We start from the raw sequence: 72089 nt of genomic DNA on the forward strand, positions 1-72089 counted from the left end.
TCTTCTCAATAAACTCATAGGCATCTCCAGGTGTTTTATTATTGATGGTTCCACCAGTAGCTGCGTCAACCATTTGTCGAGTTGAAGGATTCAGATCATTGTGGAATGTTTGTACTTGGAGATAAAGCGGTAACCCATGGTGGGGGCACCTTCTCAATAAGTCCTTGTATCTCTCCCATGCATCGTAGAGTGTTTCTAAATCCAGCTGCACAAAAGAAGAGATATCATTGCGTAATTTAGCCATTTTAGCCGGCGAAAAATATTTTAGTAAGAATTTTTCGGTCATTTGTTCCCAAGTAGTAATTGACCCTCGTGGTAACGAGTTCAACCACTGTTTAGCTTTGTTCCTCAATGAAAAGGGAAACAACTAAAGACATATGACATCATCAGAAATGCCATTAATTTTAAATGTATCACATAGTTCCAGAAAGTTTGCTAAGTGAGCGTTGGGATCTTCATCGTGCAAACCATCAAACTGAACAAATTGCGGTATCATTTGAATAGTGTTAGGTTTTAATTCAAAAGTATTTGCAGCTACAGCAGGTCTAACTATGCTTGATTTAGTTTCTGTTAAAGAAGGTTTAGCATAATCATTCATAGTGTGAGGAGCAGGATTTTGATTAACCGCAATTGCAGGAGGTAGTTGATTGCCTTGATTTTCAGCCATCTCTTCGATTGGAGTTTGAGTATCGTCTTCTTGCTCGTCCTCTGTGTATCTTAAGCTGCGCCTTATTTCTCTTTGATTTTTGTGAACTGTACGATCGATTTCTTCAACAAAAAGTAATGGTCCTGACGGATTTCTTCTAGTCATAAACTATAAAAACCTGCTAAGAGAAAGAAAAAGTAAATTAATTAGTAATAATAATAAAATTAAATTAGATTGCAAGAAAAATAAATGGCTAAAGTAATAAAAATTGAGCGTTCCTAATATTTTAGTTCCCTGCCAATGGCGCCAAAAACTTGATTGCGTTATTTCGTGATAGGTTTTAAAAATTTATAATTATTCGTTCTTGAACTAACTATTATCGCGATGTAGGAAAGTGTACCTATCGAACAGTAGTATAGTTTTAGCAAAACCAGATTGTCGAACCCAAAGGAACTAAAAGTACTAGTAATGACTGTCTTTTTATTATCTAGCCTAAGAATAAAGAGGTTTTTGCTTTAATTAACTAATTATCTAAACCAAGAACTCACAGAGAAAAGAATTGGGGAATTTTCTTTTGGGAAAATCGATTGACTTAAGACAATACCTATGGTAAAATCCACCTAGACTTTACTTGTTATTCTAGCTCCCGAATCAGACGATTTATTCATTCGACTTGTTCCGTAGAGAACCCTAAGTTATGTTATTATCCTTATTCAAGACTAATAACGTCTAATCCCTAGATTGAATAACCGAGAATTTTCTCTAATTAACACTCTAGGGTTGCATTAACTCGATCTATGGATCCCCTTATTAGGTTTCACCCTAATCCAGCAAAATCTTGTCACCCTATTTCTTGGCGCCCAATCAACTCTGCTTAATTATGACAAATGTACTCTTAGACAAGGCCTATTCCTCCTCTAAATAAGAGCTTATCTTGAATCATTATCCTGGGATATCAAAACAAGAATTAAGAACACATAATTAAGAACAAGTTAAATATTTATCATACAATTCGGAAAATAATAACAAGATTCGTCTCAGGTTTCATTCCCCTTAGGTATTTAGGGGATTTAGTTCATAACTAAATAAGAAAACATCTCAAAATTATAAAGAATAAAAAACATAAAGAAAACCCAAATCTCCTGAGGGGAAATTGAGGAGAGATCTTCAGTCTTGATGATGAATCCGGCTTTTGAGATAGATCAATTAGCTTCTTTGGAGTAATTCCTTACCCCCTATTCTCCGTCTCATTTTTCCTCCTCCTCTAGGGTGCATTTATAGGCTTTGGAATGCCTAAAAACCCTCAAAATTAGCCTTTTCTGAATTGGACTCAACTTGGGCTCAACAAGGACAGGCCCGTGGCACACGCTCATGCTCGATTACTTCAGGCCATGTTCGAGCCTGCCAACTTGACGTGGCAGTGTGGTTTGCCTGTGTGAGGAGGTCCAGGCCGTGTTGATTTTGTACTTTCGCCCATTTTCTCCATTTTTGGCCAGTTTCTCGGTCCTTTCGCTCTCCTATGCTCTCCTAAGTATAAATCATGAAATTAAAGCATTAGGAGAATCGAATTCACCAATTCTAATGAGAAATCATCCATAAAATCCATTAAACATGGGGTAAAAATATGTATAAATTACGGTTTATCACAAGGGTACCTAGTCTTCTTTTTATTCCTAATAAATTAAGTTATCTTTGAAATAATCTCTCCTTGTCAAGATATATATTCCCATATCAATTTTCATTTTTATTATTTTGATGATTTATTCACTTTGAGCTCAAATTCAATCCCATTCTTATCCATTGTTATGATTTGATTGCAAGCATGTTGCATTGAAGTAATGATGAATGAACTAGTAATGTTTTCATAATAGAAGTTTCACATATTACTCTAGAAGTTTCTAGATAATGTAAGAATATGAAACAGGACTATTGCTTAGAACACGCCAAGCTCAAGGACATATTTGAGTAAATCGCCTCTTTGGATTTTTGTCCAAATGATGATTAAACAAAAGGACAAGATATGGCGTTGGTGATATAATTTCGAAAAATGATCAATATAAAAGGGAGTTATTCTTGATAAAAGGGAAATGATATTTTGTATCCATGCAAATATCATACACACACATCTGGCTATGACACCCAAGGAGTGAGGTAGCAGATCGAACAGATGAAAATTCAACTATAAGTTGCAATGTTTTTGTCTCAAAAGAATAGTGGAAGGGATGTTGGAATTATAGCGGGGCAAGCTTGCTGAGAAGAATATGGTTGTTTCTTTGGGATACTCTGTCAATATGATGGTTGGGCGAATACGTTAGCGACAGCATACTAATGAACAATCAATAATGATACCTTAAGTTTTAAAAAAGGAATCATTCGCATTTCTGCATGCATATATCATTCATACCACATTTAGTTAGGAGCATTATGTTCATTTTGATCATAGCATCCTAATTATTTTGCATAAACATACGTATATAAAATCGAGTCTCCAAGACATGTTCCCCAGAGGATAGTGTAGCGACATTGGTGAAGTCAGATCTTATCTCTCTGAAGTTGCAGCGGAGCAGATCGAAGATGGCGAATCTTATCTCCATGTATCGGAATGGAGCGATTTAATCCACCACCTTATCTCTCGAGGTAGCAAGAGAGCGGAGTTGAAGATTGAGTCTTATCTTCCGAGGTAAAAAGAATCGATCAAGATTGAAGGTCTTATTTCCTCAAAGAGAGTGGAACAGACCAAAGACGGCAAATCTTATCTCTATGTATCTGCAATGGAGCAGACTTAAGCCACCAGCCTTATCTCTCTGAAGTAGCAAGAGAGCAGGTTGAAGATTGAGTCTTATCTGTCTGAAGTAGCAAGAAAGCAGACTGAAGATTGAAGATCTTATCTCCCTAAGCAGTAGTGGAGCAGATCGAAGATGGCAAATCTTATCTCCATGTATCGACAATAGAGTAGATTTAAGTCACTAGCCTTATCTCTCTGAGGTAGCAAGAAAGTAGGTTGAAGACGAGTCTTATCTTCCTGAGGTAGCAATAAAGCAGATTGAAGATTGTATATATTGTCTCCCTAAACAGTAGTGGAGCAGATTGGAAGAGGCGAATCTTATCTTCATGTATTGGCAATGGCGCAGATTTAAGCCTCAAGCCTTATCTCCCTGAAGTTGCAGTGGAGCAGGTTCAAGATACAAGTCTTATATTCCTAAAGTAGCAAGGAAGCTGACTAATGATTGAAGATCTTATCTCACTAAACAGTAGTGGAGTAGATCGAAGATGGTGAATCTTATCTCCATGTATCAGCAATGGAGCAGATTTAAGCCACCAGCCTTATCTCTCTGAAGTAGCAAGAGAGCAGGTAGCAGTGGAGCAGATTGAAGACGATGAATTTTCCCAAGATCTAGTGGAGTATACTGATCGCTTGATTTTGTGATAGGTTTTAAATATTTATAATTAATCATTTTTGAAATTAACTATTATCGCGATGTAGGCAAGTGTACCTATCGAATAGTAGTATAATTTTAGCAAGACCGGATTGTCGAACCCAAAAGAACTAAAAGTACTAGTAATGATTGTCTTTTTATTATCTAGCCTAAAAATAAAGAGGTTTTTGTTTTAACTAACTAATTATCTAAACTAATAATTCACAAAGAATGGAATTGGGGAATTACTTTTGGGAAAATCGATTGAATTAAGACAATACCTAAGGAAAATTCCACCTAGACTGTACTTGTCATTCTGGCCATAATTAAGAAAACATCTCAAAATAATAAAGAATACAAAACATAAAGAAAACCCAAAACTCCTAAAGGGGAAATTGAGGAGAGATCTTTGGTCTTGATGGTGAATCCGGCTTCTGATATGGATCAATCAGTTTCCATGGTGTAATTCCTTACTCCCTATTCTGTGTGTCCTCTTTCTTCGTCCTCTAGGGTGTATTTATAGGCTTTGGAATGCATAAGAGCCCTCAAAATTAGCCTTTTTCGAATTGGACTCAAATTGGCCTCAGCAGGGACACGCCCGTGTGACACGCCCATGTGCGATTATTTCAGGTCGTGTTCGAGCCTGTTAGAATGGCATAGACGTGTGTTCAATCTGTGTGAGTCATGCTTCGATTCTGCCAAATTGACATGGCCATGTAGGCTACCCGTGTGAGGAAGTCCAGGCTGTGTTGATTTCATACTTTGGCCCATTTTCTCTGTTTTTGGCCCGTTTCTCGTTCCTTTCGTTCTCTTATGCGCTCCTAAGTATAAAACATGAAATTAAAGCATTAGGAGCATCGAATTCACCAATTCTAATGGAAAATCATTCATAAAATGCATTAAACATGGGGTAAAAATATGTATAAATTACGGTTCATCAAATACCCCCACACTTAAGCATTTTGCTTGTCCTCAAGCAAAATTCTCAACTCATAATCAAAATAAATTCTTCTCAATTTATAATTTCTATCGATAATATCTCAAAATAATCCATAGGTAATCATACATTGAGAATTTAACTAAAAGAACATAAAAGTTTCGAACATTCCAAGTTGAGTCTTTAATCATGCAAACATAGGTATTTCCCCTCATCTAAGTAATTACCATTGATTCAAAATATCACAGAGTTCACTCAAATCACTCGAGGTGTTTAAGGACAATAAATGAAGCAGTCAATAGTCAATAATGAAAAGTCATTACCATAGGCTTGCATGAAAATTAAATCTCCACCACTATAAATTGAGATGAAACATCAATCAAAATGTCTTTAGAAGGTAGTAACGACGCTTGGTTCCGGGGTGTGGTCACAAGCTGAAAGAAAGGGTTAGAATCGAGATTGAATTGAAAAATTTCCTAACTAGAAAAAGAGTTAATCATCACTTGCGTACAACAAAGCTTCTTCTCAGAATATGGAATTACTAATGTGTATACATTTTTTTAAGAACAAGTTAAATAACATAGACTAACTATTAAGAACAAGACATAGCTAAGCAATTTATTCAACTCAAATCTCGACAAAAATAGGGATTAATTTAGGGGATTTCAACAATAATGGGTTAAGGGTTAATATTAAGGGTAATACAAGAAATGGCTTGTTAAGCTTAAGAGTATTTACTAGGGGTTAATCGTGGAGGTAGGCTTTTCATGGCATGAGTGGGTTAATCCTAAGTGCCTTAATCATTTTGACATATCAAATCAAATGGTGTGGTCTTAACATGCATAATCAAGCAAGTTCTAGAATAAAAGTTTGATATTGACGCGCTCAAAGCAATAATAAAAGTGAGCATGAAAGAATTAATAGATGCTCAAAAGGCTCAAAAATCTCACAAAAATTGTGGCTTTTTGATGTTTAAAACTTGTAAATTCTAACTCAAAGTAATACCTAACTTTGGGGAAACAACCTAAGATTTTAAATTCTTAGAAATCAACTTATCATGCTTGATTCTCTAATGTCTTAAAGTTTAAACAATCAATGCATAAATCCATATGTTTTAATTCAAGATATATCAATCAAAATCATAAATCAATCAAAATTTATCCTAAATACGATATGAGAGCTTTTCAAGAGAACAAAGCGGTCTATTCGAGGGATTTTTCGATAGGAAATGAAGTAAATACCCCTCACACTAAAGATGTACATTGCCCTCAATGTACAAAGATAGATATATTTAAAAGAGTATAAAAATAAGATAGGGAGAGAAGTGAAACTTCTTGAATTAAGAATGGATGCTATTCTTGGATTGGTGAGATCGAGTATTGGAAATAAAGCTGAAGGGCAAGCATGATTCTAAATCATAAAAGGATAGTTGAGGGAATAATCTAATAGTAGTCATAACGATAAGCCGTGTTAAAAAAAACACATGAATCTTAAAAACTTAATAAAAGAAAAATAAAATAAGAGAAATAATCTAATTTTTCAAATGGTACGCCCGTGTGGCTCGTGTCCCGTCCGTGTTCGTCGTGAATTGAGATGTCGTCACACGGCCTTCTAGCACGCCCGCGTGTCTAGGCTATGTGGCTACCTGATCTTGTCAGACGGCCGTGTCTGGCGTGGTTTACTTCTCCCATGGTCGTGTACCTTTGCGCACGCTCATGTTATTTTGATTGTGTTGTCCACGAGTGCTAGGCACGGGCGTGTCGCACACACGTACTGTTTTAACAGGTTCATCCATGGTTCTTCCACACGGGCGTGTCGCACGCTCGTGTTGTTTTGGCAGGCTCAACCACGGCCATGTCACACGGCCGTGGCATTTTATCGTAGCCCGTGTTTAGGGAAATCTTTGCCCTATTTTCACATGGCCCTAAGCACGCCCGCGTGCTTGGCCGTGTCTCTGTGGAAAACCTATATTCAAGAGCTCCGTTAGTAAGTTAGGTGTTGAAGAATAAATTTTAAAGAAGTTAATGCAGTTAGTGCTCGGGTTGCCTCCCGAGAAGCGCTTATTTATAGTCTAAGCTCGACTTACCTCTCCGCTGAATGATCATGGTGGTTTGAAAAGTTTATACTCCTCAATCCTGCTATCAATCTCATCAAAATAAGGTTTTAAACGGGTGTTGTTTACCTTAAAAGTGCCGACCTTGGGATGACTCACCTCGACCGTACCGAATGGTAAAATGTTGAGTATCGTAAGAGGGATTTCTTCATTCGGTGTAGTAGCGAAAATGTGGGGATCTACGGCATCTAATAAGACTCTATCTCCAACCTTAAGTTGATTTGGAAAGGTATTGAGCTCGTTCCATCGTAGATTCGGTTTGTCGGGTGTTCTTGGTTTATGCGTCCGCCATTCATCTAGCTCCTCGATTTGTAGCTTTCGATCTTCATGAATAGGTCCTCTACTATTGCTTAAGAATGGCTCATGTACTTCCTTTAGACTCATTTCCTGCAAAGAAGGTTGCACCATATTGTCAGTTTTAGTAGAATGGTTTAGACAATCACCTTCAATTTCCAATCTGTTGCCGGAATTGCGATCTTGAAGGGTGATTGTTTTGTCTCCCACACGTAGTGTGAGTTCACCTGTGCCAACATCAATAATTGTTTTAGCAGTTGCTAAAAAGGGCCTTCCTAGAATTAAAGGAGTGCTGCTATCCTCCTTTATGTCTAGAACAATGAAGTCAACAGGAACTATAAATTTATCGATTTTAACTAGCACATCTTCAATAATACCCCTAGGGAATCTTATAGTTTTATCTGCTAATTGAATGCTCATCCTAGTCTGTTTGGGTTTCCCGAGACTTAGTTGCTTAAACATTTTGTAGGGCATGACGTTAATACTAGCCCCTAAATCAGCTAATGCATTATTAACATCTAAACCACCAATTAAGCAAGGAATTGTAAAACTCCCTAGATCTTTTAATTTGTTCGGTAGCTTATTTTGCAGAATAGCTGAGCACACTGTGTTTAGCTCCACATGTGATGCCTCGTCCAACTTCCGCTTATTTGCTAAAAGCTCCTTTAAAAATTTCATTGCGTTTAGCATCTATGATAGGGCTTCGATAAACGGTAAGTTAATGTGTAATTTTTTTTAAGAGTTTAAAGGTAGAGGTTCACTACATTTTTTTTCTTTTAATTTATTGAACTGTCCAATATTTTGATTAGATAAAAATAACAATATAGTTTATGATTTTTTAAATAAAGAAAGCTACCTCATTAAAAATCGTTTGTTTATATCATCTCAGTACATGTCTAAATATTATAGATTCAAATGCAGAAGAAAGAGAGAATACTATTCTATTAATTAAGTGCTAAAATTCAATACTAGTGCGTGTAAAATACTCAACTACTAGTAACCAAATAATCACCCACCAAAGCCAACGTCCACATTTATTTCCACTATACCATTTGGTGGTTTACTCTAAGTGTGTAATTTTTAAATTATTTGTGATAACTTTGTTTTTAAATTATGTTATTTAAGTTTTTAAATATTTTCTTTATTATTGATTTAAGTGAATAAATTGAGAAAAATAAACTTAAAGTTTAATTATGCTTTATTTAATTAAAGGTACTTTTATATCTTCTCCAATATATTATTTTTTCTATAAATAGACATTATTAAACTAAGACTTGGACATTCCTAGACATAACCACCTTAGTTTTATTTTTTATTTTGGGTTTTAATTTCTTTAAAGAATTTCTAAACTCTTCTTTTCTAGTTAAAGGAGTTTCGAAGTTTGATTCTAATAGTTTGTGAGATCTAATTGTTCTTTAGTATTTGTATGTCTTCTGATTTAATTAACAATATTCAGGCTTGTTGAAAATTTGTACCATACTCAATTGCTTAGAATGCTTGTATTGTCAATTATAATGGTAAAACATGTAATTGTTTCTAATATATGTGACAAATAACATAGGTGGGATTGAAGGAGATATGCATTCCATGTTATGTGGGCATGCGATATAACTTAAATAAGCCTTGATTTTGTGCTTGTTGATTAGAATTGCATCATTTTCATTCTTAATGATATTAATAGATTAAATATTAAGCATTTGTTATAGGGTTGTTTATCAATAAGAGAAGTATTTAATGGAGATTGTCTTAATTATCAAAAAGGTAATGTTAGAGTTTTCGACATACATATTTGTTCTAACTTCTTCCATAATGCAGCGGTGGTTAGGGGTGTACAAAATTCGGGTAAAACCGAAAAAATTCGATTAACCGACCAAATTTGGTTAATCGGTAAGTTAACCGAATTAATTCGGTTGGGGGTCGGTTAAAATTTTTTTGAGTTTTCAGTTAACGATTAATTCAGTTCGAAACTGGTCGGTTAACCAAAAAAATTCGGTTAACCAAAAAAAATTAATAAAAAATTATAATAAATAAATAGCCCATTATTCACTCAAACCCAATCCAACATAAACCAAAATACCCAATCTAATATATATTAACCCAATTACCCATCCCAATCATAAAAATTACAAATAATTTAATAAATAAAATAAAAATCTAAAACTAAAAATAAAAATAAAAAATATAATTTTTACAAATAATTGGTTAATTCAGTTAATTCGGTTAATTTGGGTAATTCGGGTAATTCGATTTATTCGATTAATTTTGTTAATTCGGTTAATTTTATACTTATTTTAACCAAAAATTAAAAAACATATAATTTTTGGTTAATTCGGTTAATCGACCGAATTAACCGAAAATTTTTCGGTTCGGTTAAATTTTTTGAAAAAATTTCGGTTTGGTGAACGGTTAAAATTTTTGAAAGGTCGGTTAATTCGGTTAATGTTATTTTGGGTCGGTTTACCGATTGAACACCCCTAGCGGTGGTATTCTCTTTCATCACATCCTGCAAAATTTCGTTGGACAAATGCAGATGTAATTGTGCTAACGTCTTTCGATCCTTACACTTCTTCTCTTTATCTGTTAATGTTGAAGGCATCTTATCTATCCCTAATAGGGCATCCTCTAGATCCATCTACGCAAGAACTGCTTACATCTTAATCTGCCACAACGCAAATCTGGTGTTGCGATCCAACAGCGAAATTTCATACTTCAAAGACCCCATTACTGTGATTGAGATGAATAACTTGGCTCTGATACCAATTTGTGAAAATAAAATAAAATAAAGAACACACAGATTTTACGTGGAAACTTTTTCAGGAAAAAAACCACAGGCAGAGGAAAAGAAAATTCACTATGTCGAATTCGAAAGATTACAAGAGGTGTTTCAACTACATCTATTTATAGGTTGAAAAAACCTAATTCTAATCAAAGTCAAATATATTATGCTAAAAATGCTAAATATATTATACTCATACATACTAAATCTTCTAGAAAGAAAATATATTTTGTTTAACTTGACTTGCAAGCAATCTCTTAGAATCTGGGTCACACAACTCTAACAGGTAAGAAGAGATTGGCTAATAGACAATCGTTAGCAATTATAACAAATTTATTAAAGAATATTGCAAATCATCTTTGCATCGGCTATCAAACTCTTGAATCAAATGAAGATTTTTACCTTTGATTAAAACTTCATCTCATTGATTTTTTATTTTATTTTAGGATATCTTTTACATATTATTTTAATTTTAATTTTAAATTTTAATTATCCCGTTATTTTTATTTTTATTTTACTAGTTTATTGAAGAATAAATTTTTCACCAATTTCTGCTATTTACAAATCCATCTCTCATCATTAGAATTAACAGCAAATCCAATTGTAAGAAATTGTTGTGCCATTTCCAATGTCAAATAACCCTGCACCATCACTCAAGAATTAAATGGAAATTGGTTCACCATTCACATGATAGAATTTATTTCGAAGATGCTACAGCTTCCAACACTTCACAACATACATTTGAGAGACCTCAACACTACCATGTAATAATTTATAATTGGTAAGGAAGAGAAGAGGTTAGATACTTGAGCGATGGTTCATATGGTGGATGACGTGTGGAGAGCTGTAAAAGAGAGATGGTTGGTGTATTTGATTAAAGTAGAAGGAGAAGTATCCCTTCAAGATTAGAGATAAGTATTTATAGATGAGAGTAGCTCTCTCTTAATATTGAGTCTTTACATGTGTATACTGCAAGTCTGATTTTGGTTCGCTAGCATATATCCCTAGGTTGGTTGGGATGAGATAAATGTAGGTTAGGTGGGGTATCATGTAACGATCTAGTTTCCAATGATATCGGAAAAGGTAATCCCCATAAATAAATATTTACGGAGTTATTATATAAGTGAGTTGAATTTTGGATAAGTGATTTTATCGAATTAGTGATTAACAGTTCCATAACCTGAATAAAAAATTTTAAATAGTTCAATAACTTAAATGAAAACTTTCGAATAATTTAATAATTAAATTATAATTATTTTAGTTACGTGACCAAAATGTTAATTTACCTATAATTTAGTGACTAAAAAGCGGGGACTAGTGACTTTAAAAGGGGTGGGGGTTGTTATAGAGATAAATTCAAGTGCAATATAGGTAAAATAATTTTGTGAGATCTTTGGGCTTCATGCATGGTAGTATCAGTGCCGGTGTTGTTCATAAAACAGCCTTGAAGTATTTTGTGTGGCGGGTGGCAAACTGTGAAGGGCTTTGTGGATTGAAATTGGAAAGGCAACGTACGGTAGCAATAGGCTTCATGCATGGTAGTATCAGTGTCGGTGTTGTTCATAAAATAGCCTTGAAGTATTTTGTGTGGCGGGTGGCAAACTGTGAAGGGCTTTGTGGATTGAAATTGGAAAGGCAACGTACGGTAGCAATGCTTCCTTGAATTTGGATGGTGATTGTCGAAACCATCTTTTTTATTCGAATTTTTTTAAAAAAAAAACATGGATAGACTTTGAAAAAGAAGTGTGGAGTCGCCACCAATCTTTTATTTAGGTGTGATTGGGTCACCTAATAAAACACTTTGTTTTATTAAAATCGATTTTGGCCTACGTAAATATGAGAAAACGGGTTCGGGAGTCGGTTATGTATGAGGAGGGATTAGCACCCTCACTACGCCTAAAATTGGTACCAAATTGATTAAGTATTGTCCTTATGTCTAATTTTTAAAGCTATTTTCGAAATATGGTTCCTTTTGAAGCATTTGAATGGCTCAAGTTGGTCGCCAAAATTCTCTTATTTCAGAGGAATACAGCATCACATCCAGCACGATAGGACACGATCCTTTATACCCTTGAAAACACGATAAATTTTGACTTCTAAAAGTTTATAGGTTGAAAATTATAAAAGGATGCCCAATTATTTAACCCAACAAAAAAAAAACGAAACCCAGCACAGTAGGACACGATTCCTTAAATTTCTAAACATTGAACGTTGCCTTGTTTTAGAATTTAGAAAATATGAGTGAAATTCTAAACGGACATTCGATTATTTTGAACAAACGAAAAATTGCAACCCAGCACGATAGGGCACGATTCCCCGAATTGCCAAGTATCGAACATTTCCTTCATTTTAAAGAATTTTTAAAGACATAAGTGAAATTCCAAAGGAATATTCGATTATTTTGAACAAACGGGAAATTGCAACCCAGCACGATAGGGCACGATTCCCAAATTGCCAAACATCGAACATTGCCTTCGTTTTAAAGAATTTTTAAAGGATAATTATAAAACTAGCTTAAAACGCGTTAAGTAGACTTGAAATAGAATAGAATAATTAGTTTGGATTTATAAGTTAGAAATCCCAACGAGTCAATTGCGAATGAAAGGCGAAATTGTAAACATGGGAAAATATACATGAATAGCGACCTCTATTAATGAGTGGAAATAGTATAAAAATAAAGACAAATTGACATCTACAAAATAATATTAAGCTCACATCCAAACATATATATAATTCGAACAATGAAAACTAGTAATAATAACTAATTAAAGGAGCAAATAAGCATAAATACTATAGTAAGTATCTAAGCATAGATAAAAGAGCAACACAAAAGACTAATGGGCAATATGAAACCATAATATATTAACAATATGAAGACCAAAAGCCCCACATAATATGCCAAACAATATAGACACTAGGAACTAATATGATGCTAAACGATGAAAAATTATATGGAAAAAGTTATAAATGAATAACACATGCAAAATTTGAAATAATTTATATTTATAAAAAAACTAAGGATGTACATAACTGATTATTAAAATAGGTATTACAAAAGGAGAAATTTGAGTAAAGTAATGTACAAAATATTTTTAAAATGATACACCTATTTAAAATCGACCATATACATACAGAAAAAAAAAGAAAAAAAAAGAAAAATAATTTAAATGATATATACAGATAAAAGGTTTTTCAATGATAAAATGTATAATAGAATATAGTGAATATACGTAAACTCTTAAAAATATGTATATATATAAGTAGATTTAAAAGAGATTATGTATATAAAGTAACATAGAATTAATAATATATATGTAGAATAAAAACTAAGTTTATCATGAACCACATATGCATAATAATATATAAGAATACTTAAATGAAACATTGTACAAAATTTTAAAACAATATGATTAAAAAATTTCAAAACAAAGATTTTATATATAAAAAGGGTAAAATTATCATGATAACTCAAAAAGTACGTTTATACATATATAAAAAAATAAGTATTAAGTTAATTTTTAAAAATAATGAATTATACAAACCAAAAGGACTCAATTGAACTAAAATTAAACTAAAAGGGATACTTGGTAAATAAAATAAACTACTAAAATTAAAAGAAGGACTAAAGCGCAATGCGCGCAGATATGCGGGGATCAAAACTGGAAATGTTCCAGACCCCAAAACGCAGCGCTGAGGCGTGGACCAGATTAAAATAAAGCACAAATTCCAGGGCAAAATTAAAAGAAGAATAAAAGAATTGAATGAGGCGAATCAAGTGTTAATGCAAAAAGGAGGGACCAATCGTGCAAATTTTCCATTAATAGAAAACGCGTGGATCCTCCTCGGCCCAAGTTAACGCGGATCCAAGGGCTCAAAGCAACGTTGTTTAGACGTTAAGACCCCAACACAAAAGCAGTGCTGCTTCATGACTCCATAAAAGCTTAAAAATTTTAAAAACTTCATTCTTCTCCTAGTTTCAACAAAAAAATAGAAAAGGCTCTCTATTCTCCTTTGAAGGATTCTAGGGTCCAACCATGGGTTCGATGAGCCATCGCCGTGCGCGCTCTCTCGCACGCGCCGCCATATACGGCAATCGGAAGTAAAAACCTCCACTTTTTTAGGCAAATCCCAAGGTAAACTCCTACCTTTTATTCTTCTTGTGAAAAATAAAATAGAATAAAATAAATAAAAATAAAGAACACATAAATTTTACGTGAAAACCCTTTCGGGAAAAAAACCACGCAAGAGGAGAAGAAAATTCACTATGTCGAAAAATTTTTACTCAAATACAAGAGGAATAGACTATGTCTATTTATAGGCTTGCAAAGCCATATTCTAGTAGGATTGAAACACCTTATCCTAATCAATATAAAATAGATGGAGTTTAATAAGGTTTAAAAACCTTATTCTAAAATAAAATAAAAGAAGTCTAGTTCTATATGGATTTTACTTTTATTTTATTTTCCATCGTATTTTATTTAAATAAGAATTTTGGGTCACTTAATTCTAACAATCTCCACCTTGACACAAATTCTCAATGAATAAATTCTTCATCGCGAACTTTCAATAAACAAGTTCTTCACCTCTTCCAAAAAACCCCTTAAGGGTTTAACTTCAACAATGAACACCAACCAAGTCTAAGCAATGCTCAAACTTGGTTATAGGAAGTGACTTAGTCATCATATCTGCAGGATTTTCATGAGTGCTAATTTTGCTCACAACAATATCACCACGAGCAATAATATCACGAACAAAATGATACCGAATATCAATGTGTTTTGTTCTCTCATGAAACATTTGATCTTTTGTAAGAAAGATGGCACTGACCGTCACCCTTTGCAACAAGCCTTGCTTTATATCCGGGTTCTTCAACTCCTGAGTCCCTTCTTTCTTTTTAAACACCCATTTACAACTAATGACCTTTTTACCTTTAGGAAGTTTTACAAGATCCCATGTTCTGCTTTTTGTGGAGTGATTCCATCTCCTCTTGCATAGCAAACATCCACTTTTCTCGAGTCTTCACAGCCTAATCGCCTCGAATAATTAAATGGCTCTTGATTCAGCATCTATATCTTCACCACATTTAAAGCATAAGCAACTAGATCAACCTCGGCATACTTTTTTGGAGGTTTAATTTCTTCTTGTCCTGCTTTTTGGCGATAGAGTATTGTGGTGAAGAAGCAACTCTATTCTCAATTTTGTATGGCTTGAGGAGTTGATTCAGATTAACTGATGCTCCACCGCTTTTGGTTTTCTTTATTGGAAGAGTCTTTAAGAGATAAGTTAGGTAGCATAGCGCTTCATCAAAAACAACATCTCGCTAATCACAACTTTTCTATTTTCAGACACCATAACTTATAGCCTTTTACACCACTTTATAACCAAGAAAACGATTTAATGGATCTTGGTTCCAATTTTCCATTATCAACATGAGCATACGCAGACACCCAAAAATCTTTAAATCGAATAATTAGCGGGATTACGGACCATACCTCTTGTGGAGTCTTTTTCTCAATGGCAACGGATGGAGATCGGTTGATCAAAAACATGCAGAGAGGTCGCTTCGCCAAAATGACTTGGTAAGTTGGCATTTGACAACATACATCGAACCTTCTCCATGATCGTTCGTTCATTCGCTCGCAACGCCGTTTTTGTTGTGGAGTATGACGAATCGTCAAGTGTCTCATGATCCTTCGACTTGCACAATCTATTAAACTCATCGTAACGTAACTCTAAGCCATTGTCTCAGACGGAGGTATTTTATCTGTTTTCCGTCTCTTTTTCAATCATAATTTTCCAAGACTTAAATGTGGAAAACACATCGCTTCGCTTCGTGAAGAACGCCCAAACTTTTCGGAAAAATCATCAATAAAGGTTAGCATATAATTAGCTCCACCTCTCAAGGCACTCGACGGCCCCCACGATCGTAATGGATATACTCCAACGCTCCTTCGTGTTATGGATTCCTCTAGTGAATCGAACTCTCTTTTGCTTCCCAAAACACAAGGCTCACAGAAATTCGGTTTGCAAATTCCTTGCCCATTAAGAAGTCCTCTTTGCTTAATTCGCCATGCCATTCTCACTCATATGCCCTAGGCGATATGCCAAAGTTTAGTAATATCATCATCGACAAGGAAGAGGAAGCGACAATGATCATCACCGAATAAGAGAACCCTCAGAAACATATAACTTGGCAATCTTTCTTTGCCCTTTCATCACAACAAGGACCCTTTGAAATCTTTAAAACCCCACTTTCATTTGTGTATCTGCACCCTTTTGAATCAAGAGTACTCAACGAAATTAAATTTCTTTTCAATTCGAACATGCCGCACGTCACTAAGTGTTCGACAACTCCATCAAACATCTTAACTTTAATTGTTCCAACACTGCGATTTTACATGAAGCATTATTTCCCATCAAAACAACACCTTCAGACATCGTTTCATAAGTTGTAAACCAATCCCGATTGGGACTCATGTGGAAGGTGCACTGAATCAAGTATCCACTCGCCACTTTAGAATCATTGATGAAGCAACTAGAAGTTCACCATCGCCGTAGTCTTCTACAACATCGCCTTCACCGAATTTTTTTTGGTGTTTTCCTTTTGATTCGCAGCCTCCCTTTTAATCTTATTTTGTAGCTTATAGCACTCAGATTTAATGTGCCCTTTCTTCTTGCGAAGTTGCAAGTTTTACCTCTGCTTGAAGATTTTGATCTACCCTTAGATTTACCACGAGGATTCCGTTCTCGTGTTCTACCACGATCATCATCAACATTCGGTCTTGTCTCCCACGAACAATGAGACCCTCTCCCTGAGAGTTGGGTTTAACCACAAGATGCTTCATCTTATCATACGAGATTAAAGAATCATAAACCTCATCAACTGTGAGAGACTCGCGACTATATAAAATCGTGTCTCTAAAGGTTGAATAAGACGGGCAACGAACAAAGTAGAATCAACCCTAGATCTTCCTTATCATATCGAACCTCCATGGCCTCCAAGTTTGAGAGAATTTCTTTAAACACCATTAAGTGTTCGTGTACGACGCACCTTCCTCCAAACGATGAGCATAAAGACGCCGCTTCATATGCAACTTGCTTGTTAGAGTTTTCGACATACATATTTGTTCTAGCCTCTTCCATAATGCAATGCAGTTTTCTCTTTCATCACATCCCGCAAAATTTCGTTGGACAAATGCAGATGTAATTGTGTTAATGCCTTTCGATCCTTACGCTTCTTCTCTTCATCTCGTTAATGTCAAGGCATCTTATCTATCCTAGCAGGCATCCTCTAGATCCATCTGCAAGAAGCGCTTGCATCTTAATTTGCCACAACGCAAATCTGGTGTTGCGATCCAACAATGAATTTCATACTTCAAAGACGCCATTACCGTGATCGAGATGAATACCCGGAAGCTCGATACCAATTTGTGAAAATAAAATAGAATAAAATAAATAAAATAAAGAACACATAAATTTTACGTGAAAACCCTTTCGGAAAAAAACCACGCAGAGGAGAAGAAAATTCACTATGTCGAAAAATTTTACTCAAATACAAGAGGAATAGACTATGTCTATTTATAGGCTTGCAAAGCCATATTCTAGTAGGATTGAAACACCTTATCTAATCAATATAAAATAGATGGAGTTTAATAAGGTTTAAAACCTTATTCTAAAATAAAATAAAAGAAGTCTAGTCCTATATGGATTTTACTTTTATTTTATTTTCCATCGTATTTTATTTAAATAAGAATTTTGGGTCACTTAATTCTAACACTTTTTTTATTTTCAAATGTATATGAAAGAAAAAATAAAAATAAAAGAAGATCAAAATGAAAAATAAACTAGATGAAATAGATAGCATTCATAGGAATCACCATCTATTTCTTGGTCGCTTTGTATTTTTCTATTTTATGTGCATAAAATTACAATGAAAAGGTTCTTGGCTTTATAGCCAAACCAAAGAAAATACAATTTCCTTTTTGTTTTCTTTTTGCTCTGCTTGGTTTTTTTTTTTTTGCTTTTGCTGTTGTGTCCGTCCTTTGCTTGTCTTCTTCTGCAGGTACGGAGGCAACGTGGTCGGGTAGTCGGGCAAGCGAGTCGGAGGTCATTGGTGGTGCAATTCTTCTTGGTGCCGAGGTTTCGTAAACCTTAGGGTTTTGATTTGGTTTAAGTTCTTGGGCTCTTTGGGCCCCATAGGTTTGGGCTTAGTTAATGTGTTCGGGATTGGGCTTGTAATTTGTAAAAAGGACTGTTAACAATTGACTTTTGTTATTATTTTTTGGATTTTTTTTTTGTGTTGGTTTGGCCCAGGCAAATTTGGGTCCTTACAGTGATCAAGTGTTTTGGGTTGGAATGCAGGGTCACTAATGTTGAATTCGGATTTATTGTTATTTTAAAAATTTTGATATATACAATATTTATAAAATTAAATAATAAAATTAAATAAATCTCAAATATAAATCTCAAATTATTTAATAAACTTCATTAATAAAATCTATCATTAAACAACCTTCAAATATATAAATTATTTCATAAATTAAACAATAAAATCATCTTATGCCATATGTATTATTCAACCAACATATTATATTTTAATTAGTACAAATGAAATCAATCAATACGGTGAATATCAATTCATACCTTAGTCAAATTTTTACTTGCTTTATGAACGAGGAATTTGTGTGGCCTGTTTGACTTCTGTTTTTTTTTTTTTCATCTTTGGCTAAGCCTTGGTATTTTAAAGGTTAAATTCTGATATTAAATTTTATATTATTAGTAAATTGTGGATGTAATTAAGTGCCAAAATTCAGTACATACTTAACTACAAGTAAGGAATTAATCACCCTCAATAATTGTACCAAAGCAAATTATACTGCGTGCCCCACCAAAGCCAACGTCCACATTTATTTCCACTATACCATTTCTTTTTTCATTAATATTTTTATTTTATAGGTATATTTTCTAGTTTAATTATAAATATTTAGACACGTTGAAAATTAATATCCTATTCAATTACTTATAAGGTTTCTTTTGTCAATTAAAATGGTTAAATATGTAATTGTTTAATTTATTCTAAAATATATCTAATATGCAAAATATTTATTTGTTTAATAATTATTTGAAAGATTACCATAAGTAATTTAATTTAAAAGAAGATTTTTTTTAACAATCTCGTTATAGATTATGATTATATCTCCTTCTTTTTTCATAAAATGCTTAAAACTATCAATAACTCCTACCTAACTCATAAATAGGAGATTAATACGATTTAACATACTCGAATCCATATTCTCACGCATTGACAACAGAAAAAGAAAATACTAGTGCCAAAATTCAATACTAGTGCATTTACAATACTTAACTACAAGTAAACAATTAATAGAGAAACGTCAATTCTCGTCAACGCCTTAACAAATCTAAAACAAATAATAAAATCATTTATATCTATATTCTAACATTTATTTTCTTTTATGAAGTAATATATTATATTCTAGTTAATACAAATGAAATCAATCGATAGGATGAATATCAATTCATACCTTATCATGTTCTTATTTTACTTGATCTAACGAAGAATTTGCGTGGCCTGTATAGTTTTGTTTTGTTTTTTTCTTTTTTGTTCTTTGGCTACGCGTCGGTATTTCAAAGGTTGATGAGAAAACCTGAGCCCACGATTTCGTATTCCTTGAAAAGAACTGATCGCTACTGCCACTGATGCCTTTTGTCACTTTCTCCTGCATTTCAAACGTGTTAAAAAGCTGCGATACTAAATTACACTTCGAGACACTTTCAGCCACAAATTTTCAATAGGAGCAGATAGCCCGAGGTTCACTCTTTTGTATTTTTTTTCTTTTAATTTATTAAACTGTCGAATATTTAGATAAGATAAAAAATACAATGTAGTTTCTGATTTTTTTAAAAAAGAATAAAGAAAGCTACGTCATTAAAAAATCGTTTGATTATATCATCTCAATAAATAGATTCAAATCCGGAAGCAAGAGAGAATACTATTCTATTAATTAAGTGCCAAAATTCAATACTAGTGCATGTAAAATACTCAACTACAAGTAACCAATTAATCACCCTCAATAATTGCAACAAAGCCAATTGTATTGCTTGCCCCACCAAAGCTAACGTCGACATTTATTTCAGCTATATATATATTTTTTTTCTATTTAAAGTAGCTTTGATGTTTAATTCTTGTGAGATTTAATTATTTTTTTAATTTTGTAGTATTTATATATTTTTTGGTTTAATTATAATAATGTAGTCGTAAACTAATTAAAAATCTAACTAAGGCAAGCACAACTATCAATTAAATGTATAATTACGATGAGTAAATATATCAGTCCACGGAAACTAAAATGACTATTAATTACTGTCTTTCTATTATTTAACCACAAAGTTCGAGTGATTGATTGATAATTAAAATTAACTAAATTAATTAACTATGAATACGACAAAGAACAAATCAAGAAAATAATTGAGTAAATAACCAAGAAGCGAAACAATACCCATGAAAGAATTCACCTAGATTTCATCTGTCATTATCAATCTAAATTACGCAATTTCTTCACTTAGTATATTGATCCGTAGAAATCCCTAAATTATGTTAATATCTCTCTTCAAGATTAAGAGCAATTGATTCTAGGTTCATTAATTGAAATTTCTTTCTAATTAAAACCCATATTATTGCATTAACTCAATCTATGGATTCTCCTATCAAATTTGACTTTAATCTAGTAGATTTATGTCATCCTATTTCTAGAATTGCATGCAACTCTACTCAATTACGATAGATCTACTCTTAAATAGGGTTTATTCCTCCTCTGATTTAAGCACATCAAGCATGGATCAATAGTCTAGAAATATTAAACCAAACACACATAATTGAGAATAAGATCTAAGTATTTATTGTGTAAAATAAAAATCAAACAATAGAATTCATCGTAGGTTCATCTCCTCTAGGTATTTGGAAAATTAGTTAATGCTAGCAAACAAAAACATCCAAAATACAATATAACCTGAAAAAAATAAAGATACTCATGATAATCTCTTAAGAAATCAACCGAGAGTCTTCGGTCTTGACGAAAATCTATTTCGAATAAACTTCAATGGTGTTTTTCTAGTTGTTTTCTTGAATATTCTATGACTCCCTTTTATATATATTTGTCATATATAGGTCTTAGAATCCTGAAAACCTTAAAAAAGTATTCCTACATGTTTGGAGTGTGATTCACAAAATCGACATGGTCGGGTACATGGTCGTATGGCTCACATGGCAGTGTGTCAAGCCTGTGTGCTCGTGAAACTTGCTCTGATTTTTTGGTTTTCACTCGTTTTTTTCTCCTTTTGCTCCCAAAGGCTCTCATAAGTATAGAAACATGAATTTAAAGGATTAGGAGCATAAAATTCACCATCAAAATAGAATAATCATCAAAAAACACATTAAGAATGAGACTAAAATATGCTATTTTTGACATTTATCATACAAATATTCAAGCTTGTTGAAAATTGGTACCGTTCAAGTGCTTAAAATGTTTGTTTTGTCAATTAAAATGGTTAATTATGCAATTGTTTAATTTATTGTAATACATGTCAAAAATAACATTGGTGGGTATGACGGAGATATGTATTCCATGTTATGTGGGCATGCAATGGAACTTAAACTCATCATTGAGTGAGGTTTGCCCATCATCGTCCTGGGACATGCAGAAAACTTAGTAAATAAATGTGGCTCATCCACCCTTTCCAGAATGTGTCATGCCCATGGTCTTTGCTCAGAATTCTCGTATCGAAATTCATGTTTACTGTCCTGACAAACTTAGTCGAATACCACCACAGTGTCAAAACTGTCATTGCATAATTTCTCGATACTTTGTTAAACCCCCATTTCTCCAACATTTTCAGTCATCTATCTTACATCTAACATAACTATACATTCATGTAGGCTTTAATCATACCCATAACTGAATCATACTTATTTATGATCATGTATCACATTATACACCCCATCTACACATATATAATTGCTTCACTGGATCACATGCACACATACATACAACACATCACACACTTAAAATCCCATAGATATTATATGAAGATCACAGATATACGTTCAAGAATCACTAAAGGACTAATGCATCATTCAACCATAAGAAAAACTTTTTAGAATGACTTGTAGGAATCGAGAAAAGGAACTCACCTTCACTTCAACTTAGAAGTTTTGTCCCGATGATCCTACCCGAATCAACAAAAACTTCTTAAAAGATTATGGAACTTCTATTAAAATCCCATTTATAGATAGTTTACTGACATCTCAAATACAGACGCCCCATGCAGGGTCTCTTATTCAAGCCTTACTATTTTTATGTCTCTTAGCATCCTTACTCTTTCGAAATCATAACATGCAGAGCTATCAAACTTACCAGGAGGTTGAAGTATCCACCCATTATCCCCAAAACCTTAGCTTCCAGTGTAACAAATAAGAAGAAGGGGATACTTAAGCTTAAGAAGAAGAACGCAAGCGTATGGTAGAAAGAAGAAAAGAAAACCATCTGAATGTTCCCTTCTAACCATATATATATTCAGTTCCTCTTAGTGGATCTTGAAAAGTGTCAAATGTATACTGAAATTGTCCCTTTAACGCCCTACCAAAATTGGAAAAAAAGTATAAAAGAGAATTTAGTGCAGGTATAGTTTGACCAGCTCAGTTTGTTCAATTGACTCGCAACAAATTAAGTTACAGAACTCATATTGCACAATTTTGAACAAACCGATATACCAGACCTTTGGCGGTAACTCTCATAAAGCTTGCTCTTAGGGACGATTTAATCCCTCATAGCTTTCTCATACTTTGTATGCACGTCATGCTCAGTCCAAAACTTTTAGGCATGCTTCTTCAATTGGCGTACTCTTTCTTCAATTGGGAAGTACCGAGAGACAAAAATCCTTAATTGCAACAAGGGCGGATACATTATGTGCCAAGATTTTAACTAGCCAAAATTTTGAAAAGTCGCGGACTATACTACAATAGTGCACCAAAACATGTAACATTCATATCTGTTCGCCTTTTTCTCAAATCCGCCAAATTTAGCGTGTGACAACTATAATAAAAAGATACAGATAAATGGGTAACCACCAAAACACACCTGAGCACCGAATGCTAAGCCTGTATGATACACATCCCTCTAAAACACACTTGGATATCTATAGAGATAATCAGCAATAGTTTTCTCTATTGAGACATCCGCAACAAATGTTGGATTTTGGTACAATCAGTATATTCTCGTACGTCAATCACATCTCATCTATAATCCCGCATAGCACTCAAATAACCCTATTGGCATTTCATTATATCCTATCTTATTGTTCATCCGGGCGCAATTACACCACAGTATCATTTATTGCAATTCAGTTCATTCCTCACCTTTTTATACCAGTTTGTATACAAAATTCAAAGTATATTGAAATAACGCAAATATACAATTTAATCACAAACATCTCAATTATATATATTACATCATATGAACTTACTTGGAAAAAAGGATGAGAAACAAAATTTCAGGGACTAATTCATAATTTTTCCTTTTCCTCGATTATCTATCGGTTGATTCAAATCTTAATCTATACAGAAATTCATTTCAAATTATCAATTTCAATTATCATATAATAGTTTAATTTATGCATATGACAGCCCAATTTCATTTTACGTAATTTCTCTAAAGTTGCATTTTATACAATTTAGTCCTTAAAATTAACACAATCATAACTTTCACATTTAAGCCTCAATTTTCAATCTGATTTCAATATCATTCCTATACGACTCTCAAGCACCTATATTTACGAAATTTTATGCTATTTTTGGAAAGATTACACTTTAGTCCCTATACTTAAAACTAACAAATTTCTCTTTACAAATTAGTCCCTATTTCATCTCCAAGCTAATAAACTAACATATTAACACAAAAGCTTTAAAATTCAAAATGGTAGCATTTTAAAACTTCAATAGTTTTACAATTTAATACCCATCTAAATTAAACTACAACGATCTCAAAAACATAAAATTTACTAAAAACTAGCTTAAATTTGCTTAACATGCATAGTAAACAACTTGATTGAATCCTTATTCTCTTAAACATGGTGAAAACGTGGGAAAAGAGAATCAATAAGATGACATGATTTGTCCTTTTTCTTGAAACAAGAGAATTCACGATATTAGTAAGTTTTTCGAGTCTATCTTCTAAAGTTGAATTACTTAGTGGTAAACCCTCCTAAAGGGTTTAGGATTGGTTCAAAATTGCTTTATATTTGCACCACCATTGATATCAAGTCCTCACTTGTTGAGGGTCATGTTGACTAATGCCCTCCACTAGCGGTATCTACTATATTCATCTCTATGGGCTTTAAGCCCTAATAGTAATATTAGAGCAGAGAATATTTTGTTATCCCATGTTATGAGCAACTTGCATAGAACTTCTTGAATCGCTCCTAATAGTCATAAACAGACTCCACATCTTTTTACCTTATCCAAACGACCTCCTTTCTTAACACAGCTGCACGTGATACTGGAAATAACCTTTTGAGAAACAATCGTGAAGACCAGTCCAAGTTGTAATAGATCTAGAAGGTAGACAAAACAACCATTCCCTAGCAGAATCTGTTAAGGAAAAAGGGAAAGCACGCAATTTGATTTGATCCTCAGTTACGGCCTGAGTTTTTATACTAAGACATACCATATGAAACTCTTTTAAATGTTTGTGTGGATTTTCATTTTGTAATCCGTGAAAAATCGACAGTAACTGGATTAATCCTGACTTCAGTTCAAAATTAGTATCCATATTAGGATACATAATGCATAGCAACGGTTGTTTTGCAGGAGCTTCAGCCAATTGCTGAAACATTTGAGCCATATGTTGATGTACTAGATTCAGGTTTTCGTTAACCCTAGTGTTAATCATTTTTTTTGGTGGATCGACTCCTATTCTTCTAGTGTTTGAGTAGGGTTTTTGTTAACCCTAGACTCAACTTCGTCGTCTGCTTCTATTCCCGGCAATGGATTACTCTAAGTCCCTACCACCTCTGATTGCTTTTTACGTAGTTTTGTTTCCTTGTGATTAGCTCTCGCAATTTTCTCTATTTCTGAATCAAATACAAGAATACTTGAAGCAGATTTGGTCATAAGAAACAAAAAAAAAAATTAGTACGTTACTATTCCTCGACAACAGTGCCAAATTTTGGTGTGTCGTTGAAACATAAAAAATAACCTATCCCTATGAAATAATGAAAAAAGAATAGTATAAAGGAAGTAGGGTCAAATTCTTAGAGATTGGATTTGCACAACTTCTTATTCCTCGAGAGCCCAAGCACAATTGTGCCCAAGAAAAAGCGGCGTACTTGGAAAAAAAATAGAATTAAAAATAAGGAGGGGTTAAAATTGTATAAATTGACATCAAAATTGTAAAGAGAAACAGAATTGAGAAAAGAGATTCTTTGATTGAGAGGTTCCAGCCTTTGATTATCTCGATCCTCCTTGGTTCAATCCTATGCTTTTAGGTGATCCTTCTCATGACAAAATAAACTAGCTATAGTGGAAGAGGACGCCTACGACCACCGGCTCCACTTAGATTTTAGACTTACGATTTAGAGGAACATGATTCTAGCCAACCGTCACTTTCGTGGGACCGTCTTACACTAGATCATCACTCCTCAATGGAAAATACTACGTCATTTTGTCTCTTGGGCTCGACAACTACTGACACAGTAAGCTAACAAGCCAACAGTACAACTGTTTCAAAACATACAAAGTGACTGCCTTTGTACAAGATGAAAAGATCACTTTTGGAAAGAAATGGATAGAAGCGCCAATCCCATAATGTGGAAAAACGATGAATACTCTTTGAGAAGGCTAAGTGCTTGCTGGTCGTGAAACTAACTAAAAATTCGACTAAGGCAAGCACACCTATCGAAAAGTAGTATAGTTATAGTGAGATCGGGAATATCATATCCACGAGGACTAAAAGTACTAGTAATTACTATCTTTTTATTATCTAACCTAAGAATTAAAGGATGTTTTTAAACTAAAACTATTTATCTAATTAACTAAGATTATGACAGAGATTAAAGTTGGAAAATACTTTTTAGAAGACCGATGGAGAAGACAATACCCAAGGAAGAATCCTCCTAGAGTTCACTTATTACTTCTGAATTAGACGATTTATCCACTTGACTTAATTTGTGGAAATCCCTAATTTATGTTATTATCTCTCTCAAGACTAAAAACAACTGACTCTAGGTTGATTAATCGAAATCTCTTTCTAATTAAAACCCCTATTGTTGCATTAACTCAATCTATGGATTCCCTTATTAGATTTGACTCTAATCCGACATATTTATGTCATCCTATCTCTAGGATTGCATGCAACTCCGCTTAATTATGAATGATCTACTCTTAAACAGGGACTTTTGTTCCACTGAATAAGCACATCAAAAACCTGAATTAATATCCTGGAATATTAAAGCAAGAATTAGAACTCACAATTAAGAATAAGAACAAGTATTTATCATTTAATTCAAATAATAATAAGATTCGTCTTAGGTTTCATCTCCCTTAGGTATTGAAGGAGTTTAGTTCATAATAGTGGAAAACATCTCAAAATTGGGAAAACAACAAAACATAAAAAAACCAAAAAAATTCTAAGGAAATTGAATGGAGATCTTCAATCTTGAAGTAGATCCTACTTTTGAGCTGATTCTGACGGCTATCCTTAAGTATTTTATGCCTTCTACTCTGTGTGTCTCCTTTTAATCCTCTTCTAGGGTGTTTATATAGACTTTACAATGCTTTAAAACCCTCAAAATTAGCCTTTTTCGAGTAGAATTAGACTTGGGCTCGACAAGGACACGGCCATGTGGCACGCCCGTGTGATGATGTTCAGGCCGTGTGTAAGTGTTACTGTAAGGATTATTTTGAAGTTAAGGATTATTACCCATATAATTCATTTAATCGTTCTTCATGTTAGGGCCGTAGGGTGGATATTCTGAATTACCCGTTCCACCTCCACTTACATCGCACTGCATTACTGGATGAACCTACGTAGAACCAAGTAAACCATCAATTTTTCTATTAAAAAGTTCTACCTGATTTGAAAGCATAGCAACCGGATCAACGTTAAAAATACTGGCTACTTTTGTCAGCTTTGTCCTTATGACTTGCCACTGATAATTATTCAGTGACATCTCTTTTATGAACTTATAAGCCTCTTCAGGTGTCTTATTATTATAGTTCCACCAGTAGCTGCATCGATTATTTGTCTAATTGAGGGATTCAAATAGTTGTGGAAAGTAGCCAAAGAGGTAACCTATGGTGAGGGCACCTTCTCAATAGATCCTTGTATCTCTCCCATGCATCATAAAGTGTTTCAAAGTCCATCTGCACAAAAGAAGAGCTATCATTCCTTAACTTTTTCATTTTGGCCGAAAATTTTTTGGTCATTTGTTCCCAAGTAGTGATTGACCCTTGTGGTAATGAGTTCAACCACTGTTTAGCCTTATTCTTTAATGAAAAGGGAAATAACCGAAGGGGAATGGCATCATCAGAAATGCCATTTATTTTGAAAGTATCGCAGAACTCTAAGAAATTGGCCAAATGAGTATTTGGGTCTTCATCCTGCAAACCATCAAACTGAACAAATTGTTGAATCATTTGTAAATGTTAGGTTTGAGTTCAAAATTATTTGCAGCAATTGTAAGTCTAGCAATACTCGATTCAGCCCTCGTTAAATTAGGCTTAGCATAGTCGTACATAGTACGAGGAGTAGGATTCTGATTCACTCGATTTGCAGCAACCACAGGAGGCAGCGGATTATTTTGATTTTCAACCATTTCCTCAGTTATAGTATGGATATCGTCCTCTCGTTCTTCCTCTATGTATTTTAGACTTCGCCTTATTTCTCTTCGGTTTTTGCGAGCTGTGCTCTTAATCTCATTGTAAAAAAGAAAAGGTCTTGACGGGTTCCTCCTAGTCATAAACTAGAGACATCTGCCAGAAGCAATTAAAAAGAAAAATTTAGAAAATAAAAATTAAACTAAAAATAAAAAAGTAAATTACAATAAAATTAAAAATGGCTAAAGTAATAAAATCAAGCGTTCCTAATATCTTAGTCCTCGGCAATGGTGCTAAAAACTTGATGATCGCTAAACTAACTACAATTCGACTAAGGCAAGCGCACCTATCGAACAGTAGTATAGTTATGATGAGACTGAAAGTATCGTATCCATAAGGACTAAAAGTACTAGTAATTACTATCTTTTTATTATCTAGCCTAACAATTAAAGGAATGTTTTAACTAAGACTAATTATCTAATTAACTAAAATTACGACAGAGATAAAAGTTGAAAAATACTATTTAGAAAACTGATGGGGAAGACAATACCCAAGGAAGAATCCACCTAGACTTCACTTATTATTTCTGAATTAGACAATTTATTCACTTGACTTAGTCTGTATAAATCCCTGATTTATGTTAATATCTCTCTCGAGACTAAAAACAACTGACTCTAGGTTGATTAATCGAAATCTCTTTCTAATTAAAACCCCTATTGTCGCATTAACTCGATCTATGGATTCTCTTATTAGATTTGACTCTAATCCAGCAGATTTATATCCTCCTATCTCTAGGATTGCATACAACTCCGCTTAATTATGGGAGATCTACTATTAAACAGGGATTTTTGCTCCACTGAATAAGCACATCAAAACCTGAATTAATATCCTGGAATATTAAAGCAAGGATTAGAACTCACAATTAAATAGTACAAGTTATTTCTTCTAGTGCCTTTCATCACCGTCAATACCCCAACTATACCTTTAGTAATCTATCTTTCAAAGTGATTGTGAGCCCTTTAGATTCTAGGGCCCCTAATGAGATGCGATTTTTCTTCAAGTAGGTACATAGCGAACATCTGTCAAGACTTGGATTGAGCCGTTGTGATTCTTCAATTATATTGTACCCACTCCTATTGTCTTACAAGCACTGTCATTGCCCATAAAAACAACTTCACCTTTTAGTTCTTTAAGACTAGAAAACCAGTCCTTATTAGGACACATATGGTAAATACATCTCAAATCCAAAATCCACTCATCCGTATGACCTGCCATTGCCATGCCAACCAAGCTAAAGTTTGACTCCTCATCATGCTCTACTACACATACATCAGAAATAGCCTTGCCCTTTCGTAACTTAGGACAATTCTTTTTCCAATACCCTTTCTTACGACAAAAAGCACATTCATGTTTGGCGGGTCTCCCTTTGGACTTACCCCTTCTACCAGGTTTGTTGCTGTGTAAACGACCTCTTACTGTTAAGACTTCTGCAGTTGTATCTTTGTGATCTCTTTTATCTTTCTTTCGAGTCTCAGATCTATACAACACACTACAGACTGCATCAAATGTGATCGTATCCTTCCCATAAAGCGATGTGGTGGTAAGATGATCATATTCATCAGGAAGAGAATTCAACAACAATAATGTCTTGTTTTCATCTTCAAATTTCTCATCCAAATTTAGCAAGTCTGCTAAAATTTTATTGAATGAGTTCACATGGTCATTCAGCGACATACTAGGTGCATACGTGAATCAATAAAGTTTCTTTTTCATATAAAGCCTATTTCCAAGACTTTTCGTTAGAAACTTTTCTTCCTGTGTATCCTACAACTTCTCCGCTGAGTCTCCCTCATGACAAAGTACTTCTGCTCTTTGGCCAAACATAGGCTGATTGTACCACACGCCTGTTTATTGATCTTGGCCCACTCCTTGTCATCCATCTTGTCAGGTTTTTCTTCAAGGGTTTTATCTAGCTCTTCCTGACATAAGACATCTAGGATCTCACATTTCCACATACCAAAATTATTGGTACCATCAAATTTATCTACTTCAAGTTTTGCATTGGTCATAGTAGTCTTTACTGATGACGATGCCTCTGTCATTTTTCTCCTCAATCCCAACTACTGTATATGTGAATAGTACTATATACGTGAATAGTGCTATAGATGAACAATATCGTATACGCAAATAGTATCATAAACGATCATAGTCCCCAGGTACGAATATAGTTCTGATACCAATTGTTGCACGGAAGCATGTAAAATAGTAAAATTATTGTACTGAAAAATCACACTAAGTTCAATTCCCAGGAAAAAGAGGTGGATCATGAGGATCACTTAAGTACCAGGTCTTTCCTAGCCAGAATATCCCTCTATCGTAATTTAATAGCACAATAAATCACTACAATCACACTCACAAAATATGCAGAAATAAACAATAAAGAACACCAGAATTTTAACGAGGTTCAACAAATTTTGCCTACGTCCTCGCACACTACCAAATATATTTCACTTTAAAAATACAAGTGAAAATTTACAAATAGGGAGAGAGAATAATGTCTTAAGTAGAGAATGACAAAAATGCGATGTAGAAAATGAGAAATGGTTAGGCCTATTTATAGTTGAGGTTCAAGGATCAACTTGCAAAGTCCCTATGCAATTAGGGACTAAAATTGCAATTATCCCATGCCAAATTTCAACCCAACTTTCGGTGCCTTAAATTTTCTGATTTCCGGTGCCAAAATTCTGACACCCATATCTTTGAAAAATCAAAGACATGGGTAGCTGCCAATAAAAGGTGATTAGATTTTGAAATCTAAATCCTTCCATAAATATATTTTAAATTTACAAAGTGGAACTTAGAAAATAACGTCTCAAAATTGTTTGATGATTAAGCAGTGACACTTAACAAATTCAAAGATGAGAATGGACATTTCAAAGAATCTTTAATTGGTGATGTGAAAGGCATGCTAGAATTGTATGAAGTTGCACACTTTCAACTACATTGAGAAAATATATTAGAAGAAGCCCTTTCCTTCACTACATTTCATCTGAAGTTGGCAGAAACTATAGTAGACTATCCTCTCTCCACACAAATTGCTAATGTTCTAAAGTGACCCCTTCGCAAGAGCTTGCCGAGGTTGATTTCTAGGAGCTACATTTCCATATATGAAGGATACGATACCCAAGATGAAAATTTGCAAAGTTAGATTTCAAAAGCTTACAACATTTACACAAGAAGGAGATAAACAAGATAAATAGGTAACTGATAGTGGTAAAGATTTCCATAGTCAAGCCAAATAAAACTCTTATTTATAACCTAGCCAATACACATATCTACTAATAATATATATAAATATATATATCATAATTTCTTCTTCTTGTTTTAGGTGGTGGAAAGATTTAGATGTTGTGACCAATTTTCCTTTTATAAGGGATAGATTTGTGGAATGTTATTTCTAGATGTTGGGTGTATACTTTGAACCTCACTACGCCATTGCTAGAACTTTTGCGACCAACGTGATATGCCTCATATCAATTTTGGATGATATTTATGATGTATATGGCACATATGAAGAACTTGAAATCTTTACAAAAGCAATCCAAAGGTCATATAAAAAATATCCACTTTTACTTCAAATCATTAGAAGTAAATGCTTTTTATTGAATTGAATAATAGAGAGAATTGACCATTTGAATAGATGATATATTGATATATTGTAGGTGGGATACCAACTGCATTGATCCACTTCCCGACTACATGAAATTATGGTATAGTGAAACCTTAAATGTTTATAAAAATATGGAACATTTAATGTCCAAAGAAGAAAAATCATATCGTGTCCAAGTCGTAATAGAAGTAGCATATTTGATTTTTACCTTTTTTTTCTTGAAAAAAATTCTTATTTTGGAATGTTAATCAGCTACATTAGTTGGTTTTTGCTAACTTTTTGTTACTTTGTTTGTTAATAGATGAAACCACAATCTTAAGTTTACTATGTTGAAGCCAAATGGTTGCATGAAAATTACATACCAACAATGAAGGAGTATATGCCGATTGCATTAGTCTCTTGTGGTTATTGGAATCATACGATGTCATCTTTTGTTGGCATGGAAGATAGCATAACAAAAGAGACATTCAATTAGGCATTTAATGGCCCTAAGATTGTCAGAGCTTTAAGCACTATCTGTAGGCTGATGAGTGATATTGTTGGCCACAAGGTACAATAAATTATTTGTTTATTTTTATTATTTGACACAACTCTACATTAGCTCAAATTAATTTATGTTTATTGTAGGTTGAGTAAGAGAGAGGACATGTTTCCTCAGTAGTGGAGTGTTATATGGAACAATATGGGGTGTCAATGCAAGAGGCATACGATGAGTTATACAAGCAAATAAACAGTTGGTGTTTGAAACAAAGCAAAGTAAGCAGAGTTGAAAGCTTGTGCAGCAAGCCTCGTAACTTGGTGAAGAAACAAAAGCAGATTTGCTAAGAAACAAGAACAAAAATTGAAAGCAAAGAAAATGGAGCATAAAGATGAATGAAATTCTATATTTTTCATTAAGAAGAAACATTGGCATATATCCATTACATATATCAGTCATTGAATGATCAATACAAACAAGGTTTTCACCTAATCAACTACCTAACACCACTAAATTACATGGAAACTTGCTAATTTAACTTGCACTCTTGGTAAAGCTGATTTATCAGCTCAAAATGTCAACAAAATACATCAATCATGAATCTAACTTAATTCAAAATAAACTAAAGTTCATTACAACAACTTAAAGTAACAAAATGAATCAAAATGAAACTAGATAGCAGTGGTTGCACTTGATCCTGTTGCTCTTGCATGGCTCGGTGTGCATGGCTAGCTTCATAGTGCTACATGCTGACCAATTCTTCATCACTCCTCCTTGGTTGGCATGCTGCTAACTCCAAGTTCTTCCCTAAGCTTGTTAAACCTAGACTCGTTAAGAGCCTTTGTAAAAATGTCAGCAATCTGATCTTTTGAATTGCAATGAATCAGCTCTATCTCTCGAGCTTGTTCCATCTCCCTTACCAAATGCAACTTAATGCTGTAATGTTTGGTTCTACCATGGAAGACAGGATTCTTTGCAGTTGCAACAGCAGACATGTTATCACAATAGATCTCTGTTGCTTCCTATTGATGTAGGTTTAGATCAGTAAGGATTTTCCTAAGCCAGATGGCTTGATTCACTGCTCCAGCAGCAGCTACATACTCAGCTTCTACTGTGGATTGAGCCACTGTCGATTGCTTCTTTGAACTCCAACAAAATATTGTTGAGCCGAGGGTGAATGCATAACCAGAAGTACTTTTCATATCATCTTTTGAACCAACCCAATCACTGTTAGTGTAGCCTATCAGCTTCAGATCTTTATTCCTACTAAAATTCAATCCATAGCTCAGGGTACCTTTGATGTACCTCAGCACCCATTTGCTACTTGAAGGTGATACTTGTTGTAGCAATGCATAAACCTTGATAGCATACTCACAGCAAACATGATGTTTGGTCTGGTTGCTGTTAAATACAATAAACAACCAACAAGACTTCTATAATCAAATTCATTGACCTATTCACAGTCTACTTGACTCGATAGCTTCATTCCAACAGACATAGGTGTGCTTGTTGGCTTGTAATTCTCCATGGAGAATTTGCTTAGTATTTTTGAAGCAAATGTCTTCTGCACCAAGAAGATTCCATTATGAGTTTGTTGCAATATGCTTAGTATTTTGGCCTTAAAATCAGCCAATATGCTTTGGTCTCCTCCTGTCACCAAAAGGTTATCAACTCGCAATAAGCTGTGTTTCAACTTGTTTCTTCTTAACATACAGAGTTGGCTCACTGATGCTTCTATCATATCCCAAACTGACCAAATAGCTGTGAATTCTTGCATACCAGGCTCTAGGGGCTTGTTTTAGGCCGTACACGGCCTTTTTGAGCCTGTATACCATGTCCTCTTTACCTGTCACAACAAAGCCTTGAGGTTGGTCAATGTAGATCTCTTCTTTAAGGAAGCCATTGATGAATGCAGGCTTTACATCCAGTTGATGAATGATCCATTGCCTTTGTGTAGCCAAAGCAACTAGCAATCTAATTGTGTCTAGCCTAGCTATTGGTACAAAAGTCTCCATGTAGTCCAGGCCATACTTTTGGCTAAAGCCTTCACAACTAGCCTGGCTTTGAGCTTGTTTAAGCTTTCATTTGCATTTTGCTTGGCTCGATAGACCCATTTTACCCCAATGACCTTCCTATTGGCTGGTTTTTCAACTAATTCCCATGTTTGGTTCTTTTCAATCATGGCCATTTCATCAGACATTACTTGTTTCTAGCCTTCATGTGATTTAGATTCTTCAAAACTACTTGGTTCAACTGTAGCCATATGTGCCCTCTCATAAATTTCAGCCAACGGTCTGGTTCCCCTGACTGGTTCATCATCAATATCCATTTCTGGACCATTTTGTTCTGGCTCAGTATGATCAGCCACAAGTTCTTCAGAAATAGCCTCAGGTTCATTTCTTTCTCAATTCCAAGATACTTTTTCATTGAACACTATATCTCTGCTCACTATCACTTTGTTTGTTGAAGGATCCAAGATCCTATAGCCCTTCTTTACTGAACTGTAACCTACCAGAATGCCTACTTGAGCTCTTTTATCCAGTTTGCTTCTTCTTACAAATGGTACTTGTGCATAACACAAACAACCAAAGACTCTCAAGTGAGCCAGTGATAGCTTGAATCCAAACCACCCTTCAAATGGAGTTTTTTGGTCTAAAGCCTTAGTTGGGAGCCTATTTTGAAGGTAGACAGCAGTGTTAACGGCTTCAGCCCACAAGGTTTTGGGCAGATTTTTCTCAAACAGAAGGCACCTGACCGTATCCATCAAACTTCTATTCTTTCTTTCACTAACCCTATTTTGCTGAGGTGTGTAGACATTTGTGAGCTAATTTTTGATGCCAGCATCATTACAGAGAGCTTGAAACTGAGCTGAGGTGTACTCAACTCCATTATCTGACCTGATGGTCTTCAATTTGTAGCCTGTTTCTATTTCAGCTGTAGCTTTGAACTTTGCAAACACTTGAGCTACTTCTAACTTGTGTTTCAAAAAAAAAATCCAGCAATATCTGATATGATCATCAATAAAGAGAATGAAATACTTACTTTTATTTAGAGATTTTGTCTTCATGGGACCACAGACATTTGTGTGCACCAGTTCCAACTTGCTTGATGCTCTCCAGGTTGTGTTTACAGGAAATGGAAGCCTGTCTTGCTTTCCCATTTGACAAACCTCACAAACATCTTCATTCTGAACTAACTTGGTGAAGTTTTCAACCATTTCCTTGCTGACCATTCGAGCCATCAATCTAAAGTTGGCATGACCAAGTCTTTGATGCCAAAGCTTGGTGTCTTCTGTTAAAGCAACATGAGCTGAGTGTGAGTCACCTGACCAGTTGACTTCAAAGCATTTGTCACTCATGGTGACTGTCATGAGGCTTGATCTATTTGGATCAGTGATTTGGCACTCCTGGCCCTTGAACACAATAGAGTAGCCTTTTCAAGCAGTTGAGCAATGCTGAGAAGGTTCCTGTCAATCTCAAGTACTAGCAGCACATTTTTGATGATTTTTTCACCTGTAGTAGTGCATATTGGCACATCTCCCTTGCCTTCAGCCTTGATGAACTGACCATTCCTAATTTTCACCCTGATTTTGGAGCTTCTATCCAAGGTTTTGAAAATTGTTGCATCTGGTGACATGAGATTGGTGCAGCCACTGTCCAGTAACCATCCTTTTGAGCCTTTGCCTTGGCCAGCTAAACATGACACAACAAAGACCTGCTCTTCATGGTCACTACTGTCTTCAACCACTCGAGCTTTTTCACCCTTGTGTTGTGCTTGGTTTTGGCCAGGTCTGCTTTTTTCTTTGCAGAACCTTTCAACCTGGCCCGTCTTCTTGCAGTGTTGACATACATCATCTGGCCTGAATTAGCATTTGGTCTTTGGATGACCAGGTTTTTTACAAAATTTGTAGAGCCTATCTCCTCCTCTTGCAGCATCAGGCTTAGGCCTGTTTCTCCAGTTCTTCTTGCCTTTAAAAGCTGAGGTGCTGGAGGTTACTTTGGCCTTGGCTTGAAAAACACCCTCCTAGTGCTCTTCCATTCTACTGGCTCTCCTTTGCTCCTGAGCATAGAGGGCATTAATGAGCCCAGTTAGGGAGATGGTTTCCAGGTCTCTCGAACCCTCCAAGGATGAGATCTTTGCCTCATATCTTTCAGGCAATGTTGAGAGCACCTTCTCCACAATTCTTGCCTCACTAAACTATTCTCCTAACAATCTTATACTATTGACCACAGCCATTATCCTATTTGAGTACTGCTTCACTGTCTCTTCTTACTTCATCTTAAGATTTTCAAAGTCTCTTCTCAAGTTTAGCAACTGTTACTACCTTATTCTTTCAGTGCCTTGGAACTCCTCCTTGAGCTTGTCTCAGGCTTGCTTGGGAGTCTCACAAGCCATAATTCTGGTGAAGATAACATCAGAAACACAGTTCTGAATGCATGACATGGCCTTATGCCTTTTGTTCCTTTTGTCTACATGCTGTCTGATTTGAGCCATAGTGGGATTGGCTCTAAGTGGAGCAGGCTCAGCATCAATGTTCACCACTTCCCACAGATCGAAGGCCTGTAGGTAAGTCCTCATTTTGACAATCCAAATGTGGATTCCCTCACCATTAAAAACTGGTGGTGCTGTAGGAGAAAAACCTGATAAAGCCATTTTGTTGGTGTTTGAAACAAAGCAAAGCAAGCAGAGTTGAAAGCTTGTGCAGCAAGCCTCGTAGCTTAGTGAAGAAACAAAAGCATATTTGCTAAGAAAACAATAATAGAAATCGAAAGCAAAGAAAATAGAGCATAAAGATGAATGAAATTCTATATTTTTCATTAAGAAGAAACATTGGCCTATATCCATTACATATATCAGTCATTGACTGATCAATACAAACAAGGTTTTCACCTAATCAACTACCTAACACCACTAAATTACATGGAAACTTGCTAATTTAACTTGCACTCTTGGTAAAGCTGATTTATTAGCTCAAAATGTCAACAAAATACATCAATCATGAATCTAACTTAGTTCAAAATAAACTAAAGTTCATTACAACAACTTAAAGTAACAAAATGAATCAAAATGAAACTAGATAGCAGTGGTTGCACTTGATCTTGTTGCTCCTACATGGCTCGGTGTGCATGGCCAGCTTCATGGTGCTGCATGCAGACCAATTCTTCATCATAAACAATGCTTGGAAGGATATAAATGAAGAGTTTTTGAAACCAATAGCAGCACCAACATTGGCTCTTAATCTAATTCTAAACCTTGCAAGGGTCATTGATCTCATTTACACGGAAGAAGATGTTATACGCAAGTTGGGGAGTTAGCAAAAACTAGCATCATTTCTTTGCTGATAGATTCAATCCCAATTTGATCAAGAATTTAAGGTTCAAATGAACATGAACTCACTTTTAAAAAATGACATTCAGAAGATTATTCTTTTATCCTCAAGTTGTCAGCTCATTTACAAAATAAATAATTACTTGTCAGTATGTTATTTTATGCTGCTCTTCAATCTCTTGGCATGTGCTAGAGTTATTAGAGTTGTCTAGTGTCGCTAGGATTGTGTTTGTCTAGTGTCACTAGGATTGTGCTTTTGTATGCGTCCATTGTCATTGTCTTTTAGTGTTGGTCATGTTGCTTTAAATTCAATTAGCTCTAGTTGTTTTAAGTGCGTATTACGTGTTGTCTCTTTTTTATTAATAAAACTTAATGAAGGTTCATTATCAGATTTAATTCCCAAATCCAAAACAAGAAAAGTGCGGTCCTTGTTTTATTATGTATTGTCTTTTAGTTTTATGGGAACTATGCTTTTTTTTTTGTTTAATGAGAAGGCTAGATTTGTTTCTATGGGAGGTGCACGTGATGCTTACTTAATCCTCTGTGGTCTTGAAGGTTTTTTTTTAATTAATATTTTAGGTGGCTTGGGTTACTATCCTAAGGTGTGTTTTCAGATGTAATTTTATAATAACTAATGTTTTATATAGACTTCGAATGTGTATTTAAAACTTAAGTTGAAATTATATATATATATGAGTGGATTGATGGGAGGACTGAAAGTCTTTTTGGTGTTTTTGTTGTTGGGATACAATGGTCATTTTCATTAATTGTATCCAAATTTGGTGGTTGCCTCCTTCTATTAATAAAAGTTCATGTTTGGCTGAGAAAAAAAATGTTCTGTTTGCAAACCTTTTCCCAATTTGAGTGCTTTAATTTCAATTGGCTCCAGTTGTTTCTCTTTTCATTATCAGATTTAATTCCCAAATTCAAAACAAGAGAAGTGAATTTGAGGATTAAGAAAAAAAGGGAAATGTAAAAGGTGCAAGAATAAATTTCCTAAACCCAATTCGTGTGGAGGTAAAACTGCGAATGAGTTATTATTGGATTCTAAGAATAAAAAGAGGCTTCTGAGACGTTGGAGCTTGGGAGAAAATTGAGCTTACGAATCATTGGAAATGAAGAAGTTATTAAGGTGAAGCTGATCATTTCTCTTTTATCTCTCTGGATTATGCCTCACATTTTTTTAACCAAAATGGAGTTGACTTCCTAATGAGAAAGAGGCGTCGTCCCAATGACGCGACCACCAATGTCCCAACAATGCGATTAAGGGCGTCCGGACCCATGAATTTTAATTTTATTTGACCTACAAATTTAGCTTATAAATAAGTCTTTCTCACCCTATAAAATTTAACTCATTACACTTTTAGGTATTAGCTTTTACAAATTTTCAGAGAATTTTGTGTTTACATTTTGAGGGTTCTTGTAATAGGACCAATTTGCCCGGGCTTATAAAAAACCAAAAAAACCAAAAAATATCAAACAAAAATAAATAATAAACCAAATTGTTTATGAGTCCAATGTCCATTTACAAAATTTCGGGTCTAAATTAAATTAAACCCAAACTTATTAATCCAGACCTAACCCATTTACAAAATCTCGGGCCTGAATTAAACTAAAACCAAAACCACCCACTTAATACATAGCCAATTCATAAAATAGCCCAAAAATAATCCCAAACGGCCAAAAAAAATTGGGAATGCCAGAAACCCTAGAAGCTTCTAGAGTATGCTAGCGCCACAGCTCCCACGAATGGTTCCTACGCACGGCATACATGGCCTCTTCCTCCGTACACCCCAAGTGTGCCCATGTACAATTTCTGTACATCCACGTCAACTGAACATGCGAGAAGGAAAAACAAACACAGCAACAGAAAACACGAGAAACATTTACGCAAACTCAATACAAAGAATCAGCAAAGGAAATTAGAGGTGATTTCAAATTTTTTTTCCTCCTTCGTTTTTAATATTTCCGTTTCTTTTTGCACATATTTTGCTTCGTAGAATAATTTTTTTATTTAAAAAAAAAAGAAACGAGAGAGATTTACCTTTGTAGATGCATGACGATCCTTGTCTCCTCCATTGAAATCGGAGTTTGAGATGGGGATTTTCGAGTGGAAAACAGGCCTTGAGTCCTGGCTTTGATGGAAATAAAGAGCGCCTGTGCATCATTCACCAATTATAATGGTGAACTGGTGGTTGAATGGTCGAAATGGATGGAAGGCATTAGATTTGCTGAGCTAAAACCCTAGTAAATGGGTATTCAGTTTGTGGCTTGAAGAAATGGCAGATTGCCATTCAATTTCTTTTAATTTTGGAACAAAATAAAATGGCACCGTTTAAGGGAAGGGAGATCCGCGTGTCGACCTGTTCCAAGACCCGGATTCGCGCCTTTGCACTTCAAATGGGAAACTTGCGTAGCTAGTCCTTCCCTTTTTGTGCCGCATTTCAATTGGCTCTATTTGCGTTTTATCTATTTTTTTAAATTTTTCCTAAAATCTGTATGCTATTGCATTTTAGCCCGCGCCTCAACGCAGGGTTTTGGGATCTTGGAGTATTTCCAGATTTGGTCCCTAAGCATTCGCATGCGTAGTGCGCTGGTCCTTTTTTAAATTCAATGGCCTATTTTATTTATGAATTATCCCTTCATTTTAATTTTATTTTAATTGAGTTTTTTATTATTTTTTAAAAAAGATCCATTTCACATTATTTTTTCATTCTTATTTATTTATTTTTATATTTTGAGTTACTTTGATAGTTGTATTTTTGTTTTTTTAGAAAAGGTTATTATTGTAATTTTTATATCATAGCATTTAAACATTTTGTATAATCCTTTATATAAATGTTCTCATACATTATTATATATATAAGATTCATGATAAAGTTAATTCTATTCTATGTATATTATTAATTTTATGTTATTTTATACATATAATTTCTTTTAAATCTATTCACATATTTTATTATATATTTTTGTTATTCAAAGGAAAATCCTACGTGTTTTATGTATTTTTTAAAATTTATTACTATATATACACATATATATATTGGTACATATATTTGATCTATATACATTATTAAATTCATGTTATTTTATACATATAATTTTTAAAGAAAATCTATTTGTAAACATAATTATGTTTTTAAAATCTATTATATAGAATTTCGATAAAATTAATTTAATCATAGACGCATTATTAATTTCATGTTATGTATGCATATAATTACTTCTAAAATTTTATATATATATATATATATATATATATGAGTTTTTAATCTATTATGTATATAGTTTATTTCCTAAGATTAGATTTTATTATATATTTTAAAATCCTTTCATATTTTATGTATTATTTAAATTCTCCTTCATTGTCTGTATATTGTCAATTTTTTATAAATATATTTTTTAACATTTGGCATATTATTTGATTTAAATGTCTTCTTTTGTAACATCAATTTTAAAAATTATATATGTATTCTATATTTTTTCTTATAAATTATTTCAAGTTCTAGCATATATTTTTGCTCATCAATCCATCATTTTTAGAAATTGTTTTTGTATCATATTAGTTTTATGTTGTTTGGTACCTCATGTGTTAATTGTTTTATATTATTTCATGTATATTTGTTACACCATATTTATTCGTTTTATGTATTATTAAATCAATTGTTGCTCACCCATGCTTGTGAATTTAGTTATATTTTGGATTGATTATATTTAATTGTTTGTTTTGTTAGTTAGTTAAATAAGGTACCAAGTATTGTATTCTACGCATGCATATTATCCCATGATTATTATTTTTCTTTTGGTTTACAAATGTTGCTTTATAATTTTCAACTCTTTAAAATCAATTATTCCATTTTATTTCAAGTCAAATAAATGTGTTTTGAGCTAGTTTACAATTGTTTATTTAAAAGTTCTAAAATAAGACAATGTTCAATGTTTGGAAATTCGAGAAATCGTGCCCTACCGTGCTGAGTTTCAATTTTCGTTGGACTAAATAATTGAGCATCCTTTTGTAATTTTTGACATATAAGTTTTTTGGAAGTAAAAAATTAATCAAGGTTTCGAAGGTATACAGTATTGTGTCCTATCGTGCTGGATGTGATGCTGTATTTCTTTGGAAATGAGAAAATTTTGACGACCAACTTGAGCCACTCAAATATTTTAAAAGGAACCATATTTCAAAATTTTTTCAACATCTAGGACATAAGGACAGCACTTAATCAACCTGATACCAATTTTTGGGCGTAGTGAGGGTGCTAACCCTTCCTCATATGTAACCAACTCCCGAACCCATTTTTAAATTTACGTAGACCAAGATTGATTTAAATGAAATAAAATATTTTATTAGGTGATCCAATCACACCTAAACAAAAGATTGGTGGTGAATCCACACTTTGTTTTAAAGGTCGATCCCCATTTTTTTCAAATATAATAAATGGTTTCGACAGCTTGGTGACTCCGCTGGAGACTGAACAAGAGAGTCAGACCATAAAATTCATCATTTGCTGTCCTTTTGTTTAAATTTGAAATTTAATTTGAAAATCATGATTCGTTGTTGCATGAGTTTGCATGATTGTTGTGGTCCAAGTCTTATAGAATAATATTGCATTGCATTGCATGACCATTGCGGTTATACCTTTAAGTTGGAGTGAGAAGCTATGCCTTCGTGAGGTTTTCACCTCCGCATAGGCTAGTCAATTGCTTCCAGGATACATCCGTACTTATGATTTCGTGAGATTTTCATCTACGCATGGTCATAGGGAAATGTATTCCACTGAACCAAACTCGATTCATATGAGCTTATAATGGGTGAGGATTGAGGAATCTGCTGGTTCAGGTACCTTTACTTTAGAACCGAACCACATATAGTGAACCTTAAGAGCATTCCTTAGGTGGAGCTATGGTAAACTTTAGTAGTTACCCATATATGTGTTTTGATTATCTTTGTTTTGCTTGTATTTTATTACTTATGTTGATGCTGACTTGTTGTGTTTTGTTTTGATTGTGTTTTGCATAACATTGCATACTAAATAAGGTGTTGATTCGTATTCGATTACTAAGTTATAAGATTTAACATGGAGACTGAATTTCTTAATAAAATTGAGGATAACATGGCTATCCGTGCATGGTCAGAGAAGTTACAATCAGACAAAGGGGGTAGCCTAGTAGAAGGATATACATCGGGATTGCGAAACTTCACCCGCATCAATGTGACACAAAATGAGTTGCAAGAGTTGAGAGATATATGGGCTTTTTGGGATGATGGAACCAAACAGTTGTTCTATTAGAGCTATCGTAATATACCCTACTTGCTTGATATTAAGGTGGACAAGCATTTGTTCGGAGTTATGGCTCAATTTTGGAATTCTTCCTACAATTGTTTCACTTTTGGAAAAGTAGACTTGATGCCTACTGTGGAGAAATATACTACCTTGCTGAGATGTCCAAAAGTTCAAATCAGAAAAGCTTATGCTAAGGTTTTTAATGGTCCAACTTTTGCGAAGAAATTGATAAATATTTCGGGGATGAGCGAGCCTTGGGTCACTGCTCTAATTCAACAAAAGGGGGATAGTAAATGTATTCCTTAGGAGAATTTGAGAGATTTGGTTTTAACACATCCGAATGAAAGGAAGAGGGTCGACATCTTCGCCTTAAGCATTTATGGTTTGGTGATTTTTCCTAAGGCTTTAAGGCATGTAGATGAAGCAGTCACTGATTTATTCGATCGTCTTGAGAAAAGAATCACACCTGTACCTGCAATACTAGCTGAGACGTTCAGATCCTTGAGCATGTTTCGGAGGGCAGGCGAAGGTAGATTTATTGGATGTGCACAGCTGTTGATGGTGTGGTTTCATGGGCATTTTTAAAACATGAACAAGGTTTCTTACCGGGTCTTCTCTGACAGTTACTCCCCATTAAAGGAGGAGACAACTATGCAAAGGAGAGATGATATTTCAGATGAGAAATGGACGGAAATTCTTCAAAACCTCAAAGAGGAGGATATATAGTGGAGAGCTTTTGGATGGTTCCTGATGAGATCCTGTATCGATGTGGGAACTTTGATTGGGTACTGTTGTCAGGAATTTTGGGAGCCACTGAATATACTCCTTTGCTTGCATTAAGTCAGTATAAATCAAGGCAGTTTATACCCATAACTTACGGGCTTGCTCAATGTGAATTCTCATATAAAGGTGACCACTAAAAGAAAAAGGTTCGGGAACTGTCTAATGCTTGGAAGCAAACTTGCTGGATGAAGAGGGTGACTATTGGTTCTATGACGACACCTGAGTATAATGGATGGTTTAGGAAAAGGGTCAATGATAATATCTACATGCCAAGTTTAGAAGGCACCCGACCAATGGAGGAACAATTACAAGTTGCCCTGTTAGAGTTGGAAATTATGAAATAGGATTTTGAGAAGAAGAGTTTTGAGCTGGGGAAGCGGATTGAGCAGTTGGAGGAAGAAAAAATGCACCTGAAATTAGATGTGGAGGTTCAAAATTCAGAGGTAGAAAAGTTATGGAAAAGGAAGAATGAAGTGGAGGAGGATTTGGAAGGTTTGAAGATAGATTTTAAGAAGTTACACCTATCGATGAGGACTACTGGGTTAGGTAAAACTTCAAAGCAGTGGCGACAGGAAATTCGAGAAAAAAATACTAAGGCTGATCAATGGGAAAAGAAATTCTAGGAGGTTTAAGCTCAAAATAAGGCCTTGGAGAAAAGTCTGTCAGAAAGTAAAAATGAACAAGTTGAATTAAGGGTTAGAGTAGCAGAACTTGAGAGATCTCTTTGTCTGTACCGGAATCGCAATTCTATGATAGGGTTGAGAGCAAGCTTAAGCAAGATAGAATAAATGAAAGGGAAAATAGAAGAATTAGAGGCGTCATTGCAAAGTTGTAAAATGAGGATCGAGTTCTTAGAAGCAAATGAAGAACAATGGAAGGGACAACTTCATCACTCTCAAAACTAGGTTAGAAGCAGGGATTACATTATGAGAGAAGCTGTAACGCAAATTCGGGAGGTAGCTGATTACTTGCAGACTTTAGCAGTACAAGCAGACATATTAAGTGTGAAGTATGAGTTGGAGTCAGATAGGGGGCAAGAGCTAGCCTCGTTGCTTAAGAAAATTAAAGCTCTGAGCATTAGGGCGAAGTCTTAAGAAAATTAAAGCTCTAAAGGGAATTGAATTAGAATTGATGCCTCCTTTGCATTCATGCATTTGCATTACATTACATCATATGTATTAAAGGCCATAAAAAGATTCTAATTAACTAAAATTATTTTAGTAATCTGGAAACCAACAAAAACACACCAAATACGCATCTCTACGGTACAAGGAAAAAGACTAAGCCAATGGACAAAAGACTTGAAAAGTTAGAGCAAATGCAAAGAGATATGCAAGAACAAATGCAGTCACAGAAGCAAGAGTAGCTAGCTAAGATTCAGCAGGAGATGAAGGAACAAATGATGGAGTCCCAAAGAAATATGATGGATCAATTGTCCCAATTGCTTGTAGGAAGGAGGGATAAGGGGAAAGATCCTATGGACAATATAGAGGAAAATAATGAAGACCCTCAGTATCCTCCTAGTTGCACTCTACCCTCAGTATCCTCCTGGTTGCACTCTAACACATGTACAGGCACAACCTGAGATTAATCTACAAAAACCATCTGCTACGATCAGGCCTCAACAGTTTCAAGCTGGGGTTTCAATACCAATGAATTTCCAAGCTGGTTCAGGTTTTAATCCTGATAATAACTTGAATAATCTAATGATGCCTGATTTGGATGAAGTTACGAAAGAGGAAAGGGCGAGGATAGAATCACAGAAACAGTTGGATAAGCAATGTAAATGGCTAGAGAAAAAGGTCAGGGCAATGGAAGGTGTTGATAGACATCCTGGAATTGATGCAAAAGATTTGAGTTTGGTCCCAGACTTGTGCTTCCCTACAAGTTCAAGATGCCAGAATTCGAGAAATACAATGGAACCACCTGTCCTGAAACTCACATTACTATGTTTTACGGAAGAATGACTGGGTATGTTAATAATGATCAATTGTTGATTCATTTCTTCTAAGACAGTTTGGTGGGAGTAGTAGCTAAATGGTACAATCAGTTGAGTCGAAATAGAATTAGTTCATGGAGAGATCTGGCACAAGCATTAATGAAGCAGTATAGCCATGTAACAGATATGACTCCTGACAGAATTACTTTGTAGAATATGGAGAAGAAACCAAATGAAAGTTTCAAGCAATACATACAAAGATGGAGGGAAGTGGTCATTCAGGTTCAGCCGCCACTCTTGGAGAAGGAAACTACAATGCTCTTTATTAATACTTTAAAAGATCCGTTCATAACTCACATGTTAGAAAGTGCCACAAGGAGTTTTGCAGATGTAGTAATGGCTGGAGAAATGATCGAGAATGTAATAAGAAATGGAAGGATAGATGCAGGAGAAAATACCAAAAGGTCTGCCCCGCAGAAAAAGGAAAATGAGGTGAAGAATGCAAACATGGGGTATTCAAAGTCAGTTACTGTAAGCCAACCAAAACCGATAACTGATGGTCGAGGTTCATGAAGGAAAGGATCTGGAGCAAAGTAAAACAATGAGAAACTTCAATTTACACCAATCCCCATGAACTATAAAGAATTATGTCAAAGTTTGTTCAATGCGCATGTGGTGGCACATTTTTATCTAAAGCCATTACAGCCTTCGTTCCCTAAATGGTACGATGCCAATGCTCAATGTGAGTATCATGCAGGGATCATAGGGCATTCGATAGAAAACTACACCACTTTTAAGAAGCTGGTTGAAAGATTTATTCAAATGGGCATTGTAAAGTTTGATAATGTGCCCAGTGCAGAAAATTCATTACCTAATCATACTGATAGTAGGGTAAACATGATAGACAGACGTATGGGAAAAAGAATCAAGATAGATATTACGGAAGTAAAAATTCCTTTGAAGTGGGTTTGGAAGGAGATGGCAAAAAATAGGTTAGCTCTATTGAATTCAGAAGGAAGTGGTGATGAGATAGAGAATTATTATGAGTTCCACCATGAAGAGGGACACAAAATTCAAGAATGTGAAGAATTCAGAGCATTAATCCAGGGCCTGATGGATAATAAGGAAATAGAATTTTATGAAGAGGTTAAGAAGGAAAGTTATATATGTGCATCAGAATCCACAATGAACGTCCTAAAAGTCAATCATCCTGTGGTCATTATTTCATGTCCCAAGAATGAAGCAGGAATTCAGATAACACCGAAGATTATAATTTAGAAACCAGCAGTTTTCTCTTACAAGGATAACAAAAGGGTCCCTTGGAATTACGATTGTAATGTGACAGTTCCAGGAAAGAAGAGTTCATTCAGCCCGTTAAAGGAGGATCAAAATATAGGTTCTCACACGCGCAATGGAAAATGGTATGATTTGATAATTTCCCAAACAGAGCCTGTAAAAGGGAAAGACCTGATGGTTGAACAAAAGAGAGGAAAAGTAGTTGAACCTGGGGTGTCTGTTAATAAACCAACAAAAGAAGAGGAAGCTAAGGAGTTCCTGAAATTTTTAAAACATAATGAGTACAGTGTGGTGGAACAGTTGCATAAACAGCCAGTCAACATATCCATATTAGCTTTGCTCTTAAGCTCCGGGGTACACCGAAGTGCATTAATGAAAGTATTAAATGAGACATACGTGACCAATGATATTTTTATCAACAAGTTAGACCAGTTGGTGAATAACATAAGTGCTGATAACTTCATATTTTTCAATGATGATGAGATACCACCAGGAGAAATGTGATCTACCAAAGCTTCGCATATAACCACCAGATGTAAATGATACACGTTGCTAGGGGTCTAGGTAGATAATTGGGTTGGCATTGAATGTGTTGCCCTTGTCCACGTTAAACAGGTTACCTGTGGATAGCTCACACATGAAGGGATGTCAGAATCTGGTACGAGCATTTAATGGTATGGAAAGGAGAGTCATGTGGAGAATAGAAATACCTTTGTTGATTAGCCCAACTACATATGAGGTATATTTCTTAGTGATGGATATTAAGCCCTCTAACAACTGCTTGTTAGGGAGACTTTGGATACATGCGGCAGGGGCAGTGCCTTTATCATTACATCAGAAGTTAAAGCTAGTATCAGAAGGACGGCTGGTAACAATAAATGCCGAAGAAGACATTATTACAGCTGTAAATAGTGACGCACTATATTTAGAGAGAGATGATGAAGCTATTGAATGTTCTTTCTGATCTTTGGAGTTTGTAAATGCAACATTTATCACTGATGGAATTAAAATTCTAGAGCCAAAAATGTCTAAAACTACGATGATGGGTCTACAGTTGATGGTAGGATGTGGAGCTTTATCAAGAAAGGGACTCGGGAGATGTCTCTAAAGAAGGATTAAGGTTTCGATTTGGAAAGACAAGCATGATCATTTTGGTTTGGGGTTCAAGCCAGATGCAAGGCAAAGAAAAAGGGAATTGGAAAGATGGCAGGAAAGAAGAAGAGCACGTGTGAGTGGTGGAGAAATTAAGTGAGAGCCCATGATAATACCGCATATCTCCAGGACTTTTGTATTGGGAGGAATTATTTATCCTGAACGAGGGATGCCAGAGAAAGAAAACATGGAAGGGGTATTGGGAAATGTGCACATCAATGCCCTATTTGAAGAAGCAATTGAAGAGGGGATTTCGTCAGATATTCGTCCCTATGAGCATGGGAGTGTTCTAGACAATTGGACTGCAAAAAACCTTCCTGTAGTTTTTAGAGCTTACTCAGAGTAATGTTCAAAACAAACTTGTTGCTTTAAGCCTGGAGGCAATAAGGATTTCTTTGTAAAATAGGCTCATGTTCAAACATCATTATTTCAATGAAGTACATTTTTTGCTATCATTTTGAGCAAACATTCTTTTATTCTTTCCACAAGTAATTGTGTTATTCTTTCCATTTAAATAATTATCCTGATTTTTTTTTGGACTTCCTTCAATCATTTTTATTTCATTCATAAACATACCATACAGACAATAATTATCAAATTCATTCATTCTTTGTATATTTTTTGTACCTATAATAGGTCCCTAGATATCAATATCATGAGTGACGCTGTTACTGACTCAGAATCACTATTTGAGCAAGACATGTGTTTAGAGGGATCTCAGGACTTTGAAGATGATAGAGATTGTGACATATCTCTGAACTTGTTAAGGATGGTAGAACAAGAGGAAAAACAAATTTCACCTCATAAAGAAGCAGTGGGCATGGTGACTTTGGAAGAGGGGAAAGTTGTAAAAATTGGAACGTGCATAATTGAAGAAACAAAGCAAAACCTTGTTGGGTTGCTTCAGGAATTCAAAGATGTTTTTGCATGGTCATACCAAGATATACCCGGTTTAATCACCAATATTGTAGTACATCGCCTTCCTATAAAAGAAGATTGTAAGCCAGTTTAGCAGAAGCTTCGAAGAATGAGGCCAAATATTGTCTTAAAAATAAAGGAGGAAGTCAAAAAACAATTTGATGTTGGATTCCTTCAGGTGATAAAGTACTCAGAATGGGTAGCCAACGTTGTGTCTGTTCCTAAGAACGACGAAAAGGTGCGAATGTGTGTGGATTATAAAGATCTAAATAAGGCTAGCCCAAAAGAAAATTTCCCCTTGCCTCACATTGATACTTTGGTGGACAATACAGCTGTATACTCGTTGTTTTCCTTCATGGACAGCTTTTCGGGATACAATCAGATAAAGATGCATCCTGAAGACATGAGAAAGACTATTTTCATAACTTTATGGGGCACATTCTATTATAAAGTGATACCATTTGGACTAAAGAATGCTAGAGCGACATATCAAAAGGCCATGGTGACCTTATTTTACGATATGATGCACAAAGAGTTTAAAGTTTATGTTGACGATATGATAGCTAAATCTTAAACTGAAAAGGGACACATGCAAGTATTGAGAAAGTTGTTCATGAGATTAAGAAAATTTCAGCTAGAGCTCAATCCAACAATGTGTACCTTCGGGGCTAGATCAGGAAAACTATTGGGCTTTGTAGTTAGTGAAAGGGGAATTGAGATTGATTCAGACAAAGTTCGGGCTATATAAGAGTTGTCTCCACCATGCACTCAAAAAGAAGTTCGAGGCTTCCTGGGAAGACTAAATTACATTGCTCGATTTATTTATCAATTAACAGAGAAATACGATGCCATATTTCATCTTCTTAAAAAGCATAACCCGAGAGAATGGGATGATGAATGCCAGAGAGCTTTTGATAAAGTTAAAAAATATTTGTCGAGTCCTCTAGTGTTATCACCTCCAAGCTCAGATAGGCCATTAATACTGTATTTAACAGTGTTTGATAACTCTATGGGATGTGTGCTTGGTCAACATGATGAATCAGGAAGAAAAGAAAGGGCGATATATTACCCTAGTAAGAAATTCACTGAGTGTGAATTAAGATATTCGCCAATTGAAAAATTGTGTTATGCTCTGATTTGGACAGCTCAGAGGTTGAGGCAATATATGTTGTACCATACAACTTGGTTAATCTTAAAGTTGGATCCTCTAAAGTATATGATGGAGTCAAATGCCTTGAATGGAAGGATGGCTAGGTGGCAAATTTTGCTTTCTGAATTTGGCATAATTTACGTAAGTCAAAAAGCCGTAAAAGGGAGTACAATAGCAGATTTTCTGGCCAGTCGATCTTTAGAAGATTATGAGCCCTTGAATTTTGATTTCCCCAATGAGGAGATAGTGTATGTGACAGCTACTGAAGAGGAGACTACAAAAGATTACTCTTGGAAATTAAATTTTGATGGAGCCTCAAACGCTGTGGGTAATGGAATTGGAGTGGTCTTGGTGTCCCCAGATGGAGATCATTATCCATTCACATGTGTCGAAACCATTTTTAAAATCGAGTTTTGGAAAATGGGAATCGACTTTAAGAGAAACGAAAATGGGAGTCGCCACCAATCTTTTTAGGTGCGACTGGATCACCTTTAAAACATTTTGTTTTAAAATCATTAGTTTTGGTCTACAAAATAAAAAGAACGGGTTCGGGAGTCGGTTAAGTACGAGGAAGGATTAGCACCCTCGTAACGCCCAAAAATTGGTACCTAATTAATTATCAAATGTTTTTAAGGTCGGAAATTTAAAAAATTTTAGGTGCAATCCTCTTTTAAAATATTTTGATTTTGAAAATTGGGGTTCACTTGTATCAAAATATTGACACTAAATTAACCTTTTTGGAAATCCCTATCTCGAAATGGCAAAACGCCACATCCAGTAAGTTAGGACACAATGCTTTGAAATTCCAAGACAGTTGCTCGTATTTTGAAAATCTTAAAAAACTTAGAAGGGTACTTGACTATTCGGACTCAACGAGAAAAAATTGCAATCCAATAAGTTAGGGCACTACTCTTCTCGAAGCTTCCAAACACCAAGCATTGCCTTTTTATTTTTGAAAACTTTAAAGTCTTGTTTTTAAAACCGAGGCACGAAGGAGCATATTAACATAACATACGAGATAACATGTTATAATAATAGGTAGGTAAAAGCATAACAGCATAAATATCATACACTAACCAACATATATAAGAAATAAAACATGACAAATTTTTATAAGAAAAATATATATTAAACATAATACATATTTAAGAAGAAAAGATAAAATCCTAAACATATAATTCAACATATATTTAATCATATAAATGATGCATGATATACAATTTGACACATATATATAAAACAAATGCGATAATAATAAAAATATAGCAACACATATATTAATCAAACAACATTTAATAATATTATGAGACTAACATCTAAATGATATAAAATATAATGATGTATAAAAGATTTAATTCAGTATTAAAATATAAAATAAAGTGAGCAATTATTAATAAAATATACCTAAAATAAAAAATGTTTAAAATAAGTTATGTATAATAATATAATATGAATAAAATATAAGGAAATATAATATAAAATAATAAATATTTTGCATATGAAAATATGGTAAAATAATTATTTTTATATTTAACATAAAAACAAATTAAATATATCGTATAAAATATATAATAAAAATATAGAAGTAAGATAATTATTATAAGAAATATTAAATAATATAATATAGTATGTAATAGAAATACATAAATAATTGTAATGAAATATAATATGGTGCATGTATAATAATAATAACAATGTAACAAAAATATGATTAAATAATTAATAAAATAATAAATATACAACATATATTGAAATTTATGAATATATATATTTACAAATAATATAAATAAAATAATAAATTATTGAATATAATTAGTATTTATAAACATATATACATATAAGGTATCTTAAATAAATTAAATTAAAGATATATAAGGATGAAAATTAAAATTAATTAGAAAATTTAAGGTTAATTCGCAAAACAATAAAAATTTTGGGCCTGATTGAAATGCGCCTTAAAATAGAGGGACTCATTGGGCTTTTTGCCCTAATCACAAAACGACACTGTTTCCCCTAATGCGGTTGTAAATCACTAGGAGGGCCAAATTGAAACAGAATTAAAACATTAAAGCTAAATTGAAAAATAAATAAAATGAAATTAAAAATATAAAAATTACGAGAGGACCAATTAGGCAATTAACCCATTTCATGAAAACACGCGGATCCTCCCCGGGTAATCGAGTCAACATGCGGATCCTCTGCTTAATACGGTGCCGTTTCGTAGCTTATTGTTTAAACAGAAACGATGTCGTTTTTGCTGGATTATATAAGCTAAAACATAAGCCTAAAACTCATTTAGCAATCAGTTTAGAAGAAAAAAAATCTAAAATCCTCTGAATGAGGAGACAGGGGGGTTTTCTGGCCTTGGCCTCAGGCCTCCGACCACTGGACTACAAGTGCCCACGCGCTGTCGTACGCGGTGGTCTGAAGGTTTAAAAACCTTCGTCCTTCCACAGGTAACCTCTTTCCTTTTAAATGTTACTTTTTAAAAAAAAAAACGATTCATATATTCGTAAAAGAGAAAAAGAGATAAGTATGAAAAATAATCACCTTCTGAAATATTATTGCAAAGGTTTGATGTACAATGCTTTTTGTGATGTGTTTCTCTCTACGTCTGTGTATATCCCCTTTTACAGATTTGAGAAAAGGCTTTATAGCCTTGATTTACTGCCTATTTTGGAAAGAAATCGAAAGTTTTCTTTCCAAACTTTGTTCTAATCTATTTACTGCAATCTTGCTTTGAGTTCTTTCCTTTTCTTGCAGATGTTTGAGAGAAATCCGGCGGTGGCAAAGGCTTGACGATGGTCTACCGGAGGCGTTGATCACAGCGTGACTCAAGGCCTGGAATCATGGCCTTGATGGGGGCACGATCGGTGGCTGTTGAGACGGCGAGGCACTGATGGGGCATTGGAAACCTGAGACAGAGCATTGATGGCCGTCTCAATTCGGGGAACTCGACAGACGCTCTCTGAAGCTTCCAGAAGACATTGTGGCACCAGGAGGGAAAGGCAAAAACCCTATGGTTTCTTGCCTTGGTGTAATGATTTGGGCCAGTTGGGCCACTTTAGTCCTGGGTCTGTTGAGGTACTTGGGTTTGGGTGTAATCGGGTTTTAGGTGGTTTACAAGTTAATGGGTTAGTTTAGTTGGGCTTTAGGTATTTGATTGTAAATGGGCTGCTAGGTGTAACGGGTCTGTTGGGTTTAGGCTAAATGGGTCTATTGGGCTGGTTATCTATGGACTTTTAAATGGACATTAAATAAATAAATATTTATTTAATTCTTTTATTCCATTTTCAGCTTGGTCAAATTTGGGTTACTACAACATGTAAATTGGATTTTGATTGCACAAATAATATGGCAGAGTATGAGGCATGTATCATGGGACTCCAAGTAGCTATAGAACGAAAGATCAAGTCAATGGAAGTATGTGGAGATTCTGTGCTGGTAATTTACCAACTTCGAGGTGAATTAGAGACAAGGGATTCCAAATTAATCAATTATAGAAAGTTGGTGTTGTGGTTAGTTGAAGAGTTTGATTATATTTTCTTCAATTATCTCCTGCGTGATGAAAACCAGATGGCAGATGCTTTGGCTACTTTAGCTTCCATGATTAAAATGAGTAGACAAGAAGATGTGAAACCAATTTAGATGAGTATCTGTGAGACCCCATCTTATTGTTATAATATAGAGGAAGAAGAGAAAGATGGTCATCTTTGGTATAAGGATATATTATGATACGTGAGAAATCATGAATATCCAAGTCAAGCAACACAGAATGACAAAAAGACGTTGAGAAGGTTAGTCTGCGATTATGTCTTAGATGGGGAGATCCTATACAAAAGAAGAAAGGATCAAGTACTATTGAGATGTGTGGATACTGTGGAGGCCAAGAAAATCTTGGAAGAAGTTCACGAAAGTGTTTGCAGAACACATGCTAATGGGTTCACAATGGCCAAACAAATTATAAGGTTCGAATATTATTGGTCAACTATGGAAGGAGACTGCATCAATTATGCTAAGAGATGTCACAAATGTCAAATCTATGGCAGTAAGATTCATGTACCTCCCTCGCCTTTGCATGTTATGACTTCCCCATGGCCGTTTTCTATGTGGGGCATGGATGTCATAAGCTAATCTCACCGAAGGCTTCCAATGGGCATCGTTTCATCTTTGTGGTCATTGATTATTTTACTAAGTGGGTAGAGGCTGCTTCATATGCCAATGTAACTAAATCGCCAGTCAGCAGATTTTTAAAGAAGGAAATTATATGTTGATATGGGATGCCTGAAAGGATCATATCTGATAATGCATTAAATTTGAACAATAGCAAAATAGCAGAGGTCTGTAGTTAATTTAAGATCAGACATCATAATTCATCACCACATCACCTAAAAATGAATGGGGTAGTGGAAGCAGCCAATAAAAATATCAAGAATATTGTAGGAAAAATGACCAAAACTTACAGAGATTGGCATGAAAAGTTTTCATTTACTCTCTATGCTTATCGAACATCTATCAAAACTTCTACTAGTTCAACACCTTTCTCATTGATTTATGGAATGGAAGCAGTTCTACCCATTAAGGTAGAGATACCTTCTCTTTGAGTTTTGTCAAAATTGAAATTAGATGAAGTAGAATGGATACAGTCTCGATATGATCAGTTGAATTTGATTGAGAAACGAAGGCTGAGGGCTATTGAGCATGGTCAGATGTATAAAAAAAGAATGATGTGGGCTTATGACAAAAAGGTTCGCCCAAGAGAATTTCATAAGGGAGATTTGGTTCTGAAAAAGATTCTTCCTATACAAAAAGTTTTCAGAGGAAAATGGATGCCAAATTGGGAGGGGCCTTATGTGGTGAATAAAGCTTTCTCCGGAGGAGCATTAATCCTGGCTGAAATGGATGAAAGAAACTTATCTAATCTAGTGAACTCGGGTTCCGTTAAAAAGTATTAGACCTAAAGAGAGGAATAAGCTAAAGTGAAAACCCATAAAAGGCGCTTTGAGACCTAATAAAAATGAAAAGATATGGAGCCAAAGTGAAAAACCGCAAAGGGCGCTTTGTGACTCAATAAAAAATGAAGTAAAAAAAAGAAAAAAAAAAGAAAAAGGAGAGGCCAAGGTGAAAACCCGCAAAGGGTGCCTTGAGACCAAAGGGGATTTGAGTTGAAAACCTAAAAAGGGCGGCTCAGATGTTGATATAAAATGGGAATGGCGATGATCTTGCTATACCTGAATTAACAAGGAAAGAGTATGTTGCATCTTGGGGCATCGACAGAGTACTTCTGATCTCCTAAACACATGTCAAGTTTAAGTCGGTCTTCAAGAAGTTCGTACGGAGAAACTCATTTTGCGATATCAAGGGAACCTCGTCTTTATTTTATTTCTAATAAATTGGCTATATTTGAAATAGTCTTTCTTTTTCGAGATATACATTCCCAAATAAATTCTCATTTTTGTCCGTTTGATTTATTCACTTTGAGTTCAAATTCAATTCCATTCTTATACATTATTATAATTTTATTGCAAGCATGTTGCATTGAAATAATAATGAATGAAGTAATATTTTCACAATAGAAGTTTCGCATATTATTCTAGAAGTTTCTAGATAATACAGGAACCTGAAACAAGAATATTGTTTAGAATACACCAAAGCTCAAGGGCATACTTGAATAAGTGGCCTCTTTGGATTTTTATCCAAATGGTGAATGGACAAAAGGGCAAGATATGGCATTGGAGATGTAATTTTGAAAAAATGATCAATATAAAAAGAAGTTATCTTCGAGAAAAGGGAAATGATATTTTGTATTCATGCAAATATCAAACACGCACATCTGTTTATGACACCCGAAGAGTGAGGTAGCAGATTGAACAGATTCAACTAGGAGTTGCAATGTTTTTGTCTCAGAAAGGATAGTGGAAGGGACGTTGGAATTACAGTGGGGCAAGCTTGTTGAGCAGAATATGATTGTTGTTTAGGGATACTCTGTCGAGATGATGGTTGAGAGAATACGTCAACAACAACATACTAATGAACAACGAGTGATGATACCTTAAATTTTAAGAAAAAGGAATCATTCATATTTCTGCATGCATATATCATTCATATCACATTTAGTTAGGATCATTGGATTCATTTCAATCATAGCATCCTAATCATTTAGCATGAACATGGGCATATAAAACCGAGTTTACAGGACATGTTCCCCAGAGGACATTGTAACGATATCAATGAATTCAAAGGTCTTGTCTCCTGAAGCAGTAGTAGAGTAGATCGAAAATGGCGAATCTTATCTCCATGTATCAGCAATGGAGCAGATTTTAGCCACCAGCCTTATCTCTCTGAGGTAGCAAGAAAGCAGGTTGGTGATTGTAGTCTTATCTTCCTGATGTAGCAAGGAAGCAGACTGAAGATTGAAGATCTTATCTCCTTAAGCAGTTGCAGAGCAGATCGAAGATGGCGAATCTTATCTCCATGTATCGACAATGGAGCAGATTTTAGCCATCAGCCTTATCTCTCTGAGGTAGCAAGAGAGCAGGTTAAAGGCTGAGTCTTATCTTCCTAAGGTAGCAAGGAAGCAGACTGAAGATTGAAGATCTTATCTCCCTAAGCAGTAGTGGAGCAGATCAGAAGACAGTGAATCTTATCTCCATGTTTCAGAAATGGAGTAGATTTTAGCCACTAGCCTTATCTCTCTGAAGTAGCAAGAGAGTAGATTGGCGATTGTAGTCTTATCATCTTGAGGTAACAAGAAAGCAGACTGATGATCGTAGATCTTATATCCTTGAGAAAATAGTAGAGTAGATCGAAGTCAACGAATTTTAGTAAAGTATACCCCTGAAGATGGTGGGATCGACTGAGACTACTTGGAGAAGAAGAGTACCAAATAAGTCAAGATTCAACAAAACCGGGCAAAATTGGTCCTCTTAAAGTATTTGTTCTATTCTCGTTACACGACAATGAGCCATGAGGGGCAATTGCAATAGGCCTAATTTGCCCGGGCATATAAAAAACCAAAAAAAACCAAAAAATATCAAACATAAAAAAATAATAAACCAAATTGTTTATGAGTCCAATGCCCATTTACAAACTTTTGGGCCTAAATTAAACTAAACCCAAACCTATTGGTAATGCTCTAGAATAACGTATTTTTATGTATTAATCATGTGTTTATTCTGGGCTTGATCTTACTAATTTGAGCTATTTATGTCTTTTTATCGATTAGGGACTGATTTGGAGGCAAAAGCAAAATTAAGGGACAAAAGTACGAATTTGGATACACAATGGGCTGATATGCGATACAAGAAAAAGACTGTGTCAAAAGTGCGAGCATGGAAGACACAAGGACTAAAAATGCAAAAAGAAGAGATTTTATTTTATAAGACTCCATTTTATTTATATTAGGATAATTAATATTAAGATAATTATTAAGATTATTTAATTTTAGGATTTTATTTTAATTATCTTTAATTATCTTTAATTAAATGTATTTATCTTTTTAGAATTTAAGTTAAATTAGACTATCTCCCTAGCACTATAAATAGGGCGTGAAGTGACTCTAATTGGGGTGTTCATCTTTTTCTGTAAACACTCTTCCCCTGAAAGTCTAGGCTTTTGTTTCTTTATATTTTCTTTCAATAAAATCCTCTTTTTCATTTTTATATTTATTTTCTTTTCCACCATTATCATGAGCCACTAAAACCTATCTAGCCGAAAGTTGTCAATATTCCCCAAAAAGGGTTCTTGAGTCCTAGAATCCGTACTTAGCCTTCTCGCCCAGTATTTATCGTTTCTCTGCACCGTCCATGGCCCTTAAGAAGTAAGCTTTTCAGCATATGCAAAGGCGGTCGCTTTGTATGTTTTGGAAGGATTACATAATCGGTTCAGTAACTTACTGCGTCAGAGTTTGGCAAGCCAAAGAGACAAAATGGCATGGGATTCGCCATTGAGAAGCGTTGATCTAGCATAGATTACTAGCTAGAGTCAAGTTCCTTAAAAATCGTAAGTCTAATCTTTGGAGCTGGTGGTCGTAGGCGTCCTCTTCCACTATAACTGGCTTACTTGAGTTAAGAAAGTTTATTTAAAAGCTGAGGATTGAACCTAAGGCGGAATGAGACAACTGGAGGCTGGAATCTACCAATAAGAATTTCTTCCCCTTTAACTCTCTTTATTGTTTTTATTATTTTTGTAATCATAAATTCAATCAACTTTAGATTCTGTTTTTTTTTTTATTTTTTCCAAATCAAATCTTTAATTCTGTTATTTTTATTTTTTCTCATCACTTGAGTTTTCTTGGGCACGATTCGCCTGTGATTTTGAAACAAGCATTTGTATAATCCGGTCCCTGAGGATTCGACCCTACTTCCCCTTTACTATTATTTTTACTATTTTACAGGGAATAGGATATTTTGGTGCTCTCAATGACGGATCAAATTTTGGCGCCATTACCGGGGATCGGTAACATACTGATCTTGTTTTTTGTTTCTTATGACCAGATATGCTCCAGGAACTCTTGTATTTGATTCAGAGATTGAAAAGACTGCGAGAGCTAATCGCAAGGAAACAAAGCTAAGGAAAAATCAGTCAGTGGTGGTTGGGACTTAAAGTAATCCACTGCCAGAAATTAGAATCGATGACGAAGCAGAGTCTAGGGTTAACGAAAACCCTACTCAAACTTTTGAAGGCAAAAAAGTAGAAGTGATTCCTCAGAAGAAGTGCTTAACACTAGGGTTGACGAAAACCCTAATTTAGCACCTCAACCTATGGCTCAGACAATTCAGCAACTGGCCAAAGCGCCGACAGAACAACCGCCACTATGCATTGCGTATCCTACTATGGATACTGATTTTGAATTAAAGTCAGGCTTGATCCAGCTACTGCCAACTTTTTGGGGGTTACAGAATGAAAATCCTCATAAGCATTTGAAAGAATTTCATATGGTTTGCCTTGTGAAACATCAAGGGGTAACTGAGGACCAAATTAAATTGCACGCTTTCCCTTTTTCCTTAGCAGAATCTACTAGGGAATGGTTATTTTATTTACCTCTTGGATTTGTAACGACTTGGGCTGAATTGTCTTATTTGTTTCTTAACAGATTTTTCCCAGTATCGTGTGCAACTGAGTTAAGAAGAGAAATTATGGGAATAAGGCAAAAAGACGCAGAGTCTCTATACGACTACTGGGAGCTATTTAAAAAGCTGTGTGCAAGTTGCCCACAACATGGTATAACAGAACAGTCTTTACTCCAATACTTTTATGAAGGCCTAAAACCCATGGAGATGAATATGGTAGACGCTGCGAGTGGAGGAACGTTGGTCAACATGACTCCACAACAAGCAAGAGACTTAATCTCCATGATGGCTGCAAATTCTCAGCAATTCCGAGCCAACCCTGAATTCACCAGCTAAGTAATTCGACCTTAGAAGATAAGGTTGATAGAATTCCTAATATTCTGAATTCTCTTGTTCTAGAAAAAGCAAAGACAGCCCGAGTATGCGGAATATGTGCTACCCCTGAACATACAACTGATGCATGTCCCAACTTGTATTATGATACTGTGGCTTATTTAAATACTGCGGGAAATTTCCCTGGACCACCACAAAGGCGATACAACCCTTACGCTAATACCTTCAACCCAGGATTGAGGGATCACCCTAACTTAAGTTATGGGGCCAACCTACGACTTAACCAGTAAAACCAAAATCGGTTTCCACAACAGCCTCGAGATTCAGGTAATTCTCTAGAAACCATGGTCAATAAATTAGCAGCTAATGTCCTTGATTTTAAATAGCAAACTCTTAATTTCCAAAGAGAGACGAAAGATTTCCAACAGAAAACTGAGGCATCCATAAGAGAGTTGACCATATCAATCGAGATATTAAACTTGCAAGGGAAGCTACTGTCACAAATAGAACCTAATCCAAGACAACACGCAAATGTAGGAGATTGCGAAGTGGAAAGGTACTGGAACCAATTCCTGGCAAAAATCTTGGCCAAGAAATCGCCCAGGAAAAACCCGAAAAAGATGAACAAGTCCGAGCGAAACCCCCACTACCGAAAATCCAATCTCCATTCCCAGGACGATTAAACAAGTGTCAAAAAAGTAAGGAAGACAAAGAGATTCTCGAAACATTCAGAAAGGTCGAGATCAATCTACCATTATTGGATGCCATCAGACAAATTCCGTGGTATGCCATGTTCCTTAAAGAACTCTGCACCAACAAACGAAAATTAACAGGTAATGAAAATGTAAGTGTTGGTGAGAATGTATCTGCAGTGTTACAGCGAAAAATGCCAGTGAAATGTAAAGATAGGGGCATGTTTGCAATACCTTGCAAAATAGGTCATTTAGGAATTAAGAAGGCTATGTGTGATTTAAGGGCCTCCATAAATGTTATGCTTTATTCTATTTATGAATCACTTAACGTGGGTTTTTTGACAAAGACAGGTGTTATCATTCAGTTGGCAGACAAGTCCATTATGCATCCCGAAGGAGTCCTCGAGGATGTATTAGTCAATGTTAATGGGCTTATCTTCCCTGCAGATTTCTATGTGATAAAAATGGAGGAGGATAACGCTCCTAGGTCTTCAGACATCTTGTTGAGGCAACCTTTCCTTAGTACTGCGAATACTAAGATTGACATACGAAGCGGAACCCTCATGATGGAGTTTGACGGAGAGATCGTGAAGTCTAACGTTTATGGCACTATTAGTCACCCAAGTGAAGTCTTGGATGTAAACCGTGTCGACATAATTGACTCATCAGTAGAAAAAACTTTTGAGTCATCTTATGGAGATAAATCTAAAATGATGTTTGATGATTTTGAATCTGTTAATAAAGTATTGGCTCCTATGGATACTAAACTTCTACCTTTTGTTGTACAGACACCAGATCCGAAATTAAAACCACTTTCCAAGCATCTCAAATTCACATTTTTAGAGAATGATGAGACTATTGCCAACTTAAAAGGGATCAACCCCTTGGAGGAAAATACGAAACTAAAGAAAGAGGAACAAGGACGATTAAACCCAAATATGGTGGACGTGATAAAAAATGAGAATTTCCAAGCCCATACGAATGAAAGAATTCAGCTGGAACAACCCCAATACTAGTTGAGGCGTCAAGCTAACGACGTTAAACAAGCACTTGTAGGGAGGCAACCCAATTTTTATTTTTATTTTTATTTTATTTTTATTTTTATTTATTTTATCTTATTATTTTATTATTTATTATTTTCAGATATTAACAAAATTCTCTTCTTTTAGGTAAACTGAAACGAAGATAGGAAGAAAGGAAAAATGACAAATCTGCAGCCAAACAGCCCCTACTCGACACTTTTGGCCAGCAACTAGCGGATCTCATTGCCATCATACGTGAACCACAGTAATTACACGGGGAGTTCCTCTACACCTTTTTCTCTTATTTTATTTATTCCACATCGAGGACTATGTGTTTTAAGTAAGAGGGAGGCATTCCTCATTATTTCTGTCATTTTAGATGCTGAATTTTTGTTGTTGCTACTGATTTGGTTGTTGCTGCCCATATTTTTTTAAAGCATATTTTGCCTCTTTTCATGCCCAAGAATTTGACCACGACTTGCCCATTGTTTGACCCACATACATGAGTCTCATCTACTGAGTTAATTATGATTTTGCTTGATAGATTTCATCTCCACTGTTTTATTTCTTTTAGTTTAAATAATTATGATTAATAAAGTTAAACCTATCTTGATTTTGGTAAATTTGATTAAGTCTAAATGTAAAGAGGACATTTAATATAATTGCATGTTTAAAATATGTTCATGACTATTAATGTCGTTACTGAAACTTATTTTTGACACTTGATTGTTCTTCCTAAGTCCTCCAAAATTAAAATTTTGTTTAATAATAATAATGTTTCCGTGCTTATGAGTGCAGCTTAAAACGTGACTAGCTGAGTAACCAGGGTAGGGTGCTTGGGTTGTCATCCTATTTCGCGTCAAAAGGTTGTGTGACGTGTTAGGTAAAACTCCGCTAATCGGAATTAATTTCTAGGAATGTGTTGGGCTGAGTAACCGGGGTGAGGTACTTGGCTGTCATCTCTTTCTGCGTCGGAAGGTTCGATATGTTCTTAGGAAAAATAAAAATTAGGAATGAGTTGGGCTGAGTAACCGGGGTGAGGTGCTTGGCTATCATCTCTCTTCCCGTCAAAAGGTTCAATATTTTTCCCTAAGTAAAAGTAAATAAATATAGTTGAAATTAAAGTAAAAGAAAAAAAAGAAAAAAAAGAGAAAAAACAATAAATAAATATGCATTAATAAAATTGGGGACTAAATGGAGAAATAAATAAGGTGTCTTGATAGGTTTGGTAAATTACCTAATTTTCATGAAATAATCTAAGTCGATCTTAATTTTTGTGTGTTAATTGGAATACTTTTCAATTTTACTTAAATCAAGCTAAGGGTTCTCTTTATTTTTCATATGCATTTTGACTAATTCTTAAAAAATTTGGAGTAGTATTTCTTTCGTGGCAGGATTTAATTTTCACAATGGATACGAACCGTAATTGAGGGCAAGCATGGGCTAAGTAGGGGGAATTTGATAATGCTCTAGAATAATGTATTTTTATGTATTAATCATGTGTTTATTCTGGGCTTGGTCCTACTAATTTGAGCTATTTATGTCTTTTTATCGATTAGGGACTGATTTGGAGGCAAAAGCAAAATTAAGGGACAAAAGTACGAATTTGGAGACACAATGGGCTGATATGCGACACAGGAGAAAGATTGTGCCAAAAGTGCGAGCATGGAAGACACAAGGACTAAAAACGCAAAAAGAAGAGATTTTATTTTATAAGAGTCCATTTTATTTATATTAGGATAATTAATATTAAGATAATTATTAGGATTATTTAATTTTAGGATTTTATTTTAATTATCTTTATTTATCTTTAATTAAATGTATTTATCTTTTTAGAATTTAAGTTAAATTAGACTATCTTCCTAGCACTATAAATAGGGTGTGAAGTGACTCTATTTGGGGTGTTCATCTTTTTCTGTAAACACTCTCCCCCTGAAAGTCTTGGCTTTTGTTTCTTCATATTTTCTTTCAATAAAATCCCTTTTTCCATTTTTATATTTATTTTCTTTTCCACCATTATCATGAGCCACTAAAACCTATCTAGTCGAAAGTTGTCAATATTCCCCAAAAAAGATTCTTGAGGCCTAGAATCCATAGGGTTCTTGAGGCCTAGAACCTGTACTTAGCCTTCTCGCCAAGTATTAATCGTTTCTCCACACTACGAGCTGACGCTTCCGTCCATGGCCCTTAAGAAGTAAGCTTTTCAGCATATGCAAAGGCGGCCATTTTGTATGTTTGGAAGGATTGCATAGTCGATTCGTTAACTTACTGCGTCAGAGGTTGGCGAGCCAAAGAGACAAAATGGCGTGGGATTCACCATTGAGAAGCGTTGATCTAGCATAGATTACTGGCTAGAGTCAGGTTCCCTAAAAACTGTAAGTCTAATTTTTGGAGCTGGTGGTCGTAGGCGTCCTCTTCCACTATGACTGGCTTACTTGAGTTGAGAAGGTTTATTTATAAGCCGAGGATTGAACCCAAAGCGGAATGAGACAACTGGAGGATGGAATCTACCAATAAGAATTTCTTTCCCTTTAACTCTCTTTATTGTTTTTATTATTTTTGTAATCACAAATTCAGTCAACTTTAGATTCTGTTTTTTTATTTTTTCCAAATCAAATCTTTAATTCTATTATTTTTATTTTTTCTCTGTCAAGCAGGTTTTCTTGGGCACGATTCTACCCAGGATTTCGAGAAACAAGCATTCGTATAATCCAGTCCTTGAGGATTCGACCCTACTTCCCCTTTACTATTATTTTTACTATTTTATAGGGAATAGGATATTTTTGGTGCTCTCAACGACGCATCGCCTATTAATCCAGACCTAACCCATTTACAAAATCTCGGGCATGAATTAAACTAAAACCCAAACCACCCACTTAATACATAGCCCAATTCATAAAATAGCCCAAAAATAATCCCAAAAGGCCTAAAAAAATTGGGAATGCCAGAAACCCTAAAAGCTTGAGTATGTTAGCGCCATAGCTCCCATGAATGGTTCCCATGCACGGCCTCCACGGCCTCTTCCTCCGTACACCCCAGGTGCGTCCTTGTACGATTTTCATATATCCATGTCAATGGAACTTGCGAGAAGGAAAAACAAACATAGCAGCAGTATACACGAGAAACAGTAACAAAATACAATGGAAAAATAGCAAAAAAAAAAAGAAAATAGATTTTTTGTATTTTTTTTAATTCTTATTTTTCTGGCTATAAAAAGGCATCATCTGTACTTGAAAAATTTACGCAAACTCAATACAAAGAATCAGCAAAGGAAATTAGAGGTGATTTCAAATTTTTTTAATTTAAAAAAAGAGAAACGTGAGAGATTTACCTTCATAGATGCATGACGATCCTTATCTCCTCCGTTGAAATTAGAGTTTGAGATGGGGATTATTTACTAAGATTATATTTTATTATACATTTTTACTATCCTTTCATATTTTATGTATTATTTAAATTCTCCTTCATTGTGTGTATATTGTCAAATTTTTTATAAATATATTTTTTTAACATTTGGCATATTATTTGATTTAAATATCTTATTTTGTAACATCAATTTTAAAAATTATATATGTATTCTTTATTTTTTCTTATAAATTATTTCAAGTTCTAGCATATGTTTTTGCTTATCAATCCATCATTTTAGAAATTGTTTTTGTATCATATTAGTTTTATGTTGTTTGGTACCTCATGTGTTAATTGTTTTATATTATTTCATGTATATTTGTTACACCACATTTATTCGTTTTATGTATTATTAAATCAATTATTGCTCACCCATGCTTGTGAATTTGGTTATATTTTGGATTAATTATATTTAATTGTTTGTTTTGTTAGTTAGTTAAATAAGGTTATATTATCCTCATTCACCAAGTATTGTATTCTATGCATGCATATTATCCCATGATTATTATTTTTCTTTTGGTTTAAAAATGTTGCTTTATAATTTTCAACTCTTTAAAATCAATTATTCCATTCTATTTCAAGTCAAATAAATGTGTTTTGAGCTAGTTTAAAATTGTTTATTTAAAAGTTCTAAAATAAGACAATGTTCAATGTTTGGAAATTCGAGAAATCATGCCCTACCATGCTGGGTTTTGATTTTTCGTTGGACTAAATAATTGAGCATCTTTTTGTAATTTTCGACATATAAGTTTTTTGGAAGTCAAAAATTAATCAAGGTTTTGAAGGTATACAGTATTGTGTCCTATTGTGCTGGATGTGATGCTGTATTCCTTTGGAAATGAGAAATTTTGACGAACAACTTGAGCCACTCAAATATTTTAAAAGGAACCATATTTCAAAATTTTTCCAAATCTAGGACATAAAGATAGCACTTAATCAACCTGGTACCAATTTTTAGACGTAGTGAGGGTGCTAACCCTTCCTCATACGTAACTGACTCCCAAACCCATTTTTAAATTTACGTAGACCAAGATTGATTTAAATGGAATAAAATATTTTATTAGGTGATCCAATCACACCTAAACAAAAGATTGGTGGCGACTCCACACTTTGTTTTAAAAGTCAATCCCCGCTTTTTTCAAATATAAAAAATGGTTTCGACAGTTCTTATTTTGGGTTTTGGGGTTTAGTTTTTATCTCCATCTTTGTACTCTTCATTTTTGCCGTTATAGTGAAATTATCTATTCTCATAGTTTTTTATCCTCTTCAAATAGGTTTTTCCACATAAAATATTTGTGTTTGATCTTTTCAATTTCCTTGTTATTTTACTTATTCGTTGCTTAATTGGGTTTATCCTTGACAAATTGGTATCATAGCTAGTACGATTTTCTGCATTTAACCCGTTCAAAGATGGTAGCAACAATGTTTGATATTGATAAATTCAATGACATCACAAATTTCAATTTATGAGAAGTTCGGATGACAACAATTCTGATTCAAAGCAATCTTGAGAAGGTCCTTACAGAGAAGAAGCTTCCAGGCATGAATGAATCAGAATGGGATAGGTTATCTAAAAATGTTTTATCCATGATTCAATTATGTGTAAGAAATAATGTGTTGCAGTGGATTTTGATGGAAAAACGAAATTCACGTTATGGAAAAGGTTAGAAACCCTTTACGTGACAAAATCTCTAACTAACCGATTGGTGTTGAAGCAACGACTATACATTCTCCGTGTGGAGAAAGTGAGCACCTTAGATTACACATCGATCAATTTTTTACTCTTTTAAATGATATTAAAAATATTGAGGTTCAAATTGATGATGAAGATCAGACTATACTATTATTGCCCTTTTTACCCCCTTCATCAAGACTTTTAGGGAGACCCTAATTTTTGACAAAGATAATCTCTCATTCGAGGATATGAAGGGTCATCTGTTGAGCAAAGACAAAATCAACAATGAGTTTGGAATAGTAAGTCAGATAGGCAGGCCTCAGTTTTGATAGCATCAAGGAAGCGAGATAAGAGATGTCGTTATCGTAAGAAATTAGGTCATGTTAAGGCAAAGTGTTGCGGACTGTGAAATAAAAGGGTTGCTAAGAGCAACGAGGAAGATTTAGCTGGTGCTAATTTGGCTAATGAAAAGGTTGATGATTTCTCGTTGGTGTCAACAAGCGAAAAATCTGAGCATACATCTGAGTGGATCTTGAATTCGGGGTATTTTTTTCACCTGTGTCCCAACAAGGACTGGTTCTCCACAACAGGTCAGTTGAAGGTGGAGTTGTGCACATGGGGAATGGTTCACCTAGTAAAGTATTCAATATTTTTACTGTTCAAATCAAAATGCACAACAGACAATTAGGAAGCTATTAGATGTCAACCATATGCCTAATTTAAAGAGAAATCTCATCTCTTTGGGAATTTTGGACTCGAAGGGTTGTAGAATTAACATAGAGTCAAGTAAAATTAAGTTATACCGTGGGGCTCTCTTTTTGATGAAAGGTAAAAAGATTGATAGTCTTTATGTTCTGGAAGGATCAACGGTGACCGGTGAAACAAGATGTCCCTCCTCTATTAAAGAGTCGAAATCAACTTGTTTGAAGCAAAGGCAACTTGGGCATAGGAGAGAAAAAGGTATGATTATTTTATATAAGAGAGGTTCTTTTTTGAATTGAGATTTTAAAAAGATAGAGCACTACGTTCGAGGAAATCAGACCAGAGTCAGTTTTGATTTGGTAGTACACAAGTCGAAGAGTAGAAGTCTTCCAACTTCTAAGCACAACTTTAACTCAGTTAATATTTTGCATAGTTCGAGATAGGCCCATAGCAAGCTTTGGTGAAGAAGGCATTGTAGAAATATGAGCCAATGTGCAGATTTTTGGAGTACCCCTCTCATTTTTGGCTAAAATAAAGTTGACCTCCGGTCGACAGAACCACTTACATCACGACGAGAAGAGATGTGTCACATCCTAAAAATTCAGGGTTAGTAAAATCGAGATTGTGAGTCTAGAGGGTGGTCATGCCCTAGTTTTTTAGATTATCTGTGTGTTTTTAGGAAATAAATGAGGTATTCATTTGTTGGTTAAGTGTTAGTGAAATGTTCCTTGAAATCCAAGTTCAAATCCCTTCTCTCGTACCATTTTTATTATATTGCAAATTTTGCATAGAACCCTAGTATGTGAAATGTCGTATTTTTAAAATAAATATTGTAAGGTTATGTCAAGAATGAAGAAACAACATAGTGGTTTAAGGAAAAATAAGGAAGCATGATAATTAGATCAAAGTCTCAAGTTTGATTCCATTCCCTTGCAAAATAGCTTAATTTTTGCTAAAATTTCTCATTCTCCTTCTTTTGTGCCGCCTAAGCCTTGAACACTAGGTATAACTACAAATTTTTCTTGTATTTTTTAGCCTTTAAGTTAATTTTTCCCTATCCTAGTCGTTCACCCTCCTCCTCTCCTCTTTTTTCCCTACCCTAGTCATTCACCTCTTCCTCTTCTCTTTTCTCTTCAATTTTCTTTCTTTCTTCCCTTGTGTGCTACTGACTCAGATCGATCGATGATTCAGATCTGACAATTTAAGAAGCGTAAGTGTGATTGATTATGGGCTAGTGTGTAGTTTCAGTTTTGATGTTGGGAAAATTGTTAATTGAATGAATTAAAGATTTTAATCTTGGAATAGCTACTGGTTTTTCAATATTTAAATGTGTTAGGTTTGGACTTAAATACCTCAAATCAACAGTAAAGTCGTTAAATGTTCGCACGTACGATTCACATCAAACTAGTGTAAGAAACATAACTAGTTTGGATTTGAAAAATCATTATAATTGTAATGATTGGATTGAACCCGTAAAAGGGTGATTGGGACTATTTAAGTGGTATATTAATTTACTTAAATAATTACTTTTAATTTAGGTTTGTTATAAAGTCTTAAGGAGAAACTGTGAGATTCGCAAGTGTGCTGCAGTAGAACGTAATTAAGTTGTGGGTCCTAACTCGTTAACTTATATGTGTTAATATTTTTTTTTAAATGATACAATTAATGACTAAGCTTGCTAATCAGCCTTGGCTAAATGGTTATGTAATTAAATTGTATGTGGTCGAACTAGGTATGTTTCGAGCCCTAATTGTCTAATGTGTTAGCAAAAATATGAATGTGGCTGAATAATTGTCTTATTGATATTGTTGTGAATTGTTAGTTGATATGATGTACATTGATTGTATGTATAGCATGATTCTAAATGAGAACGAGGCTTACGCATGACATATTTCTATGAATGACTTGCTATGAAATATTTGAAAGACTGCTATACATGCACTTAGAAAAGAATTGTAAGTTCTATGAGATTGTGATATGTTGAATGAATCCATCTTAATAGTGAATTGAAAGTTGGATAAATGATTATATTTACTAAAAGTATTTGATAAAATGAGGGCGTGTTAATCATGCAAAAGAAATGCAAAAGTATTGAATTCATGACTATGTATAAGATTGTATGACTTCTTACATGTGCATTGGAGTAGGATTGTTATTGTGGTTGACAGAGGAATTCTGTGGAGATTCAGTGGCATATTAAGTTCGCATTTATTCCTAGCCAGTGCAATTCACTGGAGATTTGAGAAGATTTAGCGTTTTTATTGCATTTATTTATTAAATGGTAGATTTTCTGCACTTATGTTCATTCAGCGATTTTACCACATTGAGCTTAGCTCGCATTCATTGGAGTTTGGAAGACGGGTTCTGGAGAACTCATAGTGTGTACCGGATGGTTTGGGTAGGAACTTTTTCATTACATCATTTGCACCACTCCATGCTTATACACCGTTTGACATCAATTTGTTAATGGCTATGTAATGATATGAAATTCCAATGATGGTTATGTGTTCTTCTATTAATGCTAATATGTTATATTGTATTTGATATTTCTATTTGTTTTAATAACTGTTCAACTCACACTGAGCTTTCATAAGCTCACTCCCCCATAGCATTTAACTTTTTAGGTAAACCTCGAAACTAGGACTGGACCCGACATACGAAGAATCCCTTTAGACCTCGGACTATTTTTAATAAGAATTATTAAGTCTCTATTGGTTTTTGATACGTGATATTCATGACAAGTTTTAAATATTTATAATGAATCGTTCTTGAAACTAACTATTATCACGATAAAGGCAAGCGTACCTATTGAACAGTAGTATAGCTTTAGCAAGACCGGATTGTCGAACCCAAAGGAACTAAAAGTACTAGTAATGACTGTCTTTTTATTATCTAGCCTAAGAATAATGAGGTTTGTTTTAACTAACTAACCAACTAAACTAAGAATTCACAGAAAATAGAATTGGGGAATTACTTTTGGAAAAACGATTGAATTAAGACAATACCTAAGGAAAAATCCACCTAGACTTTACTTGTTATTTGACTCTGAATCAGACGATTTATTTGTTTGACTTGATCCGTAAAAATCCCTAAATTATCCTTCTCGAGACTAACAACATCTAACCCTAGGTTGAATAATTGAAATCTCTTTCTAATTAACTCCGTAGTGTTGCATTAACTCGATCTATGGATCCCCTTATTAGGTTTCACCCTAATCCGGCAAAATCTTGTCACCCTATCTCTAGGCGTGTAATCAACTCCACTTAGTTATGACAAATGTACTCTTAGACAAGGTCTATTCCTCCTCTGAATAAGAGCTTAACTTGAATCAATATCCTAGAATATCAAGACAAGAATTAAGAACACATAATCAAGAACAAGTTAAATATTTATTATACAATTCAGATAATAATAACAAGATCTATCTTAGGTTTCAATCCCCTTAGGTATTTAGGGGTTTTAGTTCATAACTAAAAAGGTAAACATCTCAGAAGAATAATGAATACAAAACATAAAAAATAACCCAAAACTCCTGAAGGGAAATTAAGGGGAGGTCTTCTGTCTTGATGATGAATCCAGCTTCTGAGATGGATCAATTGGCTTTCCTTGAGTAGTTCCCTGCTTCCTTCTCTGTGTCTTCCCTTTTCCTCTTCTTTTAGGTTGTATTTATAGGCTTTGGAATGCCTAAGAGCCCATAAAATTGAGCCTTTTCGAATTGGACTAAACTTGGGCTCGACAGGGACACACCCGTGTGTGATTACTCCAGGCTGTGGTCAAGCTTCTTAAATAGGCACGGGCGTGTGGTCTACCCGTGTGATTCGTGCTTCGATTCTGCCAAATTGACATGACCCTATGGTCTACCCGTGTGAGGAAGTCTAGGCCGTGTTGATTTCGTACATTGGCCTATTTTTTCCGTTTTGGCCCATTTCTCGTTCCTTTCACTCTCCTATCCTGACTGAAGTATAAAACATGAAATTAAGGCATTAGGAGCATCGAATTCACTAATTTTAAGGAAAAATCATCCATAAAGCGTGCTAAGCATGGGATAGAAATATGTATAAATTATGGTGTATCAAATAGCCCCACACTTAAGCATTTGCTTGTACTCAAGCAAAATCCTCAACTCATAATCAAAATAAATTCTTCTCAACTTATAATTTCTATTGATAATATCTCAAAATAATCCATAAGTAATCATACATTGAAAATTTAACTGAAAGAACATCAAAGTTTCAAATATTCCAAGTTGAGCATTTATCATGAAAACATAGGTGTCTTCCCACATCTAAGTAATTACCTTTGATTCAAAATATCACAGAGTTTCATATCCTCACTAAAGATTCACTCAAATCACTCAAGGTGTTTAAGGACAATAAATGAAGCACTCAATAGTCAATAATGAAGAGTCATTACCATAGGCTTGCATGAAAATCAAATCTCCACCACTATAAATTGAGATGAAACATCAATCAAAAGGTCTTTAGAGGGTTGTAACGTCGCTTTGATTAAAGGGTGTGGTCACAAGCTGAAAGAAAGGGTTAGAATCGAGATTGAATTGAAAAATTGCCTAACTAGAAAAATGACTAGTTATCAATTGCGTACAACAGAGCTTTTTCTCAGAATATGGAATTTAACTTCTTAAGCTCAGAAGATCACTACTACTAATATGTATACATGTTTTTTTTTTTAAGAACAAGTCAAATTACAAAATAGAATAAAACATAGCTAAGCAACTATTCCAACTCAAATCTCGACAAAAATAGGGGTCAAATTAATTTAGGGGATTTCAACAATAATGAGTTATGGGTTAATATTGAGGGTAAATTAATGAATGGGTTGTTAGGCTCAAGGAGGTTCACTAAGGGTTAATTATGAAGGTAGGCTTTTGTGGAGTAAGTGAGTTAAACCTAAGTGCCTTTATCATTTTGACATATCAAATCAAATGGTGTGGTCTTGACATGCATAATCAAGCAAGTTCTAGAATAACAATTAAATACTAACACAATCATAATGAATGTGAGCATGAAAGAAATAATAGATGCTCTAAAGGCCCAAAATCTCACAAAATTATGGCTTTTTGATGTTTAAACTTGTGAGTTGCAACTCAAGAAAATACCTAAA

The 72089-nt window shown here is 34.6% G+C and overlaps 2 long non-coding RNA genes, 2 other non-coding genes and 1 pseudogene across 4 annotated transcripts; 4 read left to right on the forward strand and 1 right to left on the reverse strand.

The window, feature by feature from the left end:
- The first annotated feature begins 131 nt into the window (after positions 1–131).
- Positions 132–238, forward strand: LOC128284462 (small nucleolar RNA R71). The gene has a single exon (XR_008274888.1). It is a non-coding gene; the product is annotated as a small nucleolar RNA R71 (small nucleolar RNA).
- Positions 239–27542: 27304 nt separating this feature from the next.
- LOC128284759 (small nucleolar RNA R71) lies at positions 27543–27649 on the forward strand. Its single transcript, XR_008275181.1, has one exon. It is a non-coding gene; the product is annotated as a small nucleolar RNA R71 (small nucleolar RNA).
- A 3195-nt stretch (positions 27650–30844) lies between these two features.
- LOC108471346 (sesquiterpene synthase 2-like) lies at positions 30845–37579 on the forward strand (annotated as a pseudogene).
- A 1439-nt stretch (positions 37580–39018) lies between these two features.
- Positions 39019–39728, reverse strand: LOC128283717 (uncharacterized). The gene is made up of 2 exons (XR_008274127.1): positions 39590–39728; positions 39019–39378 (listed from the first exon to the last, which is right to left on the reverse strand). It is a non-coding gene; the product is annotated as an uncharacterized LOC128283717 (long non-coding RNA).
- LOC128283718 (uncharacterized) lies at positions 39342–39755 on the forward strand. The gene is made up of 2 exons (XR_008274128.1): positions 39342–39473; positions 39598–39755. It is a non-coding gene; the product is annotated as an uncharacterized LOC128283718 (long non-coding RNA).
- Positions 39756–72089: the final 32334 nt, after the last annotated feature.

The sequence above is a fragment of the Gossypium arboreum genome, chromosome 11 (genome assembly GCF_025698485.1).
Source record: "Gossypium arboreum isolate Shixiya-1 chromosome 11, ASM2569848v2, whole genome shotgun sequence".
In the NCBI taxonomy this organism is placed as follows: domain Eukaryota; kingdom Viridiplantae; phylum Streptophyta; class Magnoliopsida; order Malvales; family Malvaceae; genus Gossypium; species Gossypium arboreum.